Here is a 71,772-nt window from a genome sequence, read left to right as displayed (position 1 = left end):
AGAAAAACTATACGAGAAGCACATTTTGTGAAGAAAATCCACGCCACGCATCTATCTGTTGTAGGCAAGAATGATCACTGGACAATCGATAAAAATGCGCTTTTTCTTATTGCTGTCCGAGCTTTTGACTGAGGTAAGCGGGTCGGGACCAATGCAATTCGAAAGGAGAGTAACAATGTTATGGCCGTGCCACTTCACTGCCACAATTGTCTCTTGGTCACAAGAAGTGACTGAAGTGCCACAGGTGCCCAACCTCCCTTTTAGGAGCGACAGACAGACAGACAGACAGACGCACGGACGAACGGACGGACGGACGAACGGACGGATGGACGCTTCACCCATTCATCACCATTCACTCCATGGATGTGCTGTGATTTTTTCATCAATTTTTCGTCCATCAACTTGCGGCAGCTGAGTCTGTTTTCACCGATGGTGCTGATATAGGAAATTCCCATTCTTGAAAGTTTTTCTACAAGCTGAGAACCTGTGAAGAAGTTATCAGTGATGACTAGATTGTCGTCTCTCTTTCGGAGGCTGGAACATAGCTGAAGCACGACACCAACTCCTAACCGAAGATGGTAGCCATCCTGACTGCCATGAAAACATTTGTGGCAGAACGGATAGACATCAAAATCATAACACAGACATGCCCAGAACGTGGCCAACGTTTTATGCCCCATTTATTATTCGTTTTATTAGGCATTTACTGACGATTGTAACACCGCCCACGTAAGAGGATCAAGATTTTGTCCACTTCAGAATTTTTTTCTTCGGGCAAGGCAATCATGTTGCTGTGCAAGAATGTAAGCCATGAGTGCACTTTTCAGCCCTTGTCTTCCTTCACTTTTTCATTGACCGCTTCATTATAAAAATTGCAAGTGGCTTGTTGTCTTTTCAAATCTGTATCGGGACATTACCGGGGCTAATTCATATCTAGTTCATTTTCCCAGTAAGCACGAACCCTCTGCATGTTTACGAGTCCTATCCTGAAAAACATGTCCAGCACAGATCTAAGTTCTTCAACAACAAAGTTTACGGTATTTCCATGTTCTTGAAAGTATTATTTGTTGCTTTCATCCATGAAAGCTTTTAGCGTGGATCGAAAAACAAACATTTCGAAATATTCCTGAGCGCTCAGTGGTCTGCAGGAGGCAGCGCAAAGTTGTTCTCGAAACTTCCTGCTTCGATATAAAAATTTTTCTTCGCTCATGTGCATCGCGTTTTCACGTTCCGCGATTTCCGATTTCCTGGATGCACATCTGTCGAGGTAGCAACATCTTCGTCAGCTTCTTCAACCTCACTTGAGATTGTTTCTTCTTCATCATTGCTGTCTCCAGGCACTTCGTCGTCATTTTTTTTCATCAGTGAGGAAATCGATCTCCTTAGTGTCGATAACATCCATCAGGTTTGCATGAACAAAACGTTTTGCCCTCTCTTTTGGAACAAAATAGAATGTTGAGGTTAAAATGGCAATAGATCTCTGAAAAATGTCTTAGCATAAGAAGAGGCTCGGGTGTCGAAGCCTAAACACCAATTGCACACGGAGAACCCAGCTCCTTTTCGAGCCGAATGCAAGCGACAACGGCGTGCCGAGGAAGCGGTGTTGCATGCAGCGCAGAGTGAACGTGTCAAAGCCAGGGTCGACGCACGCTTTCTGTCACAGAACGAGCGCTCAAAAAGGGCGCGCCGCCAAATTCTTGCGATAACGCGCTGGAGTGACGCCGCGAGGTCAACGAAAAAAAAGAAAGCAAACGTCTAAAGGCTCCCCGGGCGCGCGACGCTCTCCCCTCGGAAGCGTGGCTTCGCCGACAAACCTCCTCACCCCACATCGGCAGCCGAGCAAGCACTCGAAATTTCCAGAAGGAAATAGGCGTGGTCATGCCGAGTTGAGTCATCCGACGCGGAGGGTATTCGAACCGTCTCGCCCTCTCCCCAGCCTTCGCTGCGTATCGCGCCGACGAAATGACGAGAACCTTCTGGAATCTCGCGCAGAAGGTATTTAATCGAGCGGCCGAGACGAGAGAGCGGGAGAAGACGGAAGTTAGCGCCAGAGCGCGTAGGGTATTCCGCCGTCTAGTCGGCGAAGGTTTTGTCCGTAGGGACAAAGCAGGAGAAGACGGAAGTTAGCGTCAGAGCGCGTGGGGATTCCGCCGTGTAGTCGGCGAAGGTTTTGTCTGTAGAGGCAAAGCAGGAGAAGGGGATGATTTCCACCTGAGGGGTGACGACTCGAGCTACCGGCAAGAGTGTGTGTTTACCGCTATTGAGCGAAGACGCGTGGCAACAGCTGCGTGTGTGAAGCCGACGTGTTTCCGGCGAAGAAGTTCGAAGCTTGGAGAGTGGCCAATTGAAGACGCGAGGTTTCCTGGAAGAGAAACTTCGGCGAGGTTTCCTGGAAGAGAAACTTCAGGGGGCAGCGGAACGACAACAACGCTGGACTTAGAGTGAGTGATTCTCGGAAGAGTATCATTCAGACTTTTGTTCCAAGGACTTTGGAATGAATAGGTTTTCTATCTCTTTAGTTTTTAAGTGTCTTGGTTGTTCAATGCATGCGACTGCATTGTAGTGTGTATTGTTGTCTGTGTCCGTTGTTTCGATTGTGTCTGTACTGTGTAGTACGTTGTTTGATTGGTGACATATTGTACTCAACTGTTGTGGAGTGTGCATACCTGTGTATTGTTTTCGATCTGCCATTATTGAGAATATAATTTTGTTTGTTTATCAACTATCGGCTCTAACTTGTTCTTTGGGCCACAGCCGGCGTACGCTGGCGCGCCAAAAAGGACCACTTCTAAATTGTCCACGCTTTCGTGGTGCTGTTCGGGGGGCCGATACTTCGGCCCTTGGAATTAGCCCGGCGATCGCCTCCCTAATTTACGGGACTGTGTGACACTTTCGCGGAAGTTCCTCGAGTGGCACTTTGGCTTCGGCTGCGACGTGTGTAACCACATGTTCAGCTTCACTGGTTCACCATCTGTACGAAGTACTTGGGCGGTGATTTTTTTTTTAGCCGTATGCGACGGATATCGCTTTTCATATATCTGCTAGCATGATTCCGGCACGCTGCTTCATCAACGCGGGTGTGTTTATTTGCACTGTTTTGCTTCCTCAACAGCCACCTTGTCGCGTAGCTGGCTTAGCGTTACTGCAGCAAAACCCGCCCCGTCCTGCTGTTTACGTGGTTCAGTACACGTGTTCTTTTAGGCTGTGGCTGGCTCAAAACCCTTATTAGGCTCCATCAAAGCCTTAAAGGCTAGTATTCTTGTTAGGTACAGACCTTACTGCAAACATGTAAACTGGATTGCGCGTGTTTTGTTGCCTAACGGCCTTCATTTTTTTGTCACGTTGCCCAGAGTAGCATGCTAGGCCTAACGTCTCTCGGTATGTTATGCCTAACCTAGAACAACTAGTATCCCCTGTATGGAGTAACATGCCTTGTTCTTGTCGCTAGGCCTAAGCTCTTCAGATATGCTCGACGCAACCTATCTAGCACTAATCACGTTCGCATCTGTTTTGCAACTATCCCTCGGGTTCTTGGTAGTCTTCACGTACCAGACAGCCATCATTTTGTCACGTTGTAAGAGTAAATCGAGCATAACCCGGAGCGGCTTGCTATAGCCTCAAAAGCAGTTTTTTTTTGCCTTGATGTATCGAGGGTGCTATAAAGTAAAAAAAAAGTAGATATCGTCTAATTGCTGTCTTTCTTGTTCTAGAGAACTTCAGTAATCTTGAACATAGTTTTTTAATGACGGCTTGATTTACTTTCATTTTGGTCCTGTTTTGTTGTTGTTTAATATCGCTTGTTTTTCTATTCATGTCTCCTGTCATATTTTCATGGTTTTTTCCCCTTTGGAATTGTACACAATATTTCTTTACATATTCTTGTCGCACACCTTCTCCTTTTGTATTTTTAACCGAGGGTCCCTCTTACAGTGAGCCACCTTGGGACCCTCATTTGTGAATTTTATGTACCGATAATTGTAAGTTCGACTGTAATAAACTGAAACTGAGTTGAAAGGAAGTTCCAGAGCCACCCAAGAGCGTGGGTTTGACATTCGGTAGTGATTTATTTTTTACGTGCCTTCATACAGGTAAATGTTAAGAACGATACAGAACAATGGTAATTGAATTTCACACAATTAAATTAAAAAACTGCTGGCTCACTTTTGAGATCAGTGATGACACTCAACAATGTTATAAGTAAGACTGCGTGTGTTTTTTGCACAACTGCGAAGCTCTCATTGTGTTTCTTTATATTTATATCGCTATACTTTTAAACTGCTTTACTCTCAAACGTAGGACAATGTGCTTCGTACTAGAAGTTAGACTTGCAGACACTATGGCCTACACTGAAAAAAAAAATAACAAAGTAACTGAATTTCTCACCGAAACAAGCGTCGGTAATTTTATGGAGAAGAAACCAGCCCCGGATAAAGCCATGTCTCCGGGTTTCAAGGAATCCCTCAGGTAGATCACCTGCAAAAGTCACGTGGTTCGAGCAAGCGCAGAAGGTATACACTGATACGTGTTTGCTACAGTGAAGTGGCACTGCACAGGACGAGAAGGGTTTAGCTAGCGTAAACACACACACACACACACACACACACACACACACACACACACACTAACACACACACACACACACACACACACACACATATATATATATATATATATATATATATATATGCTCACAGTTGGTAATTTTTTCATCCACTTTTCTTTCTTCTTATTTACATTCTATTGGTTTTAATAACTTCCCCTGTACATTCCTTGGCATTACTGTCTGTTATATCTCATTAATATTGTGTTAAAACACGGAAAAACGAGCCCTTAGGTATACACTTCTTTCCCTTATTTTATTATATATATATATATATATATATATATATATATATATATATATATATATATATATATATATATATATATATATATATATATATATATATATATATATATATATATATATATATATATATTGTCGCCGATACGCTATACTTAGAAAAATACTTCTAGTTAGTCAATTTCTGAAAATAGGCGTTACATTGACGGCGGAAACTGCACAAAACTTTGGTGCCTCAGTTTTGGGACGTTGTCGCAGGGATGCTTTCAATGCCGTTTGCGATTATATTCAGGCATCAAAACGTATCCCATTGTGATTTTCAAATAAATAATTATTATTTAGTATCTAAAAAATTCCAAATGGTGAGGTGAAGTAAACGCAGCTGAGTGGTAATCACAACACCTGAATTCTCAATTTCCCCAACTGACTTTTTCATTGTTTTTCGTTTGCTCTCCCTTTATGTGGTTTCCTTACAGTAGTCATATTATTAAATTCATTTTTACACATAGTTATAATGCTCACAGAAACAATGCACTACGCTCTTTTGGTCAATCCCCCTGAGTGGGTGTGAGCCATGAGTCCAGGGAAACAAACAAACAAACGGCCAGCCCACAGCAAGGATGCTGTTTCTGTCTCGTTTATTCCTTTACAATGGCGCCACTCGACAATTGAACCTTGCGACTCAAGCCATCATCTGTCCGTAGCCTCGTGGGTTTTTGGCCGCGCGGGATTCTCCATCCAGGAATGCCGTTCACACTTCCTTGGCGATAGAGTCATCAACCCGGCCAGCGCTTCCGCTGCCCATCGGTCCATCGGTGGACAGCGTCCATGCCTCCCCTGTGGTACCAGGGCATCACCCAACGGACACCATGCTACCACTTCACGGCCGTAATACGCACGGGTTCCTGTCTTTTGGGAATGCTGTTCAAGCTTCCCGCAGCCTGCATTCTGTTGCCGGTACTCTTCCAACATACGAGCCGCCAAGAAACGCTGCTCATGCTTCCTTGGACGTGCGTGTCGCCGCCTTGAGTACTACTAGTATCGCGTATTCCGCGGACCTGAACCAGCACTGTTCCGGTGCCTCGTCAGAGAGTGCCGCGGACCTGCGGCGTACGATCATGCCACTCCGCGTCACAGTCAAGGCCGTGACAGCAACGAGCACCACCGTCTTCCCCGATATTCCTCCAGCATTGAGCGCAGCCGACGCTTTGCTGAACGTAGCCGCCTCATACGACCTGGAGGCAAGCACACCCTAACAAAAAAACGCCGAGAATTCCGCGGTAGCCTCTGGAAACTCGAGGCCAAGCTGAGCGGCTTCACGTTGGCACTGTGTGCCTTCTTGCCTGAGGTCGTATCATTGCAAGCCGCCTGGGAAATAACTGAATTCCATGGGTTCTAGAACAACGCAGACGGTTGGGTGGTGACCGTCAACGCCCTCGGATCTCGCGAGAATGGGGCAGACCAGCAGAAAGGGTGCATTGCCATTGATCACCTTCGACATAGTGCCGCGGCGTGGCACAAATGTGAAGGCGTGTGATCGCAGTCGTGGGCGGACTGGAGCACCAAGCTCATTGCAGTCTTAGGACGCATTGGCTACGACCCAGGCTCTACCATGGATGACAGCTCTGCAATTCAACAACTTGACAGATCACCTCTTGGCCCCCAAGCTCGGGAAATATATTGTTCCGATGGTACAGATTTACCCGACCCCAAGCAGCCCACTTTCGAAAAGCTAGTTGGTGAGGGGAAGTACTTTCATTGTTCATCTGTTCCACGGAGCACCTGTGCAGACAGAATCACAGGCGGGGAAGGAGACGTGCTCGACACCGATACCGGCCGTGAGTAGGACTCCATACCACACCTTTCGGATTCCGCGATTCACGCCCCACAATACAAAAGTGCCACTCAGAAGCCCGAGCTGTTCGTGAGGAGGTCCCCATGTTCATCAGCGCTTGAGGACAGGCAGATTTCACTTAGTCCAGTGCCTGACTTGCTCCAAGTCAAGGAAAAGAACAAGCTCATTACAGCCATCAAAGTGCTCTCAGGCCCACCGGGATTGCTACTGCTGACTCAAGAGTCATCTCTGCCCGAATGTGTGGATGGCTACCGCACTTTGGTTGAGGTCGAAGAATCTAAATGGGACCAACGTGACTAAACACATGGAAGACATGTCAATGCATTCTACTGCCCTCTTTGCGACAAGACCACAACTATCGGACCCCTTACATGGGTTCTTACATGCGTGAAACACACGCTGGTTACACGCCCCTGTTTCAGCAGCGCCATACATTACGACTTCCTCGCGTCGTGGTTCTGCATCGACGCGAGGAAGTCGATGCAGAAGTGCATCCACTCTTCACAGTATGAAGAGTGGATGCACTTTTTCAAAGCTGTGAAGACGCGTCCGGCTACAGATGCGCCCTCCTGAGTCCACATCGGCAGTTCCACATTCCAGATACCATCGGGTTCGAGACAGGTAGCCACAACGCCACAGTCAATGTTGCCTGCCAGAGCGATCATCAAATATGCCAGCCAAGCCGGAACTGGGCCAAGACCTACGGCTACAAAGATACTGCCAATGCCGCCCACCTGAGACATCAACCCCTCGACACGACTTGTCGTGGCGTGCCGAAGAGAGACCACCCGGCACAGACAGTACCACCCACCCGAGACATCGTTTCCACCTCATCAGACCAACTACCTGCGTGGCCAAGACAGACCGGTGCGCAACATTCAATGCCAACCTCCAGAGGTGATTTCGCAGCTTAGCCGAGTGTAATGTAGAAGTAGTGGAGTTAGGGCATGGGTGCGTTTGGGGGGCATAGTGAGAGTGAGAGTGAGGGAAGTAGCAGAAAAGGAGGTAGAGAATAGATCAGCCGGTCGCATCAAGGGTGTTGTCTCTGTCTCTTTTATTCTTCTACAATATATATATACATATATATATATATATATATATATATATATATATATATATATATATATATATATATATATATATATATATATATATATATTAGTTATTTTAACCAGATTTTAAAAATAAGGCAATGCACTCAGGGACAATGCGTCCAAATGCATGTTGCTGGGTAAGTCATTCAACTGGAGTGAGTTATACTGTTTCTTGTTTTAACTAATCACATATTTAGAGCACTAGATTTAGCTAAATTATGAATCAGCGAATATTGGCAAAACTTTCTAATCAGGAAGTTATAGATTGGTATGTACAACGCCCGATTACACAGTTTTAAACTTTATATCGGTTATTCATTAGTGTTTTTCTGCTTACTGCAAATGCCTGCGAAATAAAAAAATACCGCATGACATGCCCACTCGTGGCCAGTACGAGGGATGATCGTAGTGCTCCCCAACGATCTGTAGGCAAACGACCATAGCATTTGCCTGGTTGTGCTGCCACTACAGGGTCGCCATGATGGGGGTGGCTGTGTGATGATCACGTTTTGCTAGGGGCCACAAAAGCGATAACAACTGCGTCTACTCGTCACTGTCATGAACCGATGCGAGTGAAAGATATTGTTCGTAGACGGAACGTTAAGGACCACTGTAATGACGGCGCGCATGTCCGCGCAAACTGGCATATCACGTTGTGTTTGTTGTAGTTCGTGGCCATCTCTAGTAAGCAGAAAAGCACTAATAACTAACAGATATAAAGTTCGAAACTATCCAATCGAAGGTTTCGCAAATTCATCAACAACATAATTTTGAATTTTTTTTGCCAGCTTCGTCGATTCAGCAGTTATAAAGTGGCCTAATACTCAAAAAGTAGCCTTACCCACGTCAGGCAACAGTCAGCATCATGAATTTGGTCGCGTGTTCAATTGAGTGTGTCGGCATATTTTTAAATTGTGGCTAGAGGCAGGTAAGGCACACAGGATAACCTACTTTATATTTTTTGCCCTCTGGGTGGTATGCTGAAGATTAAAAAAAGAACTGTCGATGTAATATGCCAAAAGGCGCCCATGCACTTACGTATGCGCAGCTTGGAACACGTACAACCGAGTACACGTGTGTGTAGAAGACACGAGCAGCCGGATTTTTTAAGCTCTGCGAGGTGACACCTTGCGGTATTTCCGGGCTCGTTGTGCGCCAGGATGTTTTTACAAGTGTCCAGACCATTCAGGGCCTCATAGTCACGCTGACTATGTCAGATCCCACAAAATATGCCATCCCGAAAAACGAAAACACAGGGTAACTTGATGCGCGTTTTCTCCTGTTTATAGGGCGAGGAAAACTGTGGCGTCTACTGCAGGACGGCCGCCATATTTGTACCCGTGGTGTCTAACCGGTGTATGTACCGGTGTCTTACCTCTGCACGACAGCGCCGTTGAGAAGGGGCAGGACGTGTAGCCAAAAAAGGCTGTGCAACAGCATGAACTCCATTGAAAATATGAAAACACCCAATGGGGGTGAACACATCGAGGCACACTAAAGAAAAAGCGGCTGCTCGCGCGCTGTACACACACATACCCGGTGCGGCTGTACATGTTAATATTACTCTGACAGAAATTGTAGCGGTGTTCTTCGACCCTCTGTGGTCGTTTATCGGGAGACTACTTTCACCTACAAGGGGAAAGGTTATCCTCTAAGTTGGTTAATAGTTGCGTGGATGTTAAGACCTATCGTTTATTCTCAAGGCTTTTTGTTGTGCTAGGTCCTTATGCATAAGTGAAAGCACTAGTGTTTCCTTAGACAGCTTAAGGGCATAAACAATCGTAAGGAGCGTTTAATCTGAGGTTCTGAAAGTGTTTTTCTTTTTGTCAGAAAAAAGACAGTTCGAAGCGTTTGATTTCAATATAAATGCTTCGAAAAAAGACTTGTGTCGTCGGACGGCGTCTCTCAGTACGACAGGTTGCTCGGGAACCAATGATCTTTAAAAAAAAACATTAAGGTCAGAACGGACTGCTTCCCACTTTCTGAATGAGGAAACTGTGCGCTCGAAGATCAGCTCCAAGTAAAAGTAATCAAAAACGAGGCGTACTTGGTCAACGTAGTCGCTGTTTTCAGATGAGGTCACGACTTTCTGCAGGGTGTATCGAATGCTCTGTACCTTCAAAGAAAAAAGAAATTCGATTGGAGCGCAGCGTTAAGGAGCGTGCAGCACTTTTGGACAAGTTCACACATTAATATCGTCCGCCGGTCGGGACGATGAAGTAAACAGCCGTCAAGTTGGTACAAGACGAAAACCGTTTGTTGAGCGAACTTTTGCCCAGAGAATGAATCAAAGGGCAACCAATACAAGATGTACCCTGATAGCGGTGGTTACAGACGTCGGTTGTCGGTTACTCGCCTGTCTGTGAAATCTGTCGGCTTTTATTGACTATTCTACGGATTGATTTTAGTGCCGTCATATTGGCCTGTTAACCACTGTGTTTTGCATCGTTAACTAAACAGACAGCGTCATGGTCGACGCATACGCATGAAAGCGTTTAGATAGGTCTATACGATGTTTCATAACATTACTGATTCACGCCGCGATATACAAAAAAACACCATACCTGCGCGGAAGGCGCAGCACAGTCACAGCGAAAGCTAGAAGAGCGGCCTTTCAGAGCATTGTCGGAACACTCATTGGGTAACTACTGCAAGCACACTTGCTTGATACCCACTAGGGCGTTATTAATAAACTTTTCAGAAGTAGGCTGGCGTTACCTATGCCAATATTTGTCGTTTTTTAGAAGCGTAGTATCCGCTAAACACTTGCAAGGAATTTCGTCCCAATTATTCATGCAGTGGCTGACGACGACGAGGAATTAAAGCTGAAGTGGGTATGTGCCACAGTTATTAGGGGAACAAGAAGAAGTGGAACAAGAATTTTTCCGAAAGATGCCAAGATACTTCCAAAGCATGTTCTGGAGGGCCTCCTTCAAGACCATCTCAGTCATTTTCCTAAATACGTAGTAATTTCGACGGACGCAATGCAAAATCTTCAGAAGGCTGGAGTAGGTATTTTTTCTCATCAGCTTAATTGGTCTTTTGCGCTCCGATTGCCTGACTTCACACCAATTTATCTCGCAGAATTCCTGGCTAATACATTGACTCTTCGAAAACTAAATTATCAGCAATGAAAAGCTATTATTATTTCGGATGCTTTGTCTGTATGTACACATCTAACTTCCGCAAAGCAGTCTCCTCCTCTCAGGATATTTTGGTCTCTCGTACCGCATATCCTATCAGAAGTTCGGTTTATTTGGGTCCCCGGGCATGCTAGAATTGAACTAAATGAAATCGCTGATTCGCTTGCTTCAGCATCTTTAAATTTCCCGGTGGTACTAGTAGCTCCACGGTTTCCTTTTATTACTGCCGAACGATTCAAACGCCTGTTAATCTTAAAAATCAACAAAACGTCGCTTCTACAATCTGAAGAATTTCGGCACTTGCAATTCCCATGGAACACCGCAAAATGTTTTTCCCGTCAATGTGAGGTGACCCTCACTAGCTTTCGCTGTAGAGTTCCTCGGTTAAATTTTTATCTCAACAAATCAGGATTTTCATTAACTAACCTATGTGCAGTTTGCAATGAACCGGAAACAACAGATCACTTTCTTCTCACATGCCGCCGCTTCGCCTCACTGCGCCGAATAATTCTTGAAAGACCGATGGGTATGCTCGGATTGCCAGTCAATACATCTACCCTATTATCGTTTGGAGCCAGTCAGTTGGGTGTGGGCCGCAGTGCTGTTCTGTCAGCGCTACATAAATTCATTCAGGCAACCGGAAGGATACGCTGCTAGTGGTACTGCCAGATATATCTAATTCTTTCTCCCCTTCCTCATTCTTCTTAATTCGTTTTATATATTCTGGTTTATCGCATTCTTCTGCACTTTTTCACGTTTTTTCAAAGGAACATTATTATTGTTCCTAATTTCTCTTCATTTTTTAGCAAGCGTTGTAAAAAATGATCTATTATATGAGGTACAGTGTGGCCAATCCCCCGTGTGGGTATGAGCCAAGATCTTCAAGGCGACAAGACAAGACAAGAGGAAGCTTTTTAAACGGATTGGAGCATTGTACGGCCCACTTGTTACGCTGTTCGCATTGTGCGATGACTGGTTGTTCTTTAGCTGTTTTAAAGTGCTTTATACGTCGTATTAACGCGATTGCTTTCCTGACATCAAGCCTGCCTAAGGCAAGCTTGCCAACAAGTCACAAGCACCGGCGTAGCTCAGTGGTAGAATACTGGGCCGGCACCCAGCAAACCTGGGTTTTGAGCCCCACTGTGTTTTTGGTGCTATGTTTCTTTTTCTTATTTCGCGCGATGTGGGTACGGACACCGCCGGTGGTGGGAGGGTCGGACAACTGCACGTGACACGAGTTGTGATCTCATAACAGCTTTCGCTTTAAAAGGAGAAAAAAAAACATTGGCTTTATGGGCAAAGATGGCGGCACCCCTATGTCTTAAAATACATGTCACATGTACGTTTCAGACTATCACTTGTCCCCGCCTTAGACCTGGGTTGCACTCAGTTGCTCGTGAGCCTTGGCAGAAGATCTTGCTCCGTGAATATCCACAGAAAAGCAATAAACAATCGAGAAGTTAATGGCCGTCGCGTGGCCTTCGGGAAATTGTAGTAATACCATTTTTTTTATGAGAGAAACCCGATAGTTCAGCATAAATTAATAATTATTGCAAACCAGTTTCTCGAGATCCTGCAAGGTGCCTGCAGGGCTCAGAAAGGCCACTTAACGACAACCCATCTGCAGCATGAAGGAAATACGTTTGGATTTCTCAGAAGAAAATCTGTTCTATTGCCGAAAAATTCGTCTGGCTCCGGGAATCGAGGCCGGAACCAACGCCTTCGATTAGAAAAAATTTATTGCCACAAACGTCAATAACACTCAACAGAACATTTCCGTCTTAGACATACTCTAACGATGATGACAAGAACCAACGCCTTAACGAGACGACCACTTCGGATAGGCGTGTGTCTCGGGTTCGATCCCTGAACCATGTGAATTTCCGGCAACAAGGTAGCCTTCTTTCGTACCGATTTCCTGGCAGCTTCGTGCTCAAGACGAGTGGTTGTCAGTTTACCTTCCTCAACGGCGGAATAAGCCCATGCGGAAATATTTAACATATTTAACAGGTACTTTTCTACCTGCATATTTAGCCTCACGAAACCCGTTCATCTTGTACTGATATGGCTTCAATCCGCAACCAGTACTTGAAAGAAATATGAGCGTCGCCTTCCCTGTTAAATCTTTTAACGCGATAGCGTTAGCAAGCTCGCTTCGCAGAAATACCGGCAATGGCGGTGGTGGCGTCGCTTGTGAGCGAAAAATCATCTTCGCGTGACTGCAAAAATAGAGAAAGATACAAGTAAAATAAATGATGGAAAATGCTGGGTGTGATTCTCGATTGAGCTCAGTTCATTTGCGTGGGAAGCGAGTGTTCCGACATGCACGACCACGCCTCGGCTTGTGAATACAGTGAAAATAACTTTCTTTGCTTGGAATTACAGTGAAACTAGGTTTCATGCTTTACAAACACACGCCTCCTGTATGCATGGTTCATAATACAACGTGAAATATTGCCGCAATAGTGCGTGGTACAAGCGTGCATTGCCATGGGCTGTCAGAAGATGGGCTCATGATAATGACTTCATAGTTTAAATCCAATCACCCATTACAGAAGGCACACACGCTACTCCACCCTAAAGGCCCCGTATATGTGCGTGCATAGCAAGTTTGAAAAGATTTCGTACTCTAAGTGTTTGATGTACGCCCTAGGGGACAGAATATTGATTTTGCGGTCAACTCTCAAAGGCGAAGCTTAAGGGTCCCCCAATTTTTAGCAGTTTGATCGGCAAGCTTGTAATGCCCGCGCCTTGTCCGGCGTAGGTGTAGGAAGCCGGCGTGTACGCCAGTGTTGCCGGTGTACATTTTTATGGTCGCTGCTCAAGGCGGTGATTCCAACAATGCTCATAAGATGGCGTACCGCCACCCGGGGCGTTAGAGAGCCTTCATGTGCACGCCGGAGGAGGCGGCGTGGTTCTTTCTAAAGTTTTTCTGTGTTTTGTTCTGACGTTCGCCGTCCGATTCCCCGATGTCGATAGCGATGACGTCATGGTCTCACTTTCGGGAGACACGGCTTTGTTCGTTCATAGAACTGGGGCCATGAAGTAGAAACTGCGTGCAAGCGACTAACGTCACCACTTTTGTGCTGCGCGTGATATTGCCCTGGCATGAAACTAATTCATGTCATCACAAGAAAATTTTCTACGCATTCATGCGAGTTTTTTTAATCTTTATCGAATATGTTGGTACCTACACTCCTTTGAGGTGATCTCCTGCCACTACGAACTTTCCTTGTCGGCTAGCTCTTTTCACCTCTTTACCGAAGTTCTCACTCAAATGAAATATTTTTTGTCGAACTTCGAAAGCATACGACGGGATTAAAGAGGTGATACTCACTTCCCCGACCATTGCGTCACTGAGAATGGCGATGTCCAGAAAGTCGAGCACCGTCGAAACGGTGTACATGATACTGAGCAAGTGCTCCAGCGTCCAGTACTCTTCGACAAAATTCAGGTAGATGCCAACGCAGGAGATGCAGATGACATTGGCGCCAGAGACCGCTATGGCATGCTGCCAAATCCTGTTCAGACTTCGCTTGATGTGCGAAATAGTGCACAGGTCCAACCTGACCTTTTCGATCAATCGCGCTCGCTTTTCCGGGCCGGCGAAGTTGTCTCCACCGCTTCGCACGATGCACCTGAGAACCCCGTGCTGTTGCTCGATGTACAGTCGTATCACTTCGCAGCAGGGCCTGATGACCAGGAAGGGAGCCGCATCAAGCACGTAAAACACGAAGTTACCAGCGATGGACATGAACTTCAGAGTGGCGCCCAGTGCTGGGACGCAACCCAGTTGGTCTATGAATTTGATCGAGAGGTAGCTGCTGGTGCATACGTTCGCAACGAACCCTGCCAACAGCAGGAAGCGAATTAAGTGGCACGCACGTTTCGTCGTAGGACGATTCTTGGGGGCCACGAACCTGACTCGCTGTTCGTACTCGGACGATTCGTGAAAGAACTTCTGCAAGCTTCTTGCTTTGACGAACATGAGCGTCGCGTTCAGCGTTGCCTTGGCAAGGTCCATGGTGTAAATGACTACGTATAGTGTCGCCGTGAAAACTAGATCGGGCGAGAAGACAGCCAGCCAAATCTCGTAAAAATAGCTGATCTCGACCAAGGCGCACACGGAGATACAAACGAGGGAGTAGATTAAGTATACCTTGTTCCAAGAACAGACCGCATCATCGGACTTGGAGGTTTTGGAATTGTGCAAGAACAGGAGACCGCAAGATTTGCAGATCATTCCATACCACTTGAAGTGGCGTGTCATGTATGACGACATAATGATTGCTTTGATACTTCTTGAAGCAAATTAGTTTTTTTTTCAGAGTGTTGGAGTGTGGAGGCGAGTCTTGCGCTGGAAACCGCAATTTGTTGCTGTCCCACCAGGGCTCTGCGATAAAAAAAGACGAAGATTGCGCGTGGTCATCACGTGATATGATTCCTTCTGCAGCATGGTGCTTTATATAGTATATGACGTGCCCAATGAACTTATTGATTGTATTGTTATGGGCTAGTTAGTGAGAGTCACCACTAATGACACAGCGAACGGAAGATTTGTTGACGAACAATTAAACAGGACGAGCACAAAAACCCTACTGGTTCTAATGTATATTACTTTTTTAGGTTAAGAAAACTACAGTGTTGAAAGAGTTTAACGTGATACCACTTTCCATTTTGGTGCATGACTTCGGTGGCCTTCTACTATGCTTATTGCTTAAGACTTTTTCAGTAAGGAAGGCCTTCTTAAATGCAGAAATGCCACGCGTACGTGATTCAGTTTCGTGCATCAGGTCACAACTTTCTCTAGCTCGCAAATTTACAGACGCTAGTCTTGCGCGCTTACTTGATTGTTGGAAAATTTGGATACACCACCAGCGATGCTCTCTCTCAGATTTCAGCAACATCAAACGATCGCTCAACGTCTTTGTTGATAGTAGTCTGTCACTTTTGGCTGCCGCGTTGCCGTGGAAACCACAATTATGACCTTTTATGAAAGCTTCCTGATTCAGACCCCGTGTTTTTGTCACGTGGCACAGGTCGGACTTCGCGTGTTTCCTCATGAGCAGGATATTTGCCACGCAAAAAAAGCTATCGATTTGAATTGCCGTTATGCGTATTTGAAATATGTTCTCTGGAGTCAATATGCTGTGTGGGCTGCATATTTTATCGCTACAGGAAACAACTTCATTTCGAAAGAACTTTCTTGCAAACAATATGGACAGTTTCACAACAAGCCTAGAGTCGTTAGTGATGTCTGGCATGCCAGGCAGTGTTTGACTGGAGTTTGCCGTTACGGCGAATGAGACGCGTAATGTGATTCCGCCAGTCATGTTGCAATGATATGGTGTTAGCGTGGCATTCACCAGGTCTGTGCGTCGTGAAGGAAGCAGATCGGGGCTTGGATAAGAAGCGAAATCATAAGAAAGACTGTGGCTCCACAACGTGCATGTTTCAGACGCTAATATTCTCTACAAGCTTTGATCATACATGTAGCCTCATTATGGCATACATTCGATGTATACATGAGACATGTGCACAGGCAGTCCAATGATTGATAGAGAAGCAGATGTATGGCCCACCACAGCTTTTCTCGATGAAATTTATTTTATTTGGATCATATTTTAAAACACTTCAGATGATTCAGAGTTACGTTAAAGCGTTTTGGTATTCAAGCCGTCTCATATGGTAGCCGAAATGAGTCACAATGCAAACGACTCGCACGTTGTGAAAACTTGGCTGCGTACTCCTGACAACGTGACAGATTGCCTTGTTGTCTTTATTGATTGATTGATTGATATGTGGGGTTTAACCTTTTAAAACCACCAAATGGTTATAAGAGACGCTGTAGTGGAAGGCTCCAGAAATTTCGACCACCTAGGGTTTTTTAACGTGCACCCAAATCTGAGCACGTGGGCTGCTTTGTTGTCTTCACAATCGACTTTATGCGGCAACGTGCAAGACGACGAAGCTCAGTTTGCAGGTGTTTATTGAGGATAAAGTTCACTGAAGCTCTCCGTCTACATGTTGAAATCAAGACGCAGTTTAAGGTTTCTTACCTGGTTTAAGGAAACGAGAAATGTTTTGTAGCTAGTGGGATCACTGTGCTGCCTTAAAGGGAAGGGCGATTTGGCGCCGCATTTAAGTTGATAACAATGTTGCCTTGGCTGTGTTGCGCCGTAGTTCTGGTCGCGGCAGTCTCCATTCGTTCATCAATTGACATCGTCTTCGAGCTGGAAAATGAAAATAGGCAAGAAATATACCTAAGGTTAACAATGTGAATACTTTTTTTATGAAATGAATCAGTTATACCAATCTCAGAGAGACAAGGCTTCACCAGCCGAATATGATCTCAAGCTCTTCATATCTAGATCAACTACGTACTATCTAGATTAACAACCTACCTCACTCGTCAGCCGGCATGTCTATCTATCTATCTATCTATCTATCTATCTATCTATCTATCTATCTATCTATCTATCTATCTATCTATCTATCTATCTATCTATCTATCTATCTATCTATCTATGTATCTATCTATCTATCTATCTATCTATCTATCTATCTATCTAGCAATATTCATATATTTCGTCTTCTCACCTGTAAATACTCATCATCACCGTTCGGGTGTAGGCAGAGGGGCTTTAGCTCGAGCGTATATAAAGTTCGCGGCCTTGTCAAGCTGGCATCACGCCAGCTTTTTCTGCAGGTCTCCTGCATCATGTATCCTTGATGCGAAATAAAGTGAAGAAGAGCTCTGGAGGCTGAACGTTGTCGCACAATATATATATATATATATATATATATATATATATATATATATATATATATATATATATATATTGTAATGAAATAATGAATCTGAGTAACGGACGCTCTGCTGGCAACGAAGAAGACGATGATGATCGGTGGCTGCAGTAGTAGCTCGCGCACGCCGCTCGCCATTAGCCAGACCTGCCTGATAAAAGACATTTTGCCAAGCTACGTCTGAACCTTTCTCGACGTACAACACCTCTATTTTAAGTGGTGGAGGAGCCGGGGTTCCCATAAACCTGGAACTTCGCAATCGGACGCTACCCTCACCGTTCACCATGAGTGCTCCTGGTCCTTCTCAAGCTGCCTTACCAACGACAGTCTACTGTAGTGGCGCGCCTCGGCAACGCGACCCACCAATTTTTCGCGGCAACGATGAACAAGACGTCGAGGACTGGCTCGTCGAGTACGAAATCGTAAGCGCTTCCAACAAGTGGAACCCCTGCGACCAGCTCACAAACGTGCGCTTTTACCTCGCTGATGTGGCCAGCCTCTGGTTCAAGAACCAGGAAGGCGAAATTACCAACTGGTCCGCCTTCAAGATCACCATCTCCGCGGTCTTCGGCCGTCCCGCCGTGCGCCGGCTTCGCGCGGAACAGCGTCTCCGTAGTCGAGTCCAGCGCAGGGACGAGACCTTTACGAGTTACATTGAAGATGTCTTGTCCCTTTGCAAGCGCGTCGATGAATCTCTAACCGAACGCGACAAAATCAAGCACATCATCAAAGGAGTTGACGACGACACCTTCCAGATGCTCGTCGCTAAGAATCCACAGACCGTCACCGATGTTGTCCAGCTCTGTCAGGAGTACGACGAGTTGCGTAAGCAGCGTGTCTCGACGCGCAGGGCCGCAGAAGATACGGCTGAAGTTTCCGCCCTCGTACATGACGTCGCTGCTGATCACACCGTCTTACTGCCCCAAATCAAACAATTCATTCGTGAGGAAGTTGCGCGTCAGCTTTCTCTTGTGGCCGAAGCATCCGCGCCAGTGACCTCGTTAGACCCACGTCTACACCAGGTCATTGAGACACAGGTCACGCAAGCACTGCCTCCATCGCCACCTGTCCCTATGCCGCTGACCTACGCTGCCGTCGTTGCTAGACCCCCAGCCCCACCTGTCTCTGGCGCATACCGGGGCACCGGGTCCTGCTACCCTACGACGCTGCCTACATACACGGCACCCCATCCCGTTTCGCCCCCTGCACCTTCTGTCGTTAACCCATGGCGCACCTTGGATAATCGACCCATCTGTTTCGCATGCGGTTTCGTGGGACATATAGCACGCTACTGTCGCCGTCGCAACTTCCAGCCTCCAGACCATGGGAATTCAGCAAATTACCAGGCTGCCCAGAATCCCCAGCGACCATCTTCTCCTATCGCCGACTCATTGTCCCCACGACGCCCCGTTGATTCTCGCCGGTCATTACCACCCCGTCGCCGATCTGTCTCCCCGATGCTTCGGCGCACGAGCCCCGCTCGAGAGGAAAACTGACAGCCGCAGTTCCGGAGGCAAGAACTGCGTCGTCGTCGAACTTTCTAAGACCTCCTCTTTGTCCGACCAACGAAATTGATGTGCTAGTAGAAGGTGCTGCTGTACGTGCACTTGTCGACACAGGCGCCGTCGTTTCTGTAATTAGTGAAAAACTGTGTCGCGATTTGAGAAAAGTTACAACGCCGCTTACGAATCTTGCTCTGCGTACAGCCACCTCCCATTTCATCGCGCCGACAGCTCAGTGCACAGCACGCGTTCTCATTCAAGATGTTTGGTACGCCGTCAACTTTGTTGTTCTCCCACGTTCATCTTACGACGTCATACTAGGATGGGATTTCCTTTCTACCCATCAGGCCCTCGTCGACTGCGCTCGTGCTGAACTCACGTTGACGAATCCGTGCCTTGATATCGACCACCACAGTCCCTCGAAAGTGTTTGCCGCAGCTGACGTCCGCATCGCGCCGTTGTCCGCCGTCCTAGTGCCTGTGTTTTCCCCTGCTGCCACTAACTCGACGCTCCTGTTCCAACCAACTATAGCTAGTGTGCAACACCGAACCATCGTCCTCCCGTTTGCCGTCATCAACTTTTCCAATGGTTCGGCGGTACTTTATGCGTGCAACGTTTCTGCTTGCCCGTACATCCTGCTACGCGGTGAGTGTCTGGGAAGCCTCGAGACCTTAAATTGTATTTTCGAAGACCCGATCTATCCAGACAAGCCATTTCTACCGACTTGTGCCATTACATCCGCAACTGATGCTAATGAACCTATGGATGTATTCCGCAAGTCCATCGATTGTAACCTCACGCCTGGGCAGCAGAAACAGCTGATCAAGCTCCTACAGCGTTTTCGAGCCTCGTTTGACCACAATCAGCCTTCCTTAGGTCGAGCGTCATCTGTTGTTCACCGTATAGATACCGGTCAAGAGACGCCATTACGGCAGCGTCCATATCGTGTGTCAACTACCGAACGCCGTGCCATCAATGAACAGGTTGACGACATGCTGACACGTGGCATAATCGAACCGTCAAGCAGTCCCTGGGCCTCTCCAGTTGTGTTGGTGAAGAAGAAGGACGGATCCATCAGGTTTTGCGTGGACTACCGGCGTCTCAACCGAATCACGCGCAAGGATGTCTATCCGCTGCCACGCATTGACGATGCCTTGGACTGCCTACAGGGAGCCGAATTTTTCTCTTCTTTAGATCTCCGCTCTGGATACTGGCAGCTACCCATGGCAGAGGCCGATCGTGAAAAAACTGCTTTCATCACGCCCGACGGGCTTTACGAATTCACAGTCATGCCCTTCGGCCTCTGCAACGCGCCAGCTACTTTCGAGCGGATGATGGACTCTATCCTTCGAGGCCTCAAATGGAACGTTTGCCTTTGTTATTTAGATGATATTGTCGTCTTTTCAACTGATTTTGCAACCCATTTAACCCGCCTCCAGAAAGTCCTCGCGTGTATTTCTGCCGCGGGGCTGCAACTGAATCTGAAGAAGTGCAATTTTGCCGCTCGAAAGCTTACGATCCTTGGTCACGTGGTTTCAAAAGACGGAATTCTTCCTGACCCTGCCAAACTTACAGCCGTTTCAGCGTTTCCCAAACCGACCACCATGAAAGAGCTCCGAAGCTTCATAGGCCTTTGCTCTTACTTCCGGCGCTTCGTCCGCAATTTCGCGACGATCATCGCTCCTTTGACCAAGCTCCTCGCCGGCTCCAGAGACCTTTCAGCCTGGTCTGCCACCTGTGACGACTCTTTCAATGAACTGCGCCACCTCCTCACGTCGCCGCCTATTCTGCGACACTACGACCCATCGGCACCCACAGAGATCCACACCGACGCTAGTGGTGTCGGGCTAGGCGCTATTCTTGCACAGAAGAAAGACGGCTTCCAAGAGTACGTGGTTGCCTACGCAAGCCGAACTCTTAGCAAAGCCGAAAGCAACTATTCTGTCACTGAAAAGGAATGCCTCGCCATTATTTGGGCGATAGAAAAATTTCGACCTTACGTGTACGGGCGCCCTTTTGACGTCGTGACTGACCACCACGCCCTCTGCTGGTTGTCGTCATTGAAGGATCCAAGCGGTCGCCTCGCCCGATGGGCATTACGCCTCCAAGAATATAATATTCGCGTGGTCTATCGCTCCGGCTGGAAACATTCGGACGCAGACGCCCTATACCGTTCGCCTCTACCCCCTGACCCGGACTGCTGCGAAAGACTAACCTGTGATGCCACTGCCGTCACCATCGCCGACATGCCATCTGAGCAACGCAAGGACCCTTGGGTTGCTTCGATTCTAGACACCCTGGCTGGGCGGACGGCTTCCCCCCCTTCTCGCACGTTGCGTCGGCAAGTGGAGCACTTCGCCACTCGCGACGACGTGCTGTACCGACGCAACTACGCACCCGGTGGACGTCAGTGGCTACTCGTGATTCCACGTCATCTGCGATCCGAAATTTGTTCCACGTTTCATGACGACCCCCAATGTGGCCACGCAGGTTTCCTGAAGACTTATTATCGCATACGTCTCCGATATTACTGGCGTGGCATGTACCGTTTTATACGACAATACGTTCGGGCCTGCTCGACGTGCCAGAGACGAAAAACTCCCCTTTGTCACGCCAGCGGTACCTTGCTACCCTTACCATGCCCATCCCGACCATTCGACCGCGTCGGCATCGATATCTATGGTCCCCTTCCCAACACTGCTGACGGTAACCGCTGGATTATAGTTGCCGTCGACCATCTCACGCGGTATGCCGAAACTTCATCCCTTCCCTCGTCTACAGCAAAAGACGTTGCGACTTTCCTTCTTCACAACATCGTATTACGTCATGGAGCACCTCGGGAGTTACTGAGCGATCGTGGTCCCGTATTCTTGTCAGACGTCATCACAGCATTGCTGCGTGAGTGCCACGTCGTTCACCGCACTACAAGCGCCTATCATCCCCAGACCAATGGAATGACAGAGCGCTTCAACCGCACCCTTGGTGACATGCTGTCTATGTATATCTCGTCAGACCACTCCAATTGGGACCGAGTGCTCCCGTTTATCACGTTCGCTTATAATACCGCCATTCAAAGCACTACTGGGTTCTCTCCTTTTTTCCTCCTTTACGGACGCTAACCTTCTTGCACTATGGACACAATTCTTTCGTACAAACCTGACTCCTCAGAGTCCACGACTTTGTCTCAAGCCGCTACATACGCTGAGGAATGCCGCCAACTGGCAAGATCATTCACAACCCAAGACCAAGGACGCCAAAAGCACCACCATGACGCATCAAATAACACTACTTCCTACAATCCAGGTTCACTCGTCTGGCTGCATGTTCCTTCTGCTACACCTGGCCTTTCTACCAAGTTGGTCCCCAAGTACCACGGCCCATATCGTGTGCTACAAAAACGTCACCGGTGAATTACCTCATCGAGCCACTGGAACCATCTTCTGACCAACGTCGTCGTGGCCAGGAAATTGTCCACGTCTCGAGACTTAAGCCCTGCTACGACCCTCCCGTGTTTACTTGTCCATAGGTCGCCAGGATGGCTCCTTATTTCGCGGGGAGTAATTGTAATGAATTAATGAATCTGAGTAACGGACGCTCTGCTGGCAACGAAGAAGACGATGATGATCGGTGGCTGCAGTAGTAGCTCGCGCACGCCGCTCGCCATTAGCTCGCGCACGCCGCTCGCCATTAGCCAGACCTGCCTGATAAAAGACATTTTGCCAAGCTACGTCTGAACCTTTCTCGACGTATATATATATATATATATATATATATATATATATATATATATATATAGAGAGAGAGAGAGAGAGAGAGAGAGAGAGAGAGAGAACTTTCTACATGAATACAGTTTTGTTGATCGCGGCCTCCCCAACAGTGTATATTTGTACCATTCAGTCACATTTTTAATAAGTAAGAGCAGCTCACAAATACTGAATATATAAACGCGAAGCGATCCTTCGAGAGCCAAAAGAGCGTTTCTCTCTGTTTATTCACCTATATGGTAAACTACGTCTTGGTGCTCTCGTATTGCCTCATATATAAGAGGGTACAACATTAAAACAAAATGTGCCTGGTCCCGAAATAAACAACGTTGAAACAATATCATGTACGTCATAAAACTCTTTCTTTCAGTCATGTGTGTCACATACCCGTATACCAAGGGCTGTGGTTATGCGCCTCAAAGTAGGCATCTATCTAGGAGCAGTGACAACAGACACATGAGAACCTTTAAAAAATCTGGTACCGGTAGCCTTGACCCGATGACTGCAAAGCACAACAATCAAGACCTCAGCAGGAATCTAACCAAAGAATCTCGGGTGGCACTCCCGTATTCTACCATGGAACCCCACAATGTCTTTACAATCTTCTTTGCAAAAGGCGCTGGGCCGACATCAAGTCGGTGGAAAACTACAATTATTACAGTGCAAGCTATCTAAATTTACAACAAGGAGATAAGCGTTGCATTTGTGCTCCTACTATACAGACAAACGTCATGTCGGGTTAACACCAATGTGGCTTCAGTGTCGGCTCCACTCTTATAACACTTTTATAGGCATTATATACGCACTCATATCACTCGGCAAGCTATAATCAAGCGTTGTTGGACAACGGTCGAATGTGCTGACGAATGATATTCACATCATCGCACCATAGCGTGCACTTCGTTTCCATTATATTTATGTCAGTTCCCTGACATGATTGCTGAGGTGTAGTCGGGAAGCCAGTGTAGTGGACCACTACTACCACATTGACAGGAACACGTCGATGCACTCCATTAAGCCTGTGCGAAGAAAATCGGTCGTGCCCATTATTGCGCACGCACATTGTTCCAGGAGGTAGGTCTGCATTATGTCAACAGAACAGTCAGTCTGCGATCGTACTTTCCCATTCTATACTCTTCTGTCTTGTCACAAATTTAATTGAAGTTGTGTGTTTAAGTGTGTCCCATAGCTCACGATTTAAATTATGCGTTAAAGCACACCAAACACGCAGACAAGGAAAGACTATACTTGGCGACAGCTTTTCTTGACAGCACTGTGGAAGCTATAGAGCCGAACCGCCTACATGCGCGCGCGCCAGGAAATAGTACATATTTTATTTTCCGATTCTAATAGCTACTTGGCCCGAATAAAGAAAACTTTCTTCATTATAAGGATAGAACAAGTATGGGACGCTGTTCATGGAAAAGAAGTTATCGTGCGCCCTAGTTTTTTTTTCTTTTTTATTTCTTGGACGGCACCACGTTTTCCGCACGCCGGCTGCGTCTGCTGCGGCGAGCACAGCATCGGCCGTGGAAAAGCTGCTCATCGTTGGGACGCGCCGTCTTTTATACATCACGCATCGAACTTTCCAGCCTTATCACTGGTGGCCGCGCAAGCTCTGAAATAAGCTTCACTGTTCGCGTCTTGCGCGCAATCTTAACAACGATCTACAACAATTGTGAGGCTTCTCGAACACTGAGGCGCAGTCTGCGCCGATCATTGCTTACAGCCTTTGAGGGCGTAAACCGAATACAGCAAAACTGAAACAAGACAGGCCCGTGGCCGGATTATGCCGCAACCGGCTTTCCATTTCGCCTGTACCAGGGCTAAATACCGTAAACGTTAACATTCGATCACGTGTGGCGCGTACCCGTATATACTGGGCTGAACACGGAACTTCACTGTTATAAAGGCTGAATAATGATGGGAAAACGTTCTGAACAACGGAAGATTTTATATGTACCAGTATATAAACAGCACAGTTACTAGTTGCGTGTAGGCACTCTCATCAAAGTTTAACTCTGACGTTCCCATTTTGCATGCATACATTTTGCTAAACACACTAGCGCAGCGAGCAAGCGAAAACCGAAAATGTAACCGAAATTGGCTGCAAGCTGCCGGACTACGTAGTAACACAAATGTGCGGAGGCCCCGCCTCCGTAGCCTTCGCTCTAATGTCAAGAAAAGCTGTCGCCGAGTATAATATTGTAATCATGAGCGTCGAATAACGACCCAGCGCGCCATGCTGGAATAACTGGCCATCTACGGCCGCTGATAGAAGCTGCGAATGAATGATGAACGATACGCTTGCCTGGCGGTTTGAACGGTGTACATTCACAATCTGCAAATGTGAAAGCCTATCAGGGGCGGTTGAACTATTGGCCACAGTAGGTGTGGTTGAAAAATATAACACCACAGAACGTGGGCGCAAACAAAAAGTCCCTTTATTCGAGTGATTGATTCCAGAGTCGGTCGTCTTGCGTGATAAATTACACGTGCCACTGCATACCAAGTAAGGAAGCCCTATTCCTGTCGCTTGACTCACAGTCGTGAGTGAAGATACACTGTTTTTGGTTGCTCAGTCGAGGCCACGTCACAGAGCTAAGAACTTGAACAGATGTCCGCTAAGCAGGAGACTACACACGGTGAACTTCAACTGATTACTCGTTGCCCCGCCGCAGTGGTCCAGTGGCTAAGGTATTCGGCTGCTGACCCGCAGGTCGCGGGATTGAATCCCGGCTGCGGCGGCTGCATTTCCGATGGAGGCGGAAATGTTGTAGGCCCGTGTACTCAGATTTGGGTGCACGTTGAAGAACCCCAGGTGGTTGAAACTTCCGGAGCCCTCCACTACGGTGTCTGTCGTAATCATATGATGGTTTTGGGACGTTCAACCCCAGATATCCATCAAATGATTGCATGCTGGTGGTGCTCCCCCACAATGGAGCATGGGCCAGTAAATGGGTGGCAGGTTCTTTAAAGAAATGACCTATGAGGTTAAAGAAGAGCTAAATATTTAGAATTAAGAAACAGAAGAAGTGACAGTTGAACAGAGGTACTTGGAATACTTTGCTCGCAGTAGCTTGAAGAGTAGCTTGGCTTTGATGTACAGTGGGATTCCCGGTATTAATGTCTGGTGAAGTGAAGTGGTGCAGCTTGCAGCTTCACGAAAAGATGGTGGTCTGTCGAACAACGTCGTGGCAATGCTGCAAGTGCAACAAATGCAAGAATAGTTTTAAAATTTGATATTCCCGCATAGCGAGCAACAAAGTTTCACTGGTCATAACCTCTGGAAGTTATCGATCAAAGCGAATTGCGACAGGGCATCGACGTTCCGAAACTCAGCTTAGCTGACTTCAAGGGCACAAAGATAGACGTCCGGCTTGCAAGCATCTTTAAGCATGACGTATAGTTTGTGGTGGGGGTGGAATAACTTGTACAATCACGCGTAATTTGTACAACTCTTCACAACGAAGGAGTGGAAGCAAAACACCGTGTTTGAAGCATTCGTGTTAATGTAAACGTAAGTGAATGCCTTATAAAAAAGAAACACCAATATAATATTTGGGACTGAGGGATCCTATAGGTATGCGCTGAATTCAGCGTTGATTAGTCATGGCGCACCAATAACTGTGATTAAAAATTAACACATGCAGCCGCGTCTCTACAGTTCTGATGAAAGAAAATAAACCTGTTGCTAATACAGGCTACCAGGATAATACGCTTGAATTTACTCACGGTAGAGCAACCGAGCCGGATTGAGAAAAGATAACTGATAGGCCTAAAAACGTACTTACGGTTTAAAATCTCTGGCCAAAATGACGGTAAATGCGGCTGCTTTCTCCAACGAAGACATGCGTGGTGAGCTCATGGCCCCGTCACGGGAACAACTGGAGGACACCAAAATGGGCCGAGGTCAGGTCTTCATAGACGCCGCAACGGAACGATTCGGGCCGTGAGCCCAATGTCCGTCGGAGCGAGTTCTGGAGTAATGGCGGAGGTCCCTCGGACGCCTCGTGTATTGCCACGCACGGCTTTTCGTGCCAGACAACGAAGAAGTAAGGCTTGAAGTCTCTGCTTCTTACTTCGTCAGGCACGATTAGGCAGGTGCAGCAGAGGGTTGGCGTTGTCTTGGCGAAGCAGCCGTAGACGCGCCGTTGCCGCATTCTTAGAAGGATGTCGTAGATGACCACGTCGTGCTCTTTCTTTTGGTCGATGCGATAGATCACCCAGCGCCGTATGACACCCATAACGGCCACACAGGTGTACAAGTGAGCTGCGAATTGCAGTCGCTCTTGCACTTCGTTTATGGATCGCAGGTGGGCGTAAACGACCTTGACGGCCTCCGGTAACGATTTATCGCCGATCTTTGGAGCGTCAGGGAAGTCCTCCTCGTTGTCCAGGCATCGCAATTGCTCTTCCGGCACCAACCAAAGGTGAGAGCACAGTACATCCAAGTACGCCATTGCTCTGTGAAACGTTGGTCTATAGGGTTGAGGTGAACTCTCACTGTCCTTGCTATGGTGGCCGGAACCTCGGTCGTGTCCCTTTTTCGTGGTGCTGATGCGACCTATAAGTGAGAGATGATGCGGCCTCCGTCCTTCTTCAGCTTGCTAGATGTCGAGGCTGACGTTGAAAAAAAAAGAGCATACCGGTGGGCAAGGCGTCCGAGGATACTTCTTTCCTCTTTTTCAGATGAGCGGAAGCAGTCTACTTCACTCGAACCTTACGAGGGTATTGCCATGTACTGCCTCACCAGAAGGGCTTAAATGTACTTGCTTACGCAGGAGCTGGTCACGTGTTTGATAATGAATTTAGGTTGAACAAGCATCATTCTGACACATTGTGAAGACCTACGTAACCATGTACACGAGGCGTTCATAAAAGCCATGGCCTCTCATATATTTATGTTTTTCTGCTTTATTAAGACAGGTTACACGGTGACATCGATGACGTAGTTTTATAACGTACTAATTCAACAATATCGCAGCGTAGGTGACCTAAAGGCAGCATAATCGAATTACACATAGCGTGCTTCAATACGATAACGACGTGGCGACACTGCTGTTGGTATCTGTGCGTATAACAAAATGTGGGAAGTGATGCAACGATAACAATAACGCGACGTCAAAAATCTTGCGTCCCACCACGCAGTGATCCAACATGGCGGCTTCAGTGACATCAGTGCAAGCCAGCTACATTGACAATGCCTACTTTGTTTTTATTGTCGATCGATTACGCTGCGGGATGTTCAATCTGGCGAGTGCCAGTGAAAAGGCTTTTTAGGAAGACCTTCTATTCGAAGAACCGTTTTACATATACAGTCAACACTATTCTTCTGAGTTGCGAAGCGGATAAAACAATTCACTGACGGTTACCAAGCTGACAAATGTGCATTCAGAGCGCTGGTTCGGGTAGCCGTGACCCCGACTGCATTTGAACTTTTGGCTTCTGGCAAGGCATCCACTGCGCCATAAATCATCATTACTTTAAAAAGCACAGCACCTACTACGCCTTTATTCGTCTTTATTTGTATAAGTGCATGATGTACTCGCTACTTATCTGTGAGGCGTTCGGGGCACTTTATCCAAGCGGCGTGTGGCTGATGATGATGATGAACAATGGCAGAGTACAATGGAGAGGGTGAAAAGCATTAATCGCCACACTAGTTGCACAATAAGGATTGTGTGGTGATTGGTTGTTATATCTTTCTTCCGCAGCTGTTGTACATAGCTTTACGCGATTCCTTGCCCGCTAGGACGAGCGCGCAGGGTTTCTCTCTCTTTTTTTTACAAATGAGTTTCAAGCACAATCATGACTGTGTGGTTGAATTCTCGACTTCCACGCAGAAGGCACATGTTGAAATCCTAGGTATCTTTTTTGTGATTTTATTTTGTAAAGTCTATTAGTAACGCCTTCGACTGCAACGGTGACACCGCTCGACGCAGGAACGGGCCCTTTAGCAGCTGCTTTCCAAAAGCACCAGCCCATCTGAAGGCGTGGTTAATAAGCGACAATCGTATTTTCACAAATCACCCACTTTTTTTTCGATGATATCAGCACATTACAGTCCAAGTTTCAACACTGACTTGCATAACTACGAACATCGCACGGACTGGTGCGATGATAACAAAATTTTTAAAGCTCTCTGCCAAGGCGTGATTTCGCAATCTCACCGTATATAGATTTAGCGTGAGGAACACCGGTAGGTATTGTCTCATTGACGCGTGAAATGCGCGGATCGCTATGTTGCATTGTGTTCGTGCTGCTTAACAGTGTGTCACCTAAGCGAAACAATGTGAAGCAGAAAGTTTGTCAGTTGATTGATTGATATGTGAGGTTGAACGTCCCAAAACCACGTTATGATTATGGGAGACTCCGTAGTGGAGGACTCCGAAAATTTCGACCACCTGGGGTTCTTTAACGTGCACCCAAATCTCAGCACACGGGCCTACAGCATTTTCGCCTTCCATCGAAAATGAAGCCGCTGCAGCCGGGATTTGATCCCGCGACCTGCGGGTCAGCAGCCGAATACCTTAGCCACTAGGCCGTCGCGGCGCGGCAATGTTTGTCAGTTGGCACAGACCTATAGCGAAGCATTTCTAGCGTCGCAACGCAAATGCTTCCAAGCGGCAAAGTCGCAAGTCCGTTCTATTTCACCTCTTTAATTTATAATAACTTAGTGCAAGGGAGGGTTTACTTGCGAGGACGATCATTGATTGTGAGGCTCAACGCAGACGATGGCGCTACGTGACCGGAATCAAACCCGTGTCTTCCGGGCCAGCGCCCGAGTTTTACCCATCCTAATAAATAGTCTGTTGGTCATTCACAACACACAACGCATCTTACCTTGGTGGTGTGTACAACTGGCGTCAAATGGAACGCGAACGGCGGAGCGCGTACCGCAAGGATGACAGACGGTGTAGTGTGCCCCCTCCAGTAATCACCCTAATCAGGTTCCCTCCACAACTTCGCTCTGGTAGCATTGAGCGATTCCCGTAGAGTCCGATATTTTAGAAGTTTGGTCGGCAAGTGTACACCAATGTTGCCTGTGTAATATAATGTGGTCGCCGCTCATCTTTCTTCATTCCTGTATCGCTTTTCTGTGATTTGCATTATTTGTTTTTATATTTGTTTATTGGTTTGAGATTTACTATGTCGCATTACTGTTTATTCCTTTCAAAATGTCTCCTGCTTTGTCATTACTCTCAACGACTATGGCATATTACTTGTTCGATGCTTTTTAGGGGCGAAGCTTCTTATGGCGTGGCTTGTGCGTCCCTCGTAGTACGTAACCACCAGTGGCACATACCCAAAATAGGTATAACATTTGACCTCCAAGGTGGTGCCGGTGTGAGATTTCTTCTGTGCGTTGTTTAACAATAAAAATAGGGCTCAATGTACATGCCAATGGCTGCTAATAGGGAATGAGAGACAGGAGCATTCGGCTCTTAGTCAACGCGCACGCTGCGATCCCCATTAGCAGCCATTGGCATGTACATTGAGCACTATCGGACAAGAAAGGGTTGCTACATTATACTCGCTGGGGGTAACCTGCTTAGTTTTAGAAATGTTTAGCGAGCGTTGAGCCGCAGGGCCATGAATACAATGAACTAGTATATACCATGAATGAATTCAAGGTGGTTAAAGGGTGGAAGCAGATACGAAGCGCAAGCCGTAAGAAATTAAAAGCTGAATCCTCTTGTCTCTCATTTCACATTAGCAGCCACTGGCATGTACATTGAGCACTATCTGACAGGAAAAGGTTGCTACGTTATACTCGCTGGGTGTAATCTCCTTGGTTTTAGAAAGGTTTAGCGAGCCTTGGGCCGCAGCGCCATGAATAAAGTGAACTAGTATATACCATGAACTCAAGGTGGTTGAAGGTGGGAAGTAGACCCAAAGCGCAAGCCGTAACAAAGTGCGCATGTGCCACCTCTCGTTTAGTCCTTAGAATGTCCACTGAATGGCGGTGCTTCTATATAGGGAATATATGATAAAAAGATGCGAGTTGGTGGGACTTGGAGTGTTGAATAGATGGACGAACGGACACACAGACAGATGCATGGATGGACGCATGAACGGACGCAGGGGCGGATGCATGAACGAACGCAGGGACGGGCGCACGAACAGACGCATGAACGGTCACACAGACGGACGCATGGACGGACGAATGCTTCGCCCGACTCCATCATTCACTCCGTGGATATGCTGCCATTTTTTGTTAACGCTCTTTATAGGTTATTTTCTTACTTGATTCAAATTATCATCATTATTATTATATTCCTATTATTAAGTCATGAATTGCCAATTTACTTGTTTTGTTGACTTTGTTATGTACAGGAGGTCCAATTCAGTTCTTACTATGGGACCTCCTTCTGTATATACTAATTATGTATTCTCTCCTTTGTTTGACGTGAAAATAAAATGGTTCTGATTCTGAAGGTCGCTGCTCCAGTCGCCTCTCCGGTGATTCCAGGCATGCTCCCTAGATGGCGCACTGCCACCCATCGAAATGGCAGAAAAGGAACACAGGCCCCTGTGGCTAGCATTTTTGGATATCAAGGGAGCGTACGATAGCATGGTTCAAGAGGAATTGTGGGGAATACTGGACACACTAGGCGTGGAACATGTAGTCACTAATCTTTTAAAGGGTATCTATAAAGGTAACAAGGTAGTTATAAAGTGGGAAAAACAGGTATCCAAGCCTGCAGAGGTAAAAAGGGGGCTTAGGCAGGGGTGCCCCCTGTCACCCTTATTATTCATGATGTACCTACAAGGATTAGAGGCAAAATTAGAGGGAAGTGGACTGGGCTTCAACCTCTCTTTAGTCAAACAAGGAGAACTTATTGATCAGGCACTACCAGCATTAATGTACGCAGATGATATAGTGCTAATGGCCAACAACAAGGAAGATTTGGAGAGATTGATGGACATCTGCGGTAATGAGGGAGATAGGTTAGATTTTAGATTCAGTAAGGAAAAATCAGCAGTCATGATTTTCAATGACAACGAAGGTAGTGAGCTTAGAATACAGGAGGTCACGCTAGAGATAACAGATAAATACAAATATCTGGGCGTATGGATAAGCAATGGGACCGAATATCTGAGGGAACACGAAATATACGTGACGACTAAAGGTAACAGGAATGCAGCAGTCATGAAAAATAGGGCACTCTAAAATTACAATAGGTATGATGTTGTGAGAGGAATATGAAAAGGGGTCATGGTTCCTGGGCTGACGTTCGGCAATGTGGTCTTGTGAATGAGATCAGAAGTTCAAGCAAGATTAGAAATTAAGCAACGTGGAATAGGTAGGCTTGCTTTAGGAGCTCACGGGAGTACACCAAATCAGGGAGTACAAGGTGATATGGGATGGACATCATTTAAGGGCAGGGAAGCTAGCAGCAAGATAAAGTTTGAGAAACGATTGAGAGAAATGGGGAAAAGCGTTGGGCTAGGAAGGTTTTTAGCTACTTGTACACGAAGAATGTCGATAAAAAATGGAGGAAGCGAACCAGGAAGTTGACTGGTAAATACTTAGAAAACAGCAGGTGGCCAAACAAAAAAGAACTATCGGTTAAGAAGAAAGTGAAGGAAACGGAGACTGACATGTGGAGAATGGGCATGATTAAGAAGTCCGCACTAGAGATCTATCGAACTTTTAAGCAGGACATTGCCAAGGAAAGGATCTATGATAATACTCGAAGTAGTTCTCTACTGTTTGAGGCCAGGGCGGGAGTACTGCGAACCAAGACATATCGGGCCAAATACGAAAGGGTAGACACAGTATGCAGTGCGTGTAGAGAGGAAGAAGAAACTGCCGAACACTTGATAATGTTCTGTAAAGGGCTTCACCCTATAGTTCTGGATGATGGCGCAGAGTTTTTCAAAGCACTGGGATTTAGGGACAGCGAGGGCAAAATAGAGTTTAAGCGGGTAGACTTAACTAGAAGGAGGTAATCTGATTGGTGGCTAAAGTCATGGTACGAGTGAAAATTAAACTCTTCTCTGCAAAGTACGAATCCTCAAACTCACTTTTTAAGGAAAAAAAAATAAATATAGTTTTTGGTTCATTAGGTATTACGGCTTGGTGGCGCTAGCCACCGCCCGATCTAAAGGGTACAGCCATATCCATCCATCCATCCATCCATCCATCCACCACCTTCTGTGGAAATGAACAAAAGGCTACGTGGGCGGAGCTGCTGCTCCTGTACTCCTCCGCAAAATAGTCCGGTTCGGCTTGCGTTTCGAATGACGGCCACGTTCATGTAATACCACTGCACACAATTTGATACGCCTGATATCAAAGCTATTTGCAAGAGAAATTCGACACAAGCTCTTTCGGCGAGTCGTCTGAATTGCTGGAGGGTGACGCGCGCTCACGTAAAGAACGGCGACGTCATTTTGACTGCGAGGAGCTCTCAATTGAAGAGAGAACCACGTTCCAGGCATAGTTTTTCTAGGAGGCATTGAGTCTACACATCATGCGCCAGCTCGTTAACAAGCCTTCCTACAGAGGCCCGCACCATGGGGGTTGGTACACGGCGGCCGTCATCCAGCGAAACACTACAGTTCAATGCCTCACTTTTGCTCACTTTCCGTGCCTCAGACATTACATTTGCGGAGGAGAGCGTCATTGCATTGGCAGCCGCAGATCCAGAGTCCCGAGTCATTATCACTGACTCCAGGGGGACCTGCCGCAATATTCAGCAAGAGTATATTCCGTACCGTGCCTTCAAAATTCTCCACGCTTGCGAATACGCGGGATATCCGGCCCACCGTACCATCGTTTGAGCTGCGGCTCATGCGGGTCTTGAGGGAAACAAAATAGCCGGCGTTACTCACCGGGCATCGCCTCATCCGCAGCCAGCTCCGAAGCCCGATTTCAATTCGGCTATCACCTTTAGAGAAATCACCTCTCTTTATCAATGTTCTCATGGTCTCTATGCCCCCGACTCTGTAAAGTCCTCACTAGGGTGGAGGAGCACTGGCTTATCCGCCTCTTTACCAATACTGTAGTGTGCCCGGCAGTACTGAAGCATTTCAATTCGGCGTCGGTGCGTGCCCGCACTGTGCGGAGGCGTCTTGTGACACTTATCACATGGTGTGGGCATGTCCTTCAAATCCCACCTACCCACCCCCATGTGAGAGGACTGGGAAGCTGTGCTGCTCAGCTGCACTGCGAGCCGCAGGGACACCGGACTATGGATTCCTCCTAGTGTTTGTGAAGGGCGGGCCCTTCAGACTCGCCTTATTCACACCTCTCACTGTAAACATATTAATAAATGTTTCTTACCAGCACCATTCCCACAGAAATGGGCTCGCCAAGAAATATTTCATGTATCTCGGAGCAAGCTCTTCTAACCCCATTCACTTCGCAGATGCGGTGGTGATCTTCTCAATGCGAATGCATCTTCCAGTCCGGCTATGTCAGGCGTCTGTCGGGATCCGTCCACTGCCCTCTCCCATAGTAACAGCTGCAGGTGCGGTCGCTTATCCTCGCCAGGTGTCCTCGCCCCTAGCAACCGGAGCCTCCACCTCATTGGCTTGAACAAGATTTGCCATCACCTCAATGCAGTGCGTTTGAAACGCGTTTGTAGTGGTTGAGCTGCCAGCGTTTGTGTAGCGTTTTTGTTGTTAATTGATTGATATGTGGGGTTTAACGTCCCAAAACCACCATTTGATTATGAGAGACGCCGTAGTGGAGGGCTCCGGAAATTTTGACCACCTGGGGTTCTTTAACGTGCACCCAAATCTGAGTACACGGGCCTACAACATTTCCGCCTCCATCGGAAATGCAGCCGCCGCAGCCGGGAATCGAACCCGCGCCCTGCGGGTCAGCAGCCGAGTACCTTAGCCACTAGACCACCGCGGCGGGGCGTTTTTGTTGTTAAGACGCTAACATTATGACCGTCAGGTACAATGGCAGGTGCAGTGCTTCTTCGCTCTTTCTCTCGCTATTCACTCTCTATTCCTTGCACACCACCTTCTAGTGTGCTCGTGCATGCTTGTGCCTCACTCTCGACCATTTCCTGACTGGGCACCTCTCAAAAAAATCCGTAAATGTGTGCTCGAGACGCCGCTGTGAAACGCCAACGCGGAGCCGAGAACGCTGATTTTTTTGTTCACTTCATAGTGTTTTTTTTTCTTAACCGGGCACGCTAGCTACTAGAGCTGGAAACGCTATACCATGTTTCTCGCGACAGAAAACGCCACGTGCGGCCAACGGTGCTATTGGATGCTTGGCGTAAGAAAAAAAAAAAGGTGTAGAACGCGAGGCGACTGGTAGGTGCCACCACCATCTCGTCTTAGCAGAGCGTTGGAAACACTCCCCGTTCCGTGCAAGCGTTGCATGGTGAGCGCAGCGTGATAAGCGCTAGGGTCTTTAAAATTACTTATGTATGCGTTTTCTACTAAGAGATGTATATGCAGAATATATGCGTGTTGTTACGGTGCCCCAGACACGCGCAATAATTTATTTTTTTCAATTGGCAATTGCACAAGCATGAACGCTCAACCTTGAGCAACATTGGTGGTCGCTGCGGATGGGATCGGTCGTTTCAAGTACCTGATGCGGTAAGAGTAGACAAACAGACAAATTAACAGACAGGCAGACCAAATTTTTTGCGTCGAAGGTCCCCATGAAAGACTATCGTCTTTAAAAAAGAAAGCATTGCTCGTCTAACGGTGGGTTCTCACGTCTTAAACGCCATTATGGACACTGCGCAATGTAGCCGCATCTCTTCACGATTCCCTTCGGGCATAGACTTTCCTAAATATACACTAGAAGGAACTCTGGCGCTAGTGTCTATGGGAGCAGCAACGCATAGCGCTTCAGCGACCATGGGAATAATGGGTAGTACACGGATTTGCCTCTTGCGGGCGGCGAATCACACTTGTGGCTTTGTTTATTTCCGCGTTTCGGTTTCGTTTCGTAGGAAAGAGCGAACCTTTTCCAACTTCGGGACCCGAGATTTGAAAAAGTATTACCCCTGTCACACGGCCGCCACCAAACTCCATTGAACACCATCAACGTAAATCTCCTCTAGGGGGTTCGACGGAGAAGGAGTTGTGGCCGTGTCACACGGCAATGACAAGGTTGTAACAGTTGCCGCGAGGGGGCTCAGCGGGCGCTGTTTGATTTTCGGAAAAGTATTTTAATTTGATCCCTATTAACTTTTTGTGAATCCTCGTTATGCAGTTTTTACTAAAAAGCACTATTAAGTAGGTATGCGACTAAGAAACGATTAGAAATCATTTCAAATAAAAACGCATTTGTTAAATGTAGTGATGCTGCTAGTGACGCTGGCCACATTGTGCTTTTAGTTGTTTTGTTGCCTGTGTACATGCCCGGTACGAAAGTTCTTATGCTTCCTTGCCTCGTGAGCGCACATTTTGTGTTCTTCAGCCATGAGTGACACAGCGGACGACGTAAGGAAGTGGTGTGATATTGCGCTGGTAATGACGTTGATCGGCTGGCGCCGGCTGGCCCGACTCGCGAGGCACGGTGTGTAGGGCATCGGTGTTGAGAGTAAGTGAACTCTGGCGGGCGTAAATATATGTAAACAAACACGCGTTGCGAATGAGTACTACAACGAAAGAACGTTTAATATTGCTAAAATGTATTGATCTTTCACTGCGGCCACTTAGTGCTCGACATTTTTCTCTGAACTCTAGACTGCTGGAGACGAGAGTACCTCGTTTCGCTGCGAAGGGATATGGTTGAACGTCCTTTGCGAAATGCTCCATGTACCTTCGTTTGCGTAAGGGTGGCCGTGGGACACGGACCGCATCTTCGTTGTCGTAAGGTCGAGGGAGTTAAACGGTCTTCGCGGGTGCCCGTGTGACAGGGGTATAAGCCTAAAAGAAAACGGCGGTGAACAGCAACTGTTGATCATGTGCCGATTGTTGTTTCGTTACAAAGTAGCTTCAAGCCACACGAACACACACGGAGCCAGAAGTTCGAAGATTAGACAAATCCGTGTACTGCCCATCGTTCCCATGCTAGCTGAAGTGCCGTGCTTTGCAGCTCCCACACACACTAGTTCCAGAGCTCTCTAGTGTATATTTAGGAAACTATGGGGTTTGGGGCGCATGTTGCTTAGCTCGACCTAGCCGAGCATTCCACGAGGCACTTACCATAAGTGACCTTGTGTGCCGGATGTCATTTTGGTTCCCTGCCTTTTCCCCTGCCTTTTCCTTTTAGTTTCTTCCTTCCATCTATTCGCCGATATATGTGCCCAACGGAACTCTTACCTTGAAGCAGAACCATCAATTTTCTACTACTTTTTTTAGGAGACTTTGTTTGTGGGTACTGAGAAAGCCAGGAGTGTCGGGCCGGAATGGCTTGGAAAAGTAACAGGAGTGCCAGTTGTTTCCTGGGCAGCAAAAGGAATCGAGGAAAGCTCATCTACAATGACAACTTACAGGCTCATAGAGATGCATTTTCGATGGAAGCGAAAATGGTGTAGACCTATGTGCTTAGATTTTGGTGCGCGTTAAAGAGCCCCCGGTGGTCGTAATTTCCGGAGTCCTCCACTACCGCATCTCTCGTAACCCGTAACCATATGGTGATTTTGGGACGTTAAACCCCACATATGAATCAATCAGGGCTCACAGAGTGCAAGCATAACACAGTAGCCTATAGCGGAATGCCTGCGTATATTTCAAACACACACCGATGAATCCGATTTCTATGCGTGTTGCATTCGGCAACGAATGCTTCAGTGCTTTTTAAGGTCTAGTTAAGTCTAATCTGTATCTTTGGTATAGGCACGATTCATACTACAAGGAATAGCTCAATGCTTTCAGTTGTTGGATCTAGCGTTGGCAGCGTATAGAGAGGCAGCTGCGCACTGTTACGCATTCTATCAGTAGACGCTCCAGTGTTTCGTTGTAGCTCAAAGTTGTGTTCCCACGGGGAACCAGCGCTGCCGTTTCCACAGTCACCCTGTCGGTCAAAGCGCGCATGTTTCAGCCACTCTCGCGGACGTAATATGCTTTGCGCACTATCCCTACGTTTTCCAGTGCCTTCTCCCGAAAGTATATATAGCCTCCAGATAAAGTAAGTGATACGAAGCTGTAAAGGGAATAACACTACAGTGTTACGGGCGCAAGGGCTGATCCAGCTTTTCGGGCTCAAATCAAGCACAGCAACGACGCACGTGTGAGCACTCGCACCAATACACCACGGTTGCTAGAGAGCATGAGCAGCCGCGTTATGTCGCGACTTCCCGCTAGGGGCCCTTCATAGGTGCGCCACCTATTTAACGTTGGTCTCCCACACTGTTCAACTTTACTCAAATGCCGAAGATGGTGAATGTTTGCGCATCTACGTAACCTGTGGTTTAGGGAACTACACGAGAAAGTTGGTTCAGAGTGCGCTATAGGGCACGATGTCTTGACGAACTCGGCTGGAAGTGAAGAACGTGCGGGATGTGTGTCGTCGACATTGCATCGGGTATCACCGGTAAAGTGAGTATATCCTGGTGACACCGCGTACACCATCAGTGACTTCGTGTTTGGAGATACCTTGGTCGGATGCGTCCATTAATACACAGACCACCACGTCCAGGATTGAACCCGTGTTCTTATGTCAGCAGCCGGACGCCGCAATCACTGAGTCATTACCATGAAAACGTATTGTTCATGGCGCATGCAAGAAATATGGTGGGCATAACACTAAAAAGTGTGCAACAACAACATCTATCACTATATATATATATATATATATATATATATATATATATATATATATATATATATATATATATATATATATATATATATATATATATATATATGCAGTCGCCTACATATGGCGACGAGTTCCTGCTTTTTTTTATTTTGGCACTTTTTTTCATAGACACACAAGATATTTCCACGCCGTAGGCAGTTCTGTTTTATTTCTTTCTTTTTTAGAGAACTTCGCTGTTTTATAGGACATCGTAAGTAAAACACACGATAATAAAAACGATGAAACGTATTTCTTAGCTTGCGCTGCGTCATTGAAGTGTTACGGGCCAATCATCGGAAAGACTGGTTAAGAGGGCGAAATATTTTCTGTAGTAGTCTTAAATCGGCATGACATACGTAAACATGGCGGTGAAACTTTCATGGTCACTGCTCGAATGGAATAAAACTTGTGCATTCATCAGGGATAAAAATATTTGAGGCTTCAGCGATTTCCGAAATTGTGGAAAAGCGTTACATCTCCAGGAACTTGTCAAGTTGATATGGTCTTTGCCAGCAGGGCTCTTCCTGAATTGTCTCCTGAAAGTAAAAAAAAAATAGAAACGCATGCAATTTCAGATCTGAGACGCACCATGATACCAGAGTTCCTGGTTTAGCCACGTTAACAGTCTGTCTTCGGATAACTGGACTGCATGCGACATACGGTGTTTCGCGAAGCTATGGTCATTCGGGGTCGCAGAACAACAAGACGTAGCGTAATCTTAATGCATTGTCACCATGTAAAGTAGCCGTTTGAGGTTTGAAGCACCACGCAAATACTGAACGTAATAGACGGAAGCTCTAAAAATCACAGAAGTGATGCGAACGACATCCCAAACTTAGAAGAATAAATGCTTTTGTACTAACAGAGAAGTGAAGAGATACGCCTAATGATTCAGGCATGGCATATCGACAACATACAGTAGCGCATGCAGGAGCTAACTTTCGATTAACTTGCATAAGTAAAGAATCAGGAACCTATACAAATATATCTCGTAGACCACCAGATCAACCGTATGCCGGATTCATAGGTTCGCCTTTTTCATGCGCATGCCTAGATAGTTTTCGCATCTGATTTCTTTTACGCTCTTGAATGTCGGCCTCTGTGGTGTGTCGACATTTTGTGTTTTTTTTTTCATGTTTCGACGCCCTAATCTTTAGAATGGTATGCCTCGAACGTAGAAGCGCCCGAAATATATACTTCTACAGGGCTGTAAAGCTATGCAGTACTGTCCCGCAAGGACACTTGGAAGCAAGGTCTCCAGACAAGCCACTATGTGGTTCTTTTTTATATAGAGTGGGTAACGAGTGACATAACAATGCAATAATTGTTAGGGCTATACATTCCAAAACCACGATATGATTATGAGGGAATGCCGTACCGAAGGGCTCCGCAAAATTCGCCAGGTGATATCCTTCAGGAACCCGACGACAACGTGAAGGTCACCTGAATGCACGTGAAGGTCACTTGAAGTCACGTGCCTCGAGACGTCCGTCTCCATTGAAATTTATATGCGCAGCAACCGAGATTTGATCGCGATACTTTCGGGTTAAAGATCAAGCGCCATAACCATTACACCAACGCGATAGGTAAATTGAAGTATAGAAGGAGGCTTACCCTTACACGACCATAATCCGCGTTGTCGTAGTCTTACCGTTCAGACGTTGTCAGTGGATATAAACTTTTTTGCTTGGCGCCCGGGAGGGTCTGTTGCTAGTCATCGTAGTCGTTACCAACATGAACGTCCAAACTTCCACTATCACTTTCAGTGTCTGCTTCGACGCAGTGAATTCGATTGAGCGTCTCGTCGATTCCCGCGTAGGATCCGATGTACATATCGTCGGACTTACACTTGAGAATTTTCTCGAGAATAGGCTCGATTCGCGTTGCACTAGTTCCGCCGGGCAAACATGTGGCCAGATACGGCAGGTCCTGCCAGGCGCACATGCCCACGACGACGTGCGCATCCTTCGGGTCCGACTCTGGCTCGGCGGTGATTACGCACGCGAAGCGGCTTCTCCCGAGGCTCACGGACACGAACGCCAGGTCCACATTCGGGTTCGACAGCTTGGTCGCTACACACGTTTGCAGCGTGAAGTCCTCGACGGGCGGCGCGTTCTTGTCGAGGATGAAGAGCGCCCACTCGAGGCTCTGGTCGCGCGGAAAGAGCCAGCAGTAGGCCGCAGCCAACTGGCGAATCCGCTCTTGGTGCGGCTCGCACAATTCCAGGGTGGCACAAATTCGGTTGCAGGCCTCGTCTCGATCCGCGGCGTCCCGGAGTCGCAGACCGGGTATCACGTTGTCGTCCTCGAGGCTGCGCAATTGGTTTATGGACAACTGGTACATGTGAGAACACAGCGCGTCGACGTCCAGTTCACTCATGGCCGGCTGAGAATGGGGTCCTCTATCGGTAAGTCACAAGATGGGGTGGCTAGACGGTAGCTGTGAGATGTTCTACTACAGGACAAGGCTGTAAGTGTTGTTTGGTAGCGCAGATCGTTGCTGGTCGCTCACTGTCCTCTGCTATTTTTGTGGGTCTTAGACAGGGAGCTGTTGGAATTTTCCCGGAGAGTCGGCCAACAAAGATGCGATAGTGGAACTGAGGTGGCGAAAGCGACGAGAAGCTGGTTTCGCGTCCGAGTCAGGCTGTCACAGACCGGTAGGTGAACGTGAGCTGTGACGCCTGGTGGGCAAGCCACGCGTGTCGTCACTATTGGGTTCGAAATCGAAAAAGATTGCGTCGGTGCTCTTTTCCGATAATGCACCTCCCTCCCCCCCCCCAAAATTACAAAGCGACCCAAACATTTACATGCACCCTTGAATCACGTGAAATGGAACATCTGATTTGACAAAAAATAATCATAATTTTGCCACAAGGGCAAAGCAATGAACGCGATAGCAACAATTTGGATTGTCATGCGAAGAACGGCCACCAGATCTAAACGTGCAGCACGTTTCTCAAGTCTAAAGAACGCACAAAAAGAACACACACGGGACGAGCGCGAGCTAACAGCGTCCACAGTTCCCTCACTCAACGCGCTGCTCAAAGTGAAAGGACGCATGAGACGCAGGTATACGCAGGATGAGTGTGAACTATAGTTATATTTCGTTACGTACATCAGGTGCAACGCTGTAACCGGCAAGATGTGTGATTGCGCGCGTCTCGTGCTTGGCTTCCGCCGTAAACGCTCGTGCTAAAGCCAAGCGTGGGCTCGCCCATGACGCATCGATACGTGCTAGGTATAGCACACGAAGGAGCCAAGACAGAGACGCCAGCAGGTTCAGAATGACTTATTTGTGAATGTATTATTTAGTTTGTATGTATCGGAGACACAAAGCGTCTTAAATGTTTTCGATCATTCCAGTGACTATAGGCGGCGCGACGGTAGGTCAAAAATGGCGGACGAGACGGTGCTGAGGTGCGCGTCTCAGACAGCAAAGCTCGTCAGGCCCTTTAGTTTCGCTGCAGACCACACTTTCTCTCGCTGAAGAGACGCATAGGCGTTTAAATGAAAACGATTCAGCGCTTATGAATACCGCGAGACCGAACTGCGTCGCAGAAGTTATCACCGTGTACCAGGTTCGGAGGAAAGCTGCGTGGCGCCGCCTGCATCGCTGGAATGATCGAATGCCTTGGACTAAATAGGAAGAAAAACCATCTTACGGGCACCAAATTAGCTGGACTGTTGCTTGGTGCTAGCACATTTATATGTATGAAATGGAGTGTAGTGTCACAGTTGTTGCTGCTTCGATATATAACGCATATTGCGCGCAGCCATCACTTTCTACACGCGTGCCATATCGGACAATTTCACGTAGTTCATGTGCAGCAGCTCCACCCCTGTAGCTTTTCCTTCATTGTCAAGAAAAGTTGTGCACGAAACCATGGTCCATATCGCACTAATCCTCCCATCTCGATGCTGTAATGGCAAGTGTACTTCGTTGTCGAAGCGTCGACGTATTCTACGTGATGTAGATAAGCGTGTCCTCAGAATGTCGTCAGCGGAAGCACTGTTGTTGTGCTCCTTGTGGTGTGGAAACGAGATGCAATGCAACGTCCTGTGGTCGATCATTCGCTGAACAGTCACCCGACCAGAGAAGCGACGTCACGTATGACGTCACTGGTGGAGTGGCATGTCGCTTTAGAGTTTGTTTCTGGAAGCAGTGATGCTGGGAGATTTGTGGTAACTAAGGACAGTTCATGTCGGTTGCTCCAGTTAAATAGAACGAGGAACATTGGCATGTATTTTGATGTATAAATCAGTGGCGAGCGCCTTACGATTGAAGCGCGACAAGCTGAAGTGGGGAAGACATTGAAAAAATAAATCTCGATGAATATATTTCTCGAGTATTTCTAATGTTGTGTGTGGCAGACTACCTTATATTTCTAATGTTGTGTGTGGCAGACTACCTTAGAAATTCAGGTGGTTCGAACATTGGTGTTTTCCTAACTAGTTCACTACGTGGTTTTTTTTCTGTTTTGTTTTACGCCATGAGTTTTACGCGGCTAGTCTGTTAACGTTGGCTCGTATTTAGTTTGGCACATTACTGCGTCATAATGGCGTCTCTCATATTAGCGCAGTGGTTTCGCGCGTACCGTACTTAATAATAATTGCTTGGGTCTAACGTTCCAGCTAGAGCCACGATGTCACGTGAGACGCCATAGAGTAGGCCTCCTGAAATTTCCACCACCTCGGGTTTTTAACGTGAACCTAAATCTAAGCACACAGGTTTCTAGCAATCTCTCCTCCACTGAAAATGCGGCCGCCATGGTCGGGATTCCACCCCACGGCCTGCTTGTCCGCCCTCGAGGCTCAGATCTACAAGCCCACCGTGGTGCGGCCTCGCGTATTGTACGCTCGCTGTTTCTTTGCACACGTCTATACCTGAACTGACGATTCATTGAAGCTGGACCTGCCCTCAGGGCAGCCGTAGAGAACCGTTGCTCCGACTGCTTTTCAGTGGCATAGCCAATAAGAATTCTTTTCTTTTCACCCCTTCCCTCAGTGCAGGGTAGCAAACCGGACGTGCGTCTGGTTGACCTCCCTGCCTTTAATTTCTTTCCTTCCTCCTCCTCCTTTTCGTATACTTGACATTCGGCGTCACTCCTCCCTTGTAGCATACGTAGTAAATGAAATGAAACTTCATTGAAGAAACAAAGGCAAACCAATACATCTGTACAAGTGACACACACAATCAAAGTGCACCGTCTACAGCTGGGATTCCAACCCGGGCACCTATAATGCGAAGTGGGCACTTATCGTTGCTCTACTTTTGCGGAGCCACGCGACACACTGCAGACTACCGACCACAGCGCCACACATGCATTGGCCTTATTTGGGCTTCACTTTTTGACGCTCGTTCCGGGCGCTCCCCTGTTCTGGTGCACTCTACTTTGAATCAACTTTTGCCCGGCCGCGGGCAATTCGATGTAGGCGAGAATTCAAAAGACCGTCTGCTGTGCGATGTCAGTGCTAGCTAAAGAACACCAGGTGGTCGAAATTTCTTAAGCCCTCCACCACGACGTCTCTCATAATCATGTGAGAATTATTATTACATGTGCCCGGAAAATGAAAGGATAACACACAAGCAATACCCGCTGCAAAAAGCAGCGCCAGGGGCAGTCGTCGGAAGTCGAGTAATCTTATCTATAGTGAGGCGTGTTGGTATTTATACACGCTGCGTACAAAATAGAAACTCCAGTCACTCAACTTGGGTAGAATCGCAGTATGTAACTGCGACAATTTTATTTCATTTATACTAAAGAAAGAACACTTGCATGGCAATGACAGTTGCCTTTATTTTGTTCTTACAGAACTTCGCTCTATTTGATAGCACAACGTAGGTTACACACATGATAAAAACGATGAAAACTATTTCTCCGCTAGCGCAACGCCATTGCAGTGGCATCCGGCCAATCGTCTAAAAGATTGGTTTGGAGGGTCAAATCTTTTCCGTAGGTCTTTAGCACCGGTATGCGATATGCCTACAAGTGTCACTTTCAAGTGTTTATGCTAACTGGTCGAATAAATCGACATGTGATAAGAAACTGAAAGCAAGATGCCGATATAATGCCCATGTGAAAAAGCTCAATGTTTATCACGAACTTCTCAAGTTGATATGCTCGTCGCAATGTGAAGAAGCTCAATATTTATCACGAACTTCTCAAGTTGATATGCTCGTCGCCAGCCGAGCTCTTCTTGTGGTAGTTACCACCTGGAATTGAAGAAAGAATTCCGTGAAATTTCAGCTCGGAAAGACACCGCAGTAAGCACTACCGATTCAGCCGCGATAATAGATCGTCTTCGGACAAACGAACTGCGAAATAATGTGTTCTGCGGAGCTATGGTCATTTGTGGTCACAGAAGCCCTAACCATGGAGTAACGTGAATGCAGTGTACAGGTAGCCGTTACACACGCCTATAGCTGCGCGCAAGAGAACGTTAGACACAGAGATAAAATCAAGAAAGTGATCGTATAATGCTCTCCCAAACTTGGACGAATGCGTATTTTTGTACTGCCACAAATATGAATAAGTACACCCGATGGTTCAATCGTGGCCTATCGATAACAAAGGGGTAGTATGCGTGAGCGTATACCTTCGATTAACGCACATCAAGAAAAAAGATAAATTCTTAACCTGTCGTTCCTGTCCACCCCCACGTGTACCAGAGTGGTAGGTTCGCTTTTTCTCTGGCTCTGTGCTTTCTAATAGACCAGGAAGCGAGTGACGTAAAGATAATATTCCTGGGGTTCGACGTCCCGAATCGACCACATAAGGGACGCCGTACAGGAGGGCTCCGCAAGATTAGACCACGTGGGGTTTCTTAAAGTTTACCCGACTATAAGCACATGGGTGTCGAACCTAAATGCAGCTACCGTGGCCGTGTTTCGATTCCGCGACCCTGGGGTAAGCAATTAAGCACCATAGCGACTAGACCAACGTAGATCTAAGAAAGAAGCACGGCATACCATCAGATGGCCACACTGTGCGTTGCCATTGTCTTGCCCTTGAGACGTCGTCAGTTCGTATGAAGTTTTAGCAGGCGCCCACGGGGTCTGTTGCTTGTCATCGTATTAAAAATCAGTATTATACCTCCATACTTGCGGCATCACTTGCAGGTTGCATTCGGTGAATGTTGATTTGAGCTAGCATGTCGTCGATGCCAGCGTAGCTGCCGATGAATCTATCGTGGAACTTGCACTTAAGGATGCCCTCTATAAGAGGCTTCACTCGTGTCACGCAATTCTTGCCGGGGAAAGATATCGCCAAATAGGGCAAGCCCTGCCAGGCAAACATGCCCACGACAATTTGCGTGCCCTGCGGCTCGCACTGCTGTTCAGCGGTGATTGCACACGCATAGCGCGCTCCGCCGCTGGACAGGGTTACGTACCCGATGTCCATTCCCGGGAACGTCAGCGCAGTCGCTATTCGCGTTTGCAGGTCGAAGTCGTCGACGGGCGGTAGGCTCTCATCCAGTGCGAAGAGCCCCCACTCGAGCCTCTGATTGTACGGAAAGAGCCAGCAGTAGGCCGAAGCCATCTGGCGAAGTCGCACGTGGTGCGGCTCGCACGATTCCAAGGCGGCACGAGCTTTGGCTAAGGCCTCGTCTAGATCCAGCACTTCTGTGAGTCGCAGACTCGATATCGCATTGTCGTCATCGAGGCTGCATACTTGGTCCACGGACACCTGGTTCATGTGAGAACACAGCATGTCGATCTCCTCTTCTGCCATGACCGGGCGAGAATGGGGCCTCTCTTGTAATGTTAGCGGATTTGGGAAGGTGGGCGCTGTGCAATGCAACAGGATGGGTCTTGAAAGTTCTGGTTAGTGGCGTAGATGTCGGTCTTGAAAGTTCTGGTTAGTGGCGTGGATGTCGATGCGTTCTGTGTCGCCCGCCGGAAATGAACAAGCGTCCGCGCTTCTTGTGGGTCTTTACAGGGATAGCTGTAGGACTTTCCCGAAAGTGTATGGCCTGCCAGCGGGGACGCGATCCTGGACATGCATCGGCAAGAGCAAATAAGAACAGACTTTGTAGCTGAATCTGTCCTTAACAGATCCGAATGTGAACATAACATGCGACATCTGGTGGGCTACGCGTTTCTTCGCCATATGGGATCGGACGTGGCAAAAGATAGCGTTGGCGATTTTTGCCTGTAATGCAACGGGAAAAAAATTAGAAAGTGATATCCACGTTCATGTGCATCCTTAAATGACTTGGAATAGGCTATCTGGTAATAAAAAGTAAGTGCTATGGCGCATGCGCTGTTTAAAATTTTGTACGTGCGACTATCGTTCATCACTGCACCGTTTACGTCAACAAACACTTAAGAATGTGGGATTTGGCCTGCAATAGAATGACCATTTTAGAATCACGTACCTAGAGGCTATGCTTACGCATTCGCCTTGGTTTTTCCTCACTGCGAACGTCGCAGGCTAGCCAAGTTTTGGGATAGCATTCCTGCCCCAGCATTTTCGGCATGTGTCCCTTGTGCTTATCAAGTGATGATGGAGTGTAATTCTCTTATGTTTGGAACTTAACCGGGGTTGCGGACACAGTGGGCGGTGGCGAAAATACTGCCCGCCGCTGTACACCGCCCGCTGTTCCGATTGACTTCATTACAGTGCGCGCTCAATGTCAGTGAGGCGTTCCAGCCACCCTGGCTATGTGAGAAGCAGTCTGAACAAGCGGCCTTGCGGTTTCAGAGATGACCAATTCTAATTTCAGCGCGACAATGGAGACGCCCTTACGTTCGTTTAGTGGGCGTGTCCCAGATGCGAGAATCGCGCTACGGTAAATAAAATGTGAATGTCTTACTAAAGCGGGAATGGTCGAGGCTTGCGCTGTGGACAAGCGTTTGCTTAAAATATGAAAGACAGCTCCACTTCATCGCAATCTTCGTAAACAGCTGTGATGGCCAGCCACTGCCACTACCTGGTGAGCGCAGATTGAGTTCTTTCTTCACTGTCAGAGACGAAATGAAAAGTAGATTAACGGAAGGCCAGAAATTAAATGAAGGAAATGCAAGCGGATCAAATAGATGATGACAAAAAACAAGAAGTGTGTGCAGATATGCTTTGTAAGAGGGCTTGCGCACGCATGTTTTGCCAATGCGTTAATTTTTAGAACATCCGTAGCTAAGCGTACAATACTGACAAGTAAGGCAATTGCATCTTTAAAATAAAGTACTGCCCGTTTTATGGCCGATACGTTGTGGTGGGTCGCGCCAGGACTTTAAGAAACAACCAACCAACCAATTAGAGAACAGATGCCAGTGCTGTGGAGAAGACGGCCGGTAGCCCAGACATGCTGGGTATTGCTCAAGTCCTATAGAGCTTGGAGGCCCACCTGAGTTTCAGTCTCGGCTAGCTGCCATCTTTGTGCTCTGGTGGTCCTGCCGGCCGGCGGTGCATCGAGCTGCCGGGACAGGTCAGCGAGTTCGCCACCGACCTTGAACGCATCCAGGCTTGCGGCCGCCCGTCTGCCCCGCCAACTGTTCACGCCGTGTCAGAGTGTGCTGGGCGTGCCAGGAGTGTACGCCCGCACGGGTCTCATGGAGACAGAGGTAAACTACGACATATCACCTCATTTCTTTTGCGAAACACCTTGCATCAGCGGGAATGGCAGAACGAGGGACGCGGCTAACGAGGTTCTCACGTTAGCATGTCCAATGACACTATAAGCGGCCTTCGCATAGACGGTAACATAGACGGTCATGGGCCGCGTGTAGGACCGGGAAGTTGCAGGACCTTTTCATCATTGTGGAGTCCTATGTATGCCTATTCTTATGTGTGCTTATTTGTGTTTGTTGGTGTAATTAAGTTTGTGTTTGTTTCAAACCTTGTCTCCTTTTTGAGTTCATTCTACTGAATCAAACAAAACGCGCCGAGTGCTCAAGCACTTAGCCGTCGACTTAGCCGTATGCGCAAGGCAACCTGGGTGTATTACCTTTATCTCTTTACGGTACATCATTCTCAAACGTATTATAATTATACTCTCCTGTTGTAGACGTCGGATTTGAATGAAGCAACGTCGTCACGGACGAACCTGCAAATGACCTACCGAAACAAGCATTCTTAATTTAGGTGGAAGACAGACAGTGCCATCTCGCCCAGTTAAATTCAAGAGATTTCTCACATAGAGCACCTGCAAAAAAAATAAATTCAATGTGCGGTTGGTTGGACAGTACAGTGCAAGCAGTCAGGTACTCTGTTGTATAGGCATACTGACGGGCAGGAATCAGTACACTTTCGAAGTCGAGGAGTGCCTTATAGAAGCGACGAACCGAAGCACGAACAAACGGACGGAAGCATGGACAGACTGACGGTATACGTACGGACGCACGGATAGACGGGTGAACGAACGGACGCATGGACAGCTGCACGGACGAATGACGCTTCGCCCAAATCGCAACCATTAACTTCGTGTATATGCTGTGAAAACCACTAACTCCATCTAGTTATATTACTCCTAAGGACACATACACACAACGGCATCTATTGAGCAACTCATAAACTACAGGTGGCTACATACTACTACTACTACTACTACTACTACTACTACTACTACTATTATTATTACTGCAGAGAAAGGAACGACCCACGAACTAAGAAGCTTCGCCTCTAAATGTAATTGATGACGATGGGGAGGTACGAAGGCAAGTGTGCACACTACTGGCAAGATGCGCAGTGCTACAGACTCACACCCAGTACAGTAGTTTGTAGAAAAGCTGTGACCCCTTTTACGGTCATTCTTGCACGTCGGGGAAGGAATCATGTTAGCATGTATAGCAGATAGTTTTAAAAAAGCAAAACAACCAGGCGTCGCACAGTGCTAATTGCTAAACCAGTAGGTCGTTGAACGCTTCCGACCCATTACAAAGGGCTCAGCCATGGTTTTTCATCATCATCACCCAAAGCATAAAAACAGTGTCCATAAAAACTTACAGGTGTTTAGCGGGTACGTAACATCTCTGTAGAACGAATACTGGCGTGGGAGGTGCTACCGCACTTCTCTAAAGTTACGCTTTATGGACAAGTGATTGCGTGCAAGTGTAGGCGTATTATCTCACCTAAGAGTGCTTTAAAAAGGCTCTTGAAAGGTCACACTTGCATTTTTCTCTGTAAGAGGGCGGCGTGTTCCGCGCAGGCCTTGGGCTGTTGGTCTTTAGGCTGTCGGTCGTTCCCTCCTCGGTAGTAGTAGCAGTAGTAGGACGTAGTCACCTCTAGTTAATGAATTGCTCAATAGATGGCGCTGTGTGTATATGTCCCCGGAAAGAATGTCACGAGATGGCGTTAGGAGTTTTCGTATTGTTCACGGATGGACACGAGCATACAGACAGACGGACGGATGCTTTTGACCCTCATCATCCTTCACTTCGTGAATATGCTGTGAATTTTTACCTTTTTTTATAGTTTCACAGACCCGCTATATTGAATTCTCTACATTCTAGACATAAAGATGACGTGCATCTTGTGGTATGCCATCCTGTCCCTAGGCAAGCGTGTAGATGACTATGCCAGCAGGCCTTTCGCACTTTATTTTATGATAGCTTGGATGTTGGGAAATATTCTTGCTCACTGTTTGAAACATTGCTACACCAAGTTAGTAATATGGGAAATCAATTTAATTGATAGTGCGCAAGTTCCCCTCTCCGAAACCGGGCTTAATTTTTTAGCACCAGTTCCAGCAGCAGCCAAAGTTCCGTCCCGCTGACCGAGACCAAAGGTAAAGAAAGCGTCGCTCTTTCACGCAGTAAAGCAGGCGCATGTGCAACAATTAGGATCCCATTATTTTAAATTTGTTACTTGTTTTTGATTTTGGCTACTATTGAGAAGGTCGATCTGAAGCAATCACTGACAGTGATTTCTGTTTACTCACAGTGCTTCTGGTAGTATGTTTAACAATTTTTCATGTTTTTTTATTTTTGTCGGTGTATTTTATCGGTTAATATGCGTCGTGGCTTCACTGTCAGCCAAATGCAGTGATTCAGTGCCTCGATGCTTTGGCTGATTCGCAAGAATAGTTCGCGTGTATGTGACACGATGCATTATACAGGGTGTCCCAGGAAACTTTAGCCAGAGTTTAAAAATATGCCAGCACATGCAATTACGCCGCGACCAAATGCATTTCGCTCACCATTACCTGGAGTTAGACTATTTTTTGTATTCTCAAATGTTGCTTAATCAGATTTGGTTAATGATCTAACTTCTGAAAAAAATTAACATGAATAAAATATGTCATTGAGAAAGTTGTCGATCGGTTTGCGAAACGTCCGATTAGACAGTTAATATCTGTTAGGTATTAGTGTTTTTCTACCAATTACAAATGCCCGCGACATACAAAAAATATCACGTGAGAAACCAGCTTGTGTGCCAGTGCGCACAATGATTCTAGTGCCCCCTAACGTTCTGCGTACGAACGACCATAGCATTTGCCCCATTGCGCTGTCCTGGCAGAGCCGCAACGATGGTGGTGGCTTTAAGATGAACACGTTTTGCTATCGGCCACAAAAGCAATAACCGCTGTGACTGCTTATCGCTGTCATGAACCGGTGTGAGGGAAGCGTGTCGTTCGTACGCGGAATGTTAGGTAGCACTAGAATCATCGTGCGCACTGACGTGTGAGCGGGTTTGTCACGTGGTATTTTTTTTTGTACTTTGCGGTCATTTGTAAATACCAGGAAAACACTATTACTTAACAGATACAAAGTTCAGAACTATCTATTTGGACGTTTGGCAAACCGATCTACAACTTTCTCATTGAAATTTTTATCCATCTTCGTTCCTTCAAAAGGTAAATTATTAAACAGATCTAATTGAACAATATTTGAGAACGCAAAATATAATCTAACTCCAGGCAACGGTGAGCAACATGCATTGGGTCGTGTCATGTTTACGTGTGCCGGCATATTTTTTAACTCTGGCTAAAGTTCCGTAGAACACCCTGTATACCGCCCCTTGCCTGAGCATGCGCAGCGTTTGTGCAGATGATTGATGAGCTATACGCATGCCTGGAGGTGAGGGGTCAGCAATATTGTGAATCCATTAACGTCACAGCCTGTCTCAAACGTCGTTATGCAGCGTTGGTGTGGAGGAGAAACAAATAAACCATGAAGCACTTATAGCAGTCCCTTTATTCACGCGATTGGCATAAGATCTGGCAGTGTACGTGCGACAAATGACATGTTTGTTTAGATACCAGAGGCGGAAGCTCTATTCTAGTCACCTGCGACACAATAGTGATAGGACATGAGTGGACATTTTCGGCCGTCTTGTCAAGGCCTCGTCAAAGGTGCAGGTGGCCTGTTGCGCACATGAGGGCGGATGCTGACTGAGCGGCGGTAACAAAGTGATGATGAAGTCAAGTCCATTTCCTGGTGGCACCCCGCCCCCAAAGAGGGAGGGGCATAAAAACGGGCGCGACAAGCAAAAATCTATCCAGCTAAAAGAAAACTGCAAATTTAGACTAAAAATGAAACAATAACAATTGTAGTATAGCATGAATCGCACTGCTACTTGTCAGGAGCTTTCCTAGCTGCAATATACGATGAATTGTTGGGGAAGCGGTGGATCCGGTGAAATGGTTGTCGCATGCAGGTTCATGAGCAATGAAACTCCGTCGATTGACATCGTCTTGATGCTGAAAGGAATACGGCAGATGTAAGAAGCAACGTAAGAAGCATGCAGACGTAAGTTTTACAAACAGAATATTTCTGCACGGTGAACAACGAAACCAACCGGTTATGGCCTCAAGCCGTTATGAAGCCAAGCTCAGTGCTACAAGCCGTCAACGTGAAAGCAATGAGCAGCGATGAATTGAGGGACGCAAAGAAAGAGATGTTCGTGAGCATCCTTACGTGTACCGTAGCTGATGGCAGTTATGAATTATTGTGTACAGCGACGTAATCGAAATTTTCCTCTAAGCAGAGCACTGAAAAAAACTTGTTTTAAGAGCGCATGTTCATTCAAACATAAGTGAATGCATCATCAAAAAAGAAAAAAGCGTCACATTTAAAATCTGCTGCATAGCAATCCTACATTTCAATTCAAGATTTCTTCGTCAACGGCATATCACTAACCGTCCAAACAAAAAAGTAAACATGTAGCCCAATATACGCAGTTCCTGCGCAAGGAAGCAGACCTGTTCGTTATGTTGGCCAATGAGGTAACGTGGTGAAAGGTACTCAAGGCAGAGCAACCACGCGACATTTAAAATGGAAAGTACAATACCTTACGGTAAAAATTGCCGACTAAAATAGAGATGAGCATAGCCGCGTTGTCCACAGACGGCGTGCGCAGGCACTCGCAACAGCATCACTGGAAGAACTGGCGGGCAGCAACATACGCAGAGCTCAGGCTTTGATAAACGCCGCAACGGAAGGATTCTGGTTGTGAGCCCAACACCTGTGCGAGGGCGTTTTTGAGCAACGTCGACTGTCCCTCCGGCGCTTCGTATATCGCTATGCAAGGCTGTGAATGCCAGATGACGAAGAAGTACGGCTTGTAGTCCCGGCTTCGCTCTTCGGTCGGAACAATGACGCAGCTGCAGCAGACGCTAACCGTTGTCTTGACGTACGTGCCGAAGACGCGCCTGTGCCACATCTTTTTCATGATGCCGGTGACGATGTCACGCTGGTTCCTCATTCGTTCGACGTGATAGAGCGCCCAGGGTTGGACCGCGTTCATCACGGCAAGGCAGCTGAAGAACTGGGCTGCCCTTTCCAGACGATCACGCAGATCGTTGATAGATTGCAGATAGGCGCGGACGGCACTGACCGCCTCCGAGACCGGTTTCTCGGCGAGCTTTGGAAGGTTGGGGAAGTGCTCCTGGTCGAGGTATCCCAGTTCGTGTTGCGGCACCGTCGAAAGTTGCGAGCACAGCAAATCCAGGTACGCCATTGCTGTCCGTTGCCCTAAATGCGCCTATGGAAGCTTGGTGCCGAGGGAAATGTTGGCTTACGGCTGAAGGGAACTTTTTCTCTCCTCGGTATGGTGGCCCAAGCCTCAGTCGGGTGCCAGTTGCGCAGCGTATATGTGACCTTGAAGGTTGAAATGGTGTGGCTGCCGTCCACGTTCCACTTGTTAGTTGTCGGGGCTGAGGTTCAACAGCCTCCAGGCAGGCGACGCCGTCTAAAGATGCCTCTCTTTTTCAGACGTGCGGAGACACTCCTTCACTCGAGCGTTACGGGGGCACTGCCATGTGCTGTCTCACCGCGAGGCCTTAAATGTACTTGCTTACGCAGCACCTGGTCACGTGTTTGTTCATGAATCTAGCTTGAAGAAGCGTCACTCAGATACCAAAATTGACAAGCAGACACGTGGCCTTGCTATACTGTGCACGAGGCGTTCATACAGCCGTGACCTTTCTTATATTTTTTTTGGTCATTGCAACAGCTACTGTTTTATACGTTGACAATGCCTACATTGCTTTATTACCAATCAATTTCGTTAGCATTATGTGAATTCTGTAGAGTGCCAGTTAAGACTTCCACCATCCCATTCTGCACTATAATTTCCACCAAATGTTCGACTTAGAGTGGACAGACCAATATCGTCTAAGTGTCATCGGCACTTCTGAGTTTCAGGATACATGATTTCAATGATTGCGTATGACTTTACGGCATGGCAAGAGTCTCAGTTAACCTAAGTAAAGTGTGTGTGTGTGTGTGTGTGTGTGTGTGCGCGTGCGTGCGTGTGCGTGTGTGTGTGTGTGTGTGTGTGTGTGTGTGTGTGTGTGTGTGTGTGTGTGTGTGTGTGTGTGTGTGTGTGTGTGTCCTGAATAGGACATCACACGCAACGACAGATTCACCTGGGTAACTGAATGGCGTCGCAGAAGTCCGTACACCCTGTGGAAAGCGTTGCGATACATCGGACTATCTGTCTCCGATGTATGGCATATCTCTGTAGCTTTGCGTGCTGTGTCGACTACAAACGGTGACGTGGTCGCTGCGGATACTGAATAAATAGTATCACAGACGGCGTGGCGCTTCAAAACGCGCGCGATCTGTTAACTCGGGCCCATCATGGACGGTGGCAAAGTACGGAGAAACCCGCAGCGGCACGAAGTATGCTCACACTGGCACACCGTGAGTGCTGGCTAAACAATAAGAAGCGCTGAGCAGCCCGTAGGTTACTAGTGGCACAGGGACCCTGGTACACTACGGACGCTGCCTAAATACTGTGAAGCGCGAAGGGGCACATGGATTACCGGCACCCTAGCGATAACCGGCACATCACGGTCGCTGGAAGCGACAGGCTTTGCAGTGCGGTACTGCAATTTTATCAAAATGTACACCAAAATAACCCAGAGTCGTTTATTGTAACTAGATTTTTTCGGGGGATATGATTTTTCTTATCAATTTTCTGTTTACTTACAGCAAAGTCTATTCCTGCCACCGAGAGATGGCGCTACGTCCAGATGTCCTTAAATCCTGGAAATGGTTGAAGCTTAGCTCCCGGCCTTTTTGCTTCTTCCTGCTTTTCTTTTTCTCGTGCCTATCTTTTCTACGTTTGCACCAATGTGCCCTTCATCTTAAGCAAATCGCTTAAAAGCAAGTCTTTCTCGGCAGAAGTCAAGGGCAGATGTGTTATGAAATATTCCTATAAGGTTACTTGATTGCTACGCTGGTGTAGGCCCGTGTACTCAGATTTGGGTGCATGTTAAAGAACCCCAAATGGTCAAAATTTCCGGAGCCCTCCACTACGGCGTCTCTCATAATCATGTGGTGGTTTTGGGACGTTCAACTCCACTAATCTAATCGAATGCTGCGCTGGATGAAAACTTCGCCTCAGTACCGTTTCCGGTTCCTAGTAACTGCCAAGGAAAGCTAGTGTGTGCCCCCCCCCCCCCCCGGCGTTGATGTGCTTCTGAAGGAGGCTACAGCATATGACGCGTCTCAGTTCGCATGCGCAGATTTGTCCCGTACAGGTTTCCAACTGGAAATGTGTGAGGGCAGAAACACCACCATCGGTTGTACATCGATCCATGGATTCACGATCGTTCCTTGCAGCAAATAACGGAGTACGAAGTACGCAGTACTCACAGAGCAAACATGAGACGCAGTGCTCCAACTGTTTCAAATGTTCGAACTTGCTCTTGCAGCGTGACGCGAAAGCTGCGCAAAGTTCCGTACTCTGTCAGTAAACGTCCACAGTGTTCAACTTTAATCAGTGCCGGTGATGATGGCGGGCACCGTTTACACATAATCAACATACCCCGTGGTTTGGACAACTATAGAAGCGAGTCAGTTTGGGGTGCGTCGTAGGGCACGATCCTTTGAGTGCCCGTTCATTCAGCAATTGATGGTCAGGTAGGCGCTGTGTCCTCGATTTTCCATCGGGTGTCGTCAGCGAAGTGGCCGTTCCTTAGTAACACCACAGTGTCAGCGACTTCGTGTGCGAAGATACTTTGGTGGGACATGTCCATTCATAAGGAGAACCACCATACCAAAGATCCGAGGCCACGTCTTTCGGGTCGGCAGCCGAGCATATATCAACCATTGAACCATCACCATGGTAACACAGTGTTTGTGACTAATGCAGCAATATGGAGAACACTAAAACGTTCGAAGTGTCTCACACTACTTTCAGTTAAAATAAATAAGAAATCAAGTCGCTTATTCGGGGTCGAATCACAATTTTATTTCGACGCCTTCAATTCGGAGATAAGAAATATGTTCACGTGCCTTGGGTAGTTGCTCTTTGTTTTACAGAACTTTGCTTTATTTCATAATACAACGAAGATAAAAGATACGATAAAAAATGAAAACTATTTCCCGCCGGTGCTACGTCAGTGAAGGGGCACGTGGTCAATCATCCTAAGGACTGGTTTGGACGGTAAAATCTTTTTCATGGGACATCAATATTGGTCTGAGACGCACCTACATACATGACCCTTATGTGAATGTGGTTATCGGTCGAATAAAACTTCCCTATCGAGTGAGATATTGAAAATAAAATTTCAGGTTTTAGAACAAGAAGATGTAGATATATACAAAAAAGTTAAATCTTCAGGAACTTGTCAGGTTGATATGGCCATGCCAGGAGAGCTCTTTCTGTGGTACTTATCTCCTGGAATTTGGGAAAAAAATGCACAAAATATTAGGCTTGCAAAGTACCACAATAACAACGCTCTACCAATTTAACCACGATAATAAATTACCTTCGAAAAAGTAAATTGCGACACGTGGTGTTTTGTGGCGCTATCGTCATTTGTGTTGACGACATCACGCCGTCGGGTAATGTTAATGAACTTGAGTAATATAACGTAGCCGTTACAGTACTAAAGCTACGCGCAATAAATCAGCGTAAACATCAAAATAATATTGAAGTCACTAAAATGATGCGAATGCATGATATCACAAAATAAGACGAATGCGTACTTTTTTGTATATATGTACCGTGTACGGAATGAAGAAATGCGCCTAATGATTCAGGCATGACATATTGATAACAATGGCAAGACATGCGTGAGACAACCTTTCATCAACTTACATAAAGAAGAGATCGAAGACCTAGACAGATACCTTTCTCGTAAACCCCAAGTGTGCCGAATTGATAGGTTTATCTTTTGTATGTGCGTTTTTCGGGCTTGTCTTTTTTTATACTGTTCATGGTCGGTGTTTGTAGTGTATTGACTTCTTGTTTGTGTTTTTGCACACGCTCTTTTTTAATTGATATACCAATAACGTGAAAATTATCCCAATGTGTACTTCCACAGAAGAGGGAGCCTATCAACTCACAAGGAACCTTGCAAACAAGAACCCGGGTTCGAGCACATCGAAAACGTAGCTTTGTCCTAGCAACCTTCTCTTGGAAAGCATGGGCTGTCGACCTCATTCGCAAATATCCTGGAATGTGGCAGCATCACATATACAATGATTGATTGATTGATTGATTGATTGATTGATCAATATGTGAGGTTTAACGTCCCAAAACCACCATATGATTATGAGAGACGCCGTAGTGGAGGGCTCCGGAAATTTTGACCACCTGGGGTTCTTTAACGTGCACTCAAATCCGAGCACACGCGCCTACAACATTTCCGCCTCCATCGGAAATGCAGCCGCCGCAGCCGGGATTTGATGCCGCGACCTGCGGGTTGGCAGCCGAGTACCTTAGGCACTAGACCACCGCGGCGGAGCCGTCACATAGACATGCTAAGCGTATGGTTCATTGCGAAAAATTCATGCACATTGAAAGAGGGATGCGGAATGTGTTTACTGTATTTATTGAAATGCATTGTGTTTTCTCTTGCTTAGCGGAATCCTCGGCAATGTGTTTTAACTTGAAGCATACATAGGTACAGGAGGTTTCTGTACCAGATCATATATTTTGCTCTCTCTCTCTCTCTCTCACACACACACACACACACAAACGCGCGCGCGCACGCGCATATTAAGTAAAAGAGGAGTCTTTTGTCTCAAAACAATACTTGTCATCTATCTCGCAGTATAGCCGCATGACGGGCCCTTTCAGGTCACGAGCTACACGTTCGTTATCAGCGTGACATTGCTTTTTGATGTGAAAGTTGCCAGCGCCGAGTTTGCAAGAGGCGCATGCAAGCCGGTTGATGGTTATTCTGGGACAAAAAACACCCTTTGTACTCCATTTTTAGTGTACTTCTCAGTATTAGGTCACAGGCGTGCAGTACGATTAGCAGTGCCAACAAAATTAACGCGCGCGGGATATATCTTGCATCGAACAGGGAGGTGATCGGGTGCGTACTGTTTTGGTGAGGTTAGAGCACCTGTATACGGCACAACCACAGACCGGCGTGATGGATCTTCAGCGGCTGTTAGAAAAATGGCTACGCGCGCACTTTAGAATCCCATCCTATTAAATCCCGATTCTTACAGACCGCCTACTCTCGGGAAACTTACTCGAAGAATTTCAATGTATGAATCCATTTGTTTAGTCTAGCGCTTCCATGTTGCCAATTTCACACTCACCTAGTGTCCACCGACTTGAAAAGTTCCTCGTGCTAGGGACTCGACGGGAAGTGCGCATAGACGCTAGTTCAGGTGCGTATACCCAGCGGCAGCAATATAATTTCTTCGGTAAAAATACCGAGCACCTCCAATGCATCTAGTTTCACAGACCACCCGCAATGTACTTTCCTATATATCCGGTAATGAGTGACGTCAAGATACCAGTAAATGGGTTTGACGTCCCAAGACTAACATAATATTGCGATAGACGCCGTACAGGAGGACTCCGCAAAGTTCGACCCCGTATCTTTAATGTTTACCAATATATAAGTACATGGCCGGGCTTCGAGTATTCTGCTTCCATCGACCACAGCCGCCGCTGCTGAGATTCGATCCCGTAACCTTCGGGTCACCAATTAGGCGCTATATCCACTAGACCAATGCGACGGATAGACCGAAAAGTAAAGAAGCAAGCTTACCCTCACATGGCCACATCTCGCGTCGTCAGTGTTTATGAACTTGTACTTTCGCACCCGAAGGTCTCTTGCTAGTCTTCACTTCCAAAATCGAGGTCGATGGAAACACTACCGCTATCACTTGCCGGTTCTACGTGGAAAACGCTGGCATAAGCTCGCGCCTCGTCGAGTCCAGTGAAGTAGCCGACGTGCATATCGTCCAACTTGCGCTTGACGATGCCCTCGATGAGTGGCTGGACGCGCGTTACACTTCCCTTGCCGGGAAAACATATCGCCAGGTACGGCAAGTCCTCCCACGCGCTCATGCCGACGACAATCTGCGCTCCCTCCGGCTCGGACTGCTGTTCGGCGGTGATTGCACACGCGTGGCGCTCTGCCCCGCTGGACACGGGCACGTACGCCAAGTCCGCTCCCGACAGTGCCAGCGAGGTCGCTATCAGCATTTGCAGCGTGAAGTCCTCGACGGGCGGCATGCTCTTGTCGAGGGCCAAGAGCGACCACTGCAGGCTCTGGTTGCGCGGAAAGAGCCAGCAGTAGGCCGCCGCCATGTGGTAGATTCGCTTGTAGTGCGACTCGCACGATTCCAGGGCGCCGCTGACCTTGTCGCTGACCTCTTCTCGGTCCTGGGTGTCTCCGAGTCGCAGGCCCGGTATCACGTCGTCCTCCTCGAGGCTGCGCACTTGGTCCATGGTCAACTGGCATAAGTGAAAACACAGGACGTCGATTTCCTCTTCTGCCATGACTCAACGAGAACGGAGCCCTTTCTTTCAAAGTTGCTGGCTATGGGGTCCCTGCGCAGTGCAACAGGACAAGTCTCGAAAGTCCAGTTTGGTGGCGCAAATGCCGATGCGTTCGGTGTCGTCGCTGCAAAATAACAAGCCTCCGCGATCTTTATGGGCCTTTGACACGGATCTGTAAGGAATTTCGCGAAATAGTATGACCTGTCAATGCAGAAGCGCTCCTGGACATCAGATGGCAAGAGGGGCTAAGATCTGATTTTGTAACGGTGTCTGCCATTCACAAACACAAACGTGAACTTAAAGGGCGTTATCTGGTGAGCTACATGGTTTTTGCTTTATTTTGACTATGAATTTTTAAACTATGTGGTTTGAAAGCTAATAAAAAATATTGCGTTGGAGCTTGTTCCCGATAACAGAGGCCGTAGGAAGCTAGAAAGCAATATCAGCATTTTCGTGTGACTTTGAATGATGTGAGATAGGGTATCTAGTGAAACAAAATATAATAATATAGTTACGGCACATGCGTGCAAAATCCTGTGCGTGCCATTTTCTTCCGCATGCGACAATTTTACGGCATTAGTATATACCTGAATAATCCAGGATCGGCCTACATGCTGAAGCAGTGTTAGAATGACGTATAAGTACAGCTTTATAAAAGACGTTACTCTTTCTTGGTATGCTTGAACCTGGCAATTACGGTCTGATAGTCAGTCTGTCCGTCACACGATTCAGCACCTGGCCAAAGTATAAGCGCTTGCTAAATGCCCAGTCATATTGAAATGGAGGCTGTGTTCGTACTTGTGATCATTGTCGGTCAAGAAGCAAATGTTACACATATCTGAGGTGCAAGGTCAATACGTAAGTATTAGAAGGTGCGTATCAGTGAATATATAGATACGTGCTGCGAGCAATGGAAACAAAAATGGTAGGCGTAACCGTAAGACACGGGAAGAGAGCAGAGTGGGTTAGGGAACAAACGGGGGTTAAGGATGCCATAGCTGAAATCAAGAAGAGGAAATGGACATGGGCCGGGCATGTAGCGCGTACACAGGTTAACCGCTTGTCATTAAGGGTAACTAACTGGATACCCAGAGAAGGCAAGCGGGTTAGGGGGAGACAGAAGATTAGGTGGGCAGATGAGATTAAGAAGTTTGCTGGTATTAATTGGCAGCAGCAAGCACAGGACCGGGTTAACTGGTGGAACATGGGAGAGGCCTTTGTCCTACAGTGGACGTCGTCAGGCTGATGATGATGAAGGCGTATTTCTAAAGGGCGTAGTGTTCCTTACGTTGCACTCAAAATGCGACGCCACGCACGTAAGAAGGCCGGCAGAAGAATGTTGTCTTTCGACGACTTTTGCAGCGAAGCACACTGGTACGCTGTCATTTTTTAGAACTGACAAACAAGAAAGGTAAGGGAAATATAGAAGATGTTAGTTGTGAATGCAACTGTGACGAAAAAGTAAAAAGTAGACAGAAAAGCAGATTGCCGCTGGCCGAGACAGGGCCTGTGATCGTTAAATAATATGTGCGACGCTCCGATAACAGTAACAGAGGCGGTAATCCCTTCCCCGTCCACTTTATGGAGTGTATATGTGTATTTAAACTTCGGAGTGTTAATCAGCGTCGCTAATAGCCATGGCGGGGAATGTGAAAAACTTTTCGTAATTACCGGCAGAAAACCAAAGCACGTGTTTTATAACAACTACACAAACTGCACCATCTACGCCAATGACATAATGATGACAGCACCAATGCACCATCAATGACGATGGCGGCCAACGTAGACACATCATCTACATATACGAAAACTTCACTGACACAAGCCACTCTCAACTTTACCAATTACGTTGTATGTAGTAAACCACAAATTAACAATAAGAACTACGCACTATGTGGTTCAAGCATTCATTAGAGACAGCATATCGACATCACGTTCAACTCTTCACAGCAAAGCTTAAGAATCGCACTCACCCTCCCCCCTCTTTTTTTAGGAGCGAAGCTCCTTACGCCGTAGGTCACTCGTCGCGAGTCGTCATCGTAGTAGCCACCTCTCGTTTAGTCCTTACAATGTCCGTTTGATGGCGCTACTTGTGCATGATGAATGTACGATGAAAAGATGCGAGATGGAGGTACTTGAAGTGTTCACTAAATGGACGGACAGACAGACGGACGGACGCGTGGACAGACAGGCGGATGACCGGACACACGGACGAACGCACGGACGCTTCGCCTCACTCATCATCATTTACTCCGTGGATATGCACGCACGGAAGCACACTACATCTTCGGGTACCGATGGAAATGTTATCACGCAGACTGAAGCGCCTCTCGAAACAATATCAAGCACCACCAGCAGCGCATACATAATGTACGAACAGCAAGTATTCATCCTTGATAAGTGATTCCATGACTCATTTTATCAGTGACTCAGTCACTTACATGACAACACGCATAGTGGTCTCAACTCGTTAAGTTGTCACAGTTTCAATTCGGCATCTGCAGTAGCCCCGCGGACGCAAGCTACTGCTGGAAATTGCTGGCTACGAACTGCCGCAGAGCTGCTGTAGACACCCAGCTACAATTGTGCACAAATAAAATCACACTTGTCTAGAGCAGCGAAGCACTTGCCCATCGACGCTGTGGTTGGGCGCGGCTTTTGCCTCATGTTATAGTCGCAGCCTTTTGTTAATGCCTAAATTGCAGCGCAGGGGCCTATTGCGTGCAATATGACCATGTTTGGTAGCGTTACGGCGTCGGTCTTCACACGGTTCGGCGGGAAACGACAGCCGGAGCGGCAATCTAAAGCAATACATTCGGTGTTAACAGGAGCACGCGCTCTCCGCGTCCGCAGATCCAAACGTAACTTTTTCGAGCACGGACAATGGTGTGATTATTACTGAGGATGCGCATGTCCGCTCGCACTCGAGACACGTTACCTACGAGACCAGTGCAACCAGCGCAACGCATTCCAAAAGACGTGTACAGGGCACGTGGAGGCGCCGGGCTTCGCCGTTTATTTCATTTCGTAGATGCAGAAAAAAGAAGCCGAAAAGAAAACTTTCTTTTTATGTTGGCTTAATGCCTTATCCGTTTCGAATCAAGCGAATTTGGTAAGCATTCTTGGAGTCACCGGAGAGAACCCCGTGAGAGCGACAGGAGAAGTGTACACTGGCAACACTGGTGTACACGCCAGCCGCCGGACAAGGCGTGAACATAAGAAGCTTGCCGAGCAAGCTGCTCAAAAAATAAATGAATGAATGAATGAATGAATGAATGAATAAAAGCTTTATTTAAAATTCCTTGTGATGCATCGTTTGCTATAGGAACAAAGCGGGCGCGCTGAAAGAGCATCGAACACCCGTCACTTCAAGGGGAGGAAACCTGCCAGCTCATTGCAGAGTGTGCGGTTGTTTACGTGCCTGCTTTAATTATCCCCAGCTACTAGACCCGTGGGTGAACTAGAAGGTATACTTTGAACTTTTTTTGAGATGAATAAAATTAAAAAGGGTGGTGCCACCATGTTTGTGGCCTGCACGTTCTTTGCTTTAAGTGCTTTTCATAGCTCCGGGAAGCATGATACACGCATCAGGATTCATTTATTCTCGCCAAATAAATTAATAAATTGATGCGAATCACCTGTGAGAACAGCGAACAATGCGTAAGCTGTGGCTTCCGCATTGCTTGGTTCAAAACGAAGTTTTAAAGCACGCCAAGGTCCCGACCCAGTAGCGAAGCAATGCTGCCTGTCCCGGCCAATAAATAACACGCTATCTGCAAGTCTTGTTCGCGAAGGAGAGCCGAACACGCCCCGCAGCTCGCGCAGTTAGTTATCAATGCCTCATTAGCAGCTCTCAAGCGCGTCTTGCATTGGGCAAGTTGTCTGTTGCGCATCTGGCCCAACAGAAAAATACCGCCAATAGGAGAGACGCTGCCACCAGCGTCCAAGAGCGCAGACATGTCCGAGCGCAAAGCGCGTACTCTTCTTTAAGGCCTGACCACATGCGCACGTTGCGCAGCCCGTCAGCGCGCGGCTGTTTGACGCGGCGTCTCGCCCTCTCCCGATGGAGATACAAGGTGCGTGGCTACGCGAAGCAGCGCTGCCTTCTCCCGCCAGAGGACGCGGCAGAGGACGCGGCGACGCGTAAAAACGCGCCGCGCTGCCGTGCCGCGCCACGCGCCCATGTGGTCAGGCCTTTAGGGTACTTGACAAGAGCTAGCAGAGACAGCGCGTTCGACGTTGCAAACGGTGTCCACAAGGTCACCACGTGGATTGTGCTCGACTGCGCCGACCACCCCATGGCCCGGATTTCACACCTGCGTTGAGAGCTACAGCCTCAACCACTACATGACGACCCATCCCTCGACAATCAGGAACTCTTTTGTGGACTCCTTCTGTCGGACCGGCGTCCGACTGAGCCGCCACAAGTTTACACGGCTGAGGAGACCCACATCCTTTGCCCGATCTGTCGAATGCCGGAAATGTTTCGGTGCAGTCAACAGGACGGCTCCACCACAGCTGTCTGTTTGTGCTAACAATTCAAGGCACCTTTCCTCATCTGCCACAGCCACTGCCGGCTCCAACCACCGTCGAGGCCGCCGTAACCCTTCTCCGCACAGCTAGTCCGCACCTCTTGGCTCGGGTGCTCTTCTGAGGCGTAATGGTCAAAATTCACGGAATAGATGCAGATCAGACATGTAAGAATGTGTCTCATGGCTTCTTCAGATGGGGCTACACCTCTCGATAAGGCGTTGTTCCTAGCCAAGTGGCAGGCGGCGCCCGATCAACAGTCGCATGTTTCCGGGTTTGCAGTACAAGGTCTGTTTCGCACGAGGGTGCATGGGAACGATCCCGGAATGGTACCATAAACAAGACCTAGCATTGTGTGTGAGTCTATTTTGACATTTTTATGTGTTTAACTGCGTTTTTTTCACTTAAGGGTACAATGAGGAGGAGTGTCCGACGAATACATCCAAAAAACAAGATTGAACCTTGGCAACACTACTATTAGCTGCTATGCCACTGCTTGTTGGGCTTTCTGCGAACTTCAAGAGAATCTGGTAACATACCATGTCATCGATGTCGTCTTCTGCCATCACAGGGCGAGAATGGGCACCTCGCTTAGAAAGTCACCGATTATAGAAAGGCGGTCTTTGTGCAATTTACCTGAACGGGTCTCGAAAGTTCTGTTCAGTGGAGTAAATGTGGGCGCATTCTAGGTCGCCCTCTGTGAACGAAGAGGCCTCCAGGCTCTTTGTGGGCCGTAGACACGGCACTCTAGGAATTTCCCGAAAGACTATAACGATGCCAACGACTCTGGGCGTGAGGCGGCAAGATTGACTAAGAACTGATTTTGTAGCTGAAGATTACTTTCACAGACCCGTATATAACTAAAGGTGCGACATCTGATGGGCTACGCACGTGTTTCTTGATTATGTTATTGGAACTTAAAAAAATGAATGCGTTAGCGCTTATTCTCGACACTACAGCGCAGAAAAAATTTTGAAAGCGATATCGTGATTCACACGAGTCCTCAATGACCTGCGATAGACTACCGTGTCAAACAAAATATAATAATGCTGCGGGTCATGCGTTCTGTGAAATATAGTGCATGCCACTTTCTTCCGCGCATTACTGTTGTGGCATTAGTATACGTAAAAATGAGCGACGCACCCTGCATTAAAGGAGCGGTTTGAGAATAACATAACCTTTACCTTTATAGTTATGCCAAGGAGTGCATTTAGCAGGTATTTCTCAGATCTTGACTTGAGATTGACTGTCAAATGCATTCCCCACTATTCTACTTCCAACGCATAATAAGAATATGCGGTCACTATACATAAGCTAAGTAGTCACTTAAAAGATCCCTGCCTATGCCTTTAACAGATACAGTGCCTGACTGTAGCTGTTTTTTGCCTATACCACTAGATAAATACTCTTACAAGAGTATGTTTTTGTAGGATACCCTAAGAATACCCTACGGTGGGCGCATATTACATATCTAAAGGGGAATAGGAAGAACAGGCTATGAATGCCGGCAGCCGTGTGATTATGAATCTATTCTTCCCGCACGCACCGTCCCTAGCGCATCTACTTTCTCTCGAGCGCGTCGTTCGATAGCCACGACATGCTCAGGCACAGAAAGTTTCAATGGTACCTCCAACTGCTCGCCTGCAGTTTCCTAGTGACCAACAGCTCGTACTTCAAAAGAAAGGTACTCTCCAACATGACATGCATCACTGGCGCAAGCGACCACCAGACGTCATGTCCGAGCTTAAGACACGGAACTTTGCCGTCCTACTGGAAGCTGGCGGCCGGTTCAGTCGCACCGGAAAGCCCGGAGATACGAACGACACGCTAAGGGTGTCCTGCGAGGCCTGGAACTATGTGACGAACAAGCCGTCGTTCGCCTTGGTGGATCGGTGGGTACACGGGGCTCGTCTGCTGATCCACAGGTCACGGGTTCGATACCAGCCGTGATGATCACGTTTTGGTGGAGGCAAATCGGTAGAGGCCCATGTAATGTGCCATGCCAGTGCACGATAAAGAACGCCAGATGGTCAAAATTTCTGGAGCTCTCTGTTATGACGTTTCCGAAGCACATCGTGGTTCTGGGACGTAAAACCATAAATATTCTTATCGCACACAGACCATCAAGTTGCCCCACCGTGGTGGTCTAGTTGCTAAGGTACTCGGCTGCTGACCCGGAGGTCGCGGGTTTGTATCCCGACTGCGGCAGCTGCATTTCCGATGGAGGGGGAAATGTTGTAGGCCCATGTGCTCAGATTTGGGTGCACGTTAAAGAACCCCAGGTGGTCGAAATTTCCGGAGCCCTCCACTACGGCGTCACTCATAATCAAATGGTGGTTTTGGGACGTTAAACCCCACATATCAATCAATCAAACAGACCATCAAGTCGTTATTCGTGAGCGATTTGAACACGGTGTGTGACCAGTGGTCCCACATCATGATGATCGTGTTGTTACAAGTGAACGCCAAGATAACGATCAGCGTCGTCGCCGACCACGTCGGCCGCAAGTCTGTCATCCTTGTCTCTATAGCGATACTCTTGGCGTCCACCATCACCACCAGCCTCGCAAACAGTTATCCGCTCTATCTGGCGTCCAGATGCTTCGCCTCCAGAAACGTCGCCAGCGCGTGCATCCCTCAACGTCATCACGTTCTTCAACGTCAGGACACACGAGGTCAGGCCGCTGCAAATCGTCATCGTCCGAGCCCTCGCCATTGTATAGCCACTGTTCGACCTGTTCTTCGCATTTTTATCACCGTTCCACAATCACAGGGTGTCAAAGCAGGCGACCTACTTGGCACCAACCTACCTAATGGCTGTAGCACTCTTCCTCATGAAAGAATCTTCGTAACGTTAAGCGCATAAAAAATGATTTGCTGAAGCCTAATGGGGGACAGCGGGAGAGCTCAACAATCTTGCGCCCCAAGACATTGTGAGCATCGTTCCAGAATGATCGGAGCCCTTTCCGCGTGAGTTGTCAGGTCCTTGCAGGTCTTGGAGTTTAAGATCGCCGCGGGTCTTACGTTCGAGTCAGTGGGTGCTCAGAAGTTGCTCTCGCAAAATACTATACCGTCGAATGCGCCGAGGTCAGTGCCATGCGGTCGATCGTCGTGTCGCGGGAGAACGTGGAGCGTACGAAGCAGGCACTCGAACATCACGACCGAATGCTGAAACGCTGTAGACGCAGAGTCGCCACAGTGTATCGTAGACTCGACTACACAAAGCACGGAAGAGTTCTTTTCGGTATTACTGTTGTGAGTAAAGTTGTAGCCTGTCTTTATAACGCCTTCATTTGTACTTTTCTTTTTAAAACCTCTATTATTTATGCAGCACATAAAACGAAGACGCAAGCCTGGCTACTCTCACAACTGTACCGGGAGGTCAAGCCTCCTGGAGCGATCGTGTGTGTATACTGGGCAGGCGCAACTTTATCTTTATAAGTTGGGGATTCAATGAATCTTTCAAAGCACTGCCACCTGATACTGGAACCCAATGAGGGTGAGTCCCCGAGAATGAATAATAACGTGCATATATTACTTTCTTAGCTTTGCATGTAATTCATTGATTTACCACTACGTACCCCTCCGTGATTTGAACCACAAAATTAGTACGACCTTGGTTGTGGTTTTTCTCTATTTATGGTCGAGCTCTCTTCGCGTTAGCATAAAGGGGCCAATAAGGTCTCCTGCATAGATAACGTCAAATTACACTAATCATCGTAAATACTTGCAGCTATACATGTATATTGGCAGAGCGACCTTGTCTTGCGGTTTCCTCATCTGCCTCCGCAAACAAAATGACGCCTTGCGAAGCAGGATGACGCAGAGTTCAACACCTGGCCTTTATTCTTCCCAAAGGAAATGATATGGTTGGGAAAAAAACAATTAGCTTTGATAGAAAAAGCATGCCAATGATGTCGCCAACCATACAGCTTGTCAATGTCCTCATTTAGACGCGATTTTCGGACAAACGAGGTGACATCAAGAAATCATACGTTCTTGTTCAAGTTCGGTCAAGCTTTTTTCACACTCTCGCTGGTTTGAACGAGGATGACGGCGAACGTGATGACGGCTCGGGCAAGCTGCAAATTGAAAGAGGTTATGCGAAATTGAATCAGGTACATACGTTTCAAATTTTCCTTGAAAAAAAATATAATCTTAAAGGAACCGACAACTGTCCGGTATGCCGCACCGTGGCTACGCTAGTGATTGACTTCATGGCACGTAGCGCGTATGGCGTCGCCATCAGAATGTGTGTGACAACAGCCAAGTCATGCACGTCTACTTGCTGCGGTACATATCGCATGACCTCTGTTGCACCTCAAATATTTTGAGGTCAGTATTCCTCTGACAAAACTATACTTATTGGAAACGTGTGATTTGTGCCATGGCTTAGTTGGAGTTGACTGGTTTTGTCATCTAATTCCTAAGCTCCCATTGCCGCGTAACCTGGAGGGACATGCTATAGGCCTAACTACTCAGTGTGTAGCAGGACTTGTTCGGAGGCTAGTTGCTGCTTGCTGAAAACCCTCGTGCCTGCGTGGTTTGAGCATAAATTCTGCATGTCATCAACTTTCCATTGAAGTTCTCGGTAGCGCCTATGGTGCGTGGTTCTGTGCATCCGTTGTCTTTCTTGCGCTACATTATGATATCTCGAAATTCACTATGCCGTATCTTTTCAATTAACATAATGTAGGCCTGTCGGAAGGCCTGTCGCCAAATATGCTTGGGCTCAGCATATCTGCATTGCCTGGAGTGTCACGTTACAGACTAGCCAACCATTTTGAGTGCCTCAAGGTACTTGTGTACTTACACGAGTTGCACCGAAATCTATGAAACCACCATGTGGGATACCAACATGATGTGGCTGGAAGTTTGGGATGTCACGACAATGTTATCAGTACGTGCGAGGCCCTTAGCCAAGGTGGTGGAGGGTGGGGTGTCCTAACTGCTTGCCCGTGGGGTGTTCCAACTAACGCCGTGTTCGCAGTTCTCACTATTTCACCAGCACTGCTGCCGAAACCGGAGTCGACAGCGACGTCTGCTGTACCAGTGACGTCATGCGGGACAGTTCTGCTCGGGCCACGTGACACTACCGCATGTGACAGCGACCGCATATGTTTCATTATTGCGCTTCTGAAGGCATAGAAACCTGCCTCGTGGCCATGACCATCAACCACCTCCCCTACATCGCAACTGCTGTCCCGTCGGTACATACAAGGCAATCGTTAAACTGATGGACTCCTCGTCATCGTGAGCACCAAATAGAAATAATGCAAAGGCATTGAAATATTTATTTGATTGGGGGGTTTTCGCACAAAAAATATATTATAATCAGGTATTCTGTAGGGGAGGGCTCCACGAGTTTTGCCTATCTGGGTACGTTTTACCTGGACTGACATCGGTTCGTTTCTGGCGGAATGCGACCACCGCGCCCGGGGTCGAACCCACAGCCTTCAGGTCATAGGGTGAGCACTGTGACCTCGTTGCCGCCGTGGCAAACCCTGTGTTCGTGGTCATGCGGAAGTGGGAAGAGAAGCTGTCTACTCCTCCTAAAACCGAGAGGGACTGACACTTCGTACTGCAATAGTCACGTATTCTGAGTGCAGTCACAAGTCTATCGTTCATTTTATTTATTTATTTATTTATTTATTTATTTATTTATTTATTTATTTATTTATTTATTTGTTTGTTTGTTTGTTTGTTTGTTTGTTTATTGATATTGCGTTGTTATACAAGATCTTGGCAGCGGTGAACACAACCGCAAAGTATCAAGGACAGACAATCAGTTGGTTCGTCCGTGCATGTGCTCACAAAAAAAAATAAATCAGCCTCGCCGCGGTGGTCTAGTGGCTAAGGTACTCGGCTGCTGACCCGCAGGGCGCGGGTTCGAATCCCGGCTGCGGCGGCTGCATTTCCGATGGAGGCGGAAATGTTGTAGGCCCGTGTGCTCAGATTTGGGTGCACGTTAACGAACCCCAGGTGGTCTAAATTTCCGGAGCCCTCCACTACGGCGTCTCTCATAATCATATAGTGGTTTTGGGACGTTAAACCCCACATATCAATCAAAAATAATAAATCAGAAAGAGCAAGCGACGTAATTCCAGTGTTCTTTAAATCAAACAGACAGAGAGTTATTACGAGTAAAAAGGAAAACACTTGCACCATCTGCTGCTAAAAGAAACCATGTGTAGATGCGAAGCAGCGGGAGCTAACGTTTACACTGGCGGTGACGCTGGCGCTCATCGCAGCGGGAGAGAAACATGGGAAGACGCAAAGCGCACACTGGTGGACTAGTGTTTCCTACTGGAACATGCCAATTCCTGCTAATGGGTAAAGAGAAACAGAAGACTCCAATCCAACACAGAGGCCCTCAGTCCACATTTAGCTAACGTGCACGCTGTGAATTTTTACTGTTCAAACAACGCACAGCACACATCTCCCACCGGCATGCGCTAGCTTGGATGTCAGGCCAGTGAACGGTTGTGCAGCGCGAGCAGCTGGTGTTGTTGTTAGTGGTTCATAAGGAAGAGGAAAAAGGCACCTAATTTCTGTCTGCCTTCAGGCCACACGGCGCAGTGCCTTATAGGGGTGGGGGGAAGGAGGGATAAAAAGAATAGAAGGAAAATAGAAGGAGAAGAAGACAGCCAACGAGAGAAAAAAGAAGAAGATAGGAAAGTGGGGATCCGGTCGAAGCAGTCCAAGGGCGGGGCACCACAATGCGAGAGCTGCACGGCTTCAGGAGACCGCGGAGGGCGAACCGTCGGCGGGAGCTACGCTGAAGTCGGAGATCGCGAGGGCACAACCGTCCAGCTTGAAATCCTGCGAGCGAATCATCAGCTGGTGTCTTCAATCAAGAAACTCGCTAGCAGCAGGTACTGCCTTCTCCCCTCTCACCTGGCTACGCCTGTGTCGGCGTTGCCTGGTGAGAGGGGAGAAGCGTAGGAGAGGAGAGGGAAGATAGGGGACGCGCATGCGCCGTAAGGGTGGTCACGCCGCACAGCGGATTGAACTCGACCCTAAGATTGTTCGAATCTAAAAAAGAAACAGGCATGAAACATCTGCGAGACAATAAAAATGCTTCCTATACTGAAGCTGCGTTCAAACTGCGATTGGAATCTTGTGTCACAGTTTTATTGGGAAATTAGTTCCAATCCACTGTTGTTATCGAAATATTTTTAATACTTTTTATCAAGTCTAAAACCTTAGATGCCTAATAAAATGCCAAGACTGAATGACGTCTGACGTCAGTGGCGTGAACATCAGTGATGAAAACGTGACGTCAGTGCTTGTTAAAACGCTGGTGGATCACGGAGGCCGTGAAAAAATTATGACGGGCAGAAAGCTTACGCA

At 47.3% G+C, this 71,772-nt stretch overlaps 5 protein-coding genes across 5 annotated transcripts; all 5 read right to left on the bottom strand.

Annotated features, from left to right (window-relative positions):
* Positions 1–25,894: 25,894 nt before the first annotated feature.
* Positions 25,895–27,825, bottom strand: LOC119165850 (uncharacterized). The gene is made up of 2 exons (XM_037417876.2): positions 26,803–27,825; positions 25,895–26,211 (listed from the first exon to the last, which is right to left on the bottom strand). The coding sequence occupies exon 1, from the start codon at positions 27,469–27,471 to the stop codon at positions 26,884–26,886; it is 588 nt and encodes a 195-aa protein (XP_037273773.2). The 5' UTR covers positions 27,472–27,825; the 3' UTR covers positions 25,895–26,211; positions 26,803–26,883.
* An 11,060-nt stretch (positions 27,826–38,885) lies between these two features.
* LOC119165849 (uncharacterized) lies at positions 38,886–41,384 on the bottom strand. Its single transcript, XM_037417875.2, has 2 exons — positions 40,359–41,384; positions 38,886–39,280 (listed from the first exon to the last, which is right to left on the bottom strand). The coding sequence occupies exon 1, from the start codon at positions 41,121–41,123 to the stop codon at positions 40,455–40,457; it is 669 nt and encodes a 222-aa protein (XP_037273772.2). The 5' UTR covers positions 41,124–41,384; the 3' UTR covers positions 38,886–39,280; positions 40,359–40,454.
* A 3,137-nt stretch (positions 41,385–44,521) lies between these two features.
* Positions 44,522–46,785, bottom strand: LOC119165848 (uncharacterized). Its single transcript, XM_075870523.1, has 2 exons — positions 45,714–46,785; positions 44,522–44,957 (listed from the first exon to the last, which is right to left on the bottom strand). Exon 1 carries the CDS (start codon positions 46,474–46,476, stop codon positions 45,832–45,834), a length of 645 nt encoding a protein of 214 aa, XP_075726638.1. The 5' UTR covers positions 46,477–46,785; the 3' UTR covers positions 44,522–44,957; positions 45,714–45,831.
* A 5,074-nt stretch (positions 46,786–51,859) lies between these two features.
* On the bottom strand, positions 51,860–53,957 carry LOC142761646 (uncharacterized). The gene is made up of 2 exons (XM_037416706.2): positions 52,975–53,957; positions 51,860–52,384 (listed from the first exon to the last, which is right to left on the bottom strand). The coding sequence occupies exon 1, from the start codon at positions 53,641–53,643 to the stop codon at positions 53,059–53,061; it is 585 nt and encodes a 194-aa protein (XP_037272603.2). The 5' UTR covers positions 53,644–53,957; the 3' UTR covers positions 51,860–52,384; positions 52,975–53,058.
* A 2,403-nt stretch (positions 53,958–56,360) lies between these two features.
* Positions 56,361–60,137, bottom strand: LOC119164507 (uncharacterized). Its single transcript, XM_037416704.2, has 2 exons — positions 59,153–60,137; positions 56,361–56,814 (listed from the first exon to the last, which is right to left on the bottom strand). Exon 1 carries the CDS (start codon positions 59,887–59,889, stop codon positions 59,221–59,223), a length of 669 nt encoding a protein of 222 aa, XP_037272601.2. The 5' UTR covers positions 59,890–60,137; the 3' UTR covers positions 56,361–56,814; positions 59,153–59,220.
* Between the last annotated feature and the right edge of the window lie 11,635 nt (positions 60,138–71,772).

Source organism: Rhipicephalus microplus, chromosome 8 (assembly GCF_043290135.1).
Source record: "Rhipicephalus microplus isolate Deutch F79 chromosome 8, USDA_Rmic, whole genome shotgun sequence".
In the NCBI taxonomy this organism is placed as follows: domain Eukaryota; kingdom Metazoa; phylum Arthropoda; class Arachnida; order Ixodida; family Ixodidae; genus Rhipicephalus; species Rhipicephalus microplus.
The sequence above is the reverse complement of the archived record's forward strand: the minus strand, read 5'-3'. Positions and strand labels throughout refer to the sequence as shown.

Coding starts and splice junctions, on each gene's coding strand:
- LOC119165848 (XM_075870523.1), bottom strand. CDS start 46,476: ATGGCAGAAGAGGAGATCGACATGCTGTGTTCTCACATGAACCAGGTG.
- LOC142761646 (XM_037416706.2), bottom strand. CDS start 53,643: ATGGCGTACCTGGATTTGCTGTGCTCGCAACTTTCGACGGTGCCGCAA.
- LOC119165849 (XM_037417875.2), bottom strand. CDS start 41,123: ATGAGTGAACTGGACGTCGACGCGCTGTGTTCTCACATGTACCAGTTG.
- LOC119165850 (XM_037417876.2), bottom strand. CDS start 27,471: ATGGCGTACTTGGATGTACTGTGCTCTCACCTTTGGTTGGTGCCGGAA.
- LOC119164507 (XM_037416704.2), bottom strand. CDS start 59,889: ATGGCAGAAGAGGAAATCGACGTCCTGTGTTTTCACTTATGCCAGTTG.